Source organism: Symsagittifera roscoffensis, chromosome 3 (assembly GCF_963678635.1).
Source record: "Symsagittifera roscoffensis chromosome 3, txSymRosc1.1, whole genome shotgun sequence".
Lineage (NCBI taxonomy): Eukaryota > Metazoa > Xenacoelomorpha > Acoela > Convolutidae > Symsagittifera > Symsagittifera roscoffensis.
In genome coordinates, this window is record NC_087064.1 from 27,321,356 (window position 1) to 27,392,595 (window position 71,240).

The 71,240-nt window shown below is 35.3% G+C and overlaps 5 protein-coding genes across 5 annotated transcripts in view; all 5 read right to left on the reverse strand.

Moving 5' to 3' along the window:
* Positions 1-5,761: 5,761 nt before the first annotated feature.
* Positions 5,762-7,837, reverse strand: LOC134842742 (uncharacterized). The gene is made up of 3 exons (XM_063859220.1): positions 7,667-7,837; positions 7,162-7,252; positions 5,762-6,111 (listed from the first exon to the last, which is right to left on the reverse strand). The coding sequence occupies exons 1-3, from the start codon at positions 7,783-7,785 to the stop codon at positions 5,860-5,862; spliced, it is 462 nt and encodes a 153-aa protein (XP_063715290.1). The 5' UTR covers positions 7,786-7,837; the 3' UTR covers positions 5,762-5,859.
* Positions 7,838-12,756: 4,919 nt separating this feature from the next.
* On the reverse strand, positions 12,757-44,997 carry LOC134842884 (A-kinase anchor protein 9-like). The gene is made up of 16 exons (XM_063859393.1): positions 44,854-44,997; positions 44,428-44,548; positions 43,565-43,729; positions 43,136-43,282; positions 40,107-40,292; positions 39,409-39,652; positions 35,098-35,264; positions 34,387-34,551; positions 23,760-31,931; positions 23,049-23,201; positions 22,429-22,479; positions 21,319-21,554; positions 19,429-19,612; positions 14,661-14,821; positions 14,156-14,246; positions 12,757-13,105 (listed from the first exon to the last, which is right to left on the reverse strand). Exons 2-16 carry the CDS (start codon positions 44,506-44,508, stop codon positions 12,854-12,856), a joined length of 10,455 nt encoding a protein of 3,484 aa, XP_063715463.1. The 5' UTR covers positions 44,509-44,548; positions 44,854-44,997; the 3' UTR covers positions 12,757-12,853.
* A 10,562-nt stretch (positions 44,998-55,559) lies between these two features.
* Positions 55,560-58,585, reverse strand: LOC134842101 (adenosylhomocysteinase B-like). The gene is made up of 5 exons (XM_063858284.1): positions 57,977-58,585; positions 57,324-57,619; positions 56,968-57,114; positions 56,409-56,582; positions 55,560-56,012 (listed from the first exon to the last, which is right to left on the reverse strand). The coding sequence occupies exons 1-5, from the start codon at positions 58,452-58,454 to the stop codon at positions 55,806-55,808; spliced, it is 1,302 nt and encodes a 433-aa protein (XP_063714354.1). The 5' UTR covers positions 58,455-58,585; the 3' UTR covers positions 55,560-55,805.
* A 5,424-nt stretch (positions 58,586-64,009) lies between these two features.
* On the reverse strand, positions 64,010-66,505 carry LOC134842533 (uncharacterized). Its single transcript, XM_063858915.1, has 2 exons — positions 66,306-66,505; positions 64,010-64,528 (listed from the first exon to the last, which is right to left on the reverse strand). Exons 1-2 carry the CDS (start codon positions 66,466-66,468, stop codon positions 64,089-64,091), a joined length of 603 nt encoding a protein of 200 aa, XP_063714985.1. The 5' UTR covers positions 66,469-66,505; the 3' UTR covers positions 64,010-64,088.
* Positions 66,506-69,148: 2,643 nt separating this feature from the next.
* The window catches only part of LOC134842319 (carnitine O-palmitoyltransferase 1, liver isoform-like), a 3,854-nt gene continuing 1,762 nt past the window's right edge, over positions 69,149-71,240 (reverse strand). Inside the window, exons 1-3 of the mRNA XM_063858596.1 lie at positions 71,214-71,240; positions 70,824-71,103; positions 69,149-70,018 (exon numbers count right to left, since the gene is read on the reverse strand). The exon at positions 71,214-71,240 is cut by the window's right edge and continues 1,762 nt beyond it. Of these exons, the coding sequence (XP_063714666.1) occupies positions 69,773-70,018; positions 70,824-71,103; positions 71,214-71,240 (553 nt within the window). The 3' untranslated portion in view covers positions 69,149-69,772. The remainder of the gene's footprint in view (positions 70,019-70,823; positions 71,104-71,213) is intronic.

Genomic DNA, 71,240 nt, shown 5'->3' on the forward strand with positions numbered 1-71,240 from the left:
CCAATTACAGTTTCGAAACCACTGAAGTAATGAAAGATCTGGGCATCGTGATAACCGACACGCTCTCTTGGTCGCAACACGCAAAAAAGAGGGCTGAAAAAGCCTTAAACTCTTTCTTCGTACTCGAAAGGAATCTCTCAAAGCCGAATTTTGCGACCAGAAAAAACGCATATATCTGTTACGTTGTGCCAATTCTGTGCTACGGTTCAGCTATCTGGAAAACATCAAAAGGTGACTTAGGAATCATAGAAAGTGTGCAGCGGAAAGCGATCTCGTGGATTTTCATGACAAGCACTAGCCATATCTCCTATAAAGACAAACTCGTAAAACTTAACATCCTTCCTTTGTCTCAATACCAAGAGCTTCATGTTGGACTGCTGTTTGCAAAAATACTAGCTGGAAAAATTGACATCGACTGGAGAAGCCATGTAAGCATCACTGACGTTGGAAACCGAAGAGCTCAAATAACACGAAATTTCGTCTGCAAACAAATGCGTCTGAAAAAGTGCGAGTCGGATTTCTGATTTCGGGCATGTCGTCTTGCTAATCTGTACAATGAATACTTCAAATGTGACATAATGTTTGACCCAGAATGCAAAAACAGACTTCTAGGAATGTACACAAAATTTTTCAAAACTCGCTACAACGAATCAGATACATGCACTTGGCGCATTTTATGCAAATGCAACAACTGTAGAGACCTGAAGAAACTTACACTTATAACTCAAAACTAAACTTTGAATAACGCAATGACTGGGTTTTATGCGAACCCTTGGATTATATTCCTAAATCCTTTGTTATTATGATTATTATAATGCACCACTTACAAAAAAGGACACTTATTTGAACTTCTTAGTAACTTGAAGAATTTTGATTATAGTTTTTATGAATGTGGTCGGAAGGTTCTGTGCTACTTGCACAGCAACTAGCTATCCTTGTTTAGATTGCAAACAAGGTGTGCAAAATGAGGTTCTTCGAAAAGAAATCATATAGGATTAACACACCAGCATCATAATTAACAAAGCTACATGAAAACATGTTTAAATTTGGAAATATCCCCATTTTACCAGTTTATCCAAGATTACGAGGCCAAACTGTTCGCATAAATTTGCATATATTTGAAAATATCACCATTTTATCCAAGATTACGAGGCCAAACTGTAGGCTCCTGGAACCCAGCGACATCTCTGTATACATGTTAAATTGTGGAATTTTGATCAAATGATTGCTATGTCTTAATTATTTCTAATGGGCCATAATGAAAAAGACCCAAACTACGTTTTCACTAGTTATTTAAATGCTTCGTTTTATGTTCTTTGGCGGATTTAGTGTTAATGAAGGGTCTGCTATTATTATTTACATCTGTCTGCTCTCAGCAGTGTCAAAACTGCTTGAGAAACTAATATTTGAAAAACTGGCCCCAATTGTCTACGCAACCCTAACACCAGACCAACACAATTGTAGACCTAAATGATCGACGATAACAAGCCTAAAAGAGTATCTACACGATTTTTTTTAGCTGCCTAGATTTGCCAAACTGCAACTACCTGAACACCTTCTATTTGGACTGTCAAAAAGCATTTGACAAAGTCTCGCACGGAATCCTCATGGAGAAATTATCGACTTCTCGAATTGGATGAAATAGTTTATCTCTGATACACAGCTACCTCTCGAACCGGAAGCAAACAGTGAGGCTGAAATACACAATTTCCGGAGAGATGGAAGTCTTCAGCGACGTACCCCAGGTCTCTATACTCGGGCCGCTTTTCTTTCTAGTCTTCATAAATGATCTACCGTCCTGTGTCATGTCCGCAACATTTGGTTATGCAGACGACTACAAAATTGTTGGAGACAACCCTTTAACTCTCAACATAGATGTTAGGAGACTTTGGAGGTGGTGCGAAGAAAACTGCATGTCAATGAACCTGACGAAAAGCAAAGTCCTCTCTGTCAAAGGATCAGCTACGATTGCACTCCCCAATTACAGTTTCGAAACCACTGAAGTAATGAAAGATCTGGACATCGTGATAACCGACACGCTCTCTTGGTCGCAACACGCAAAAAAGAGGGCTGAAAAAGCCTTAAACTCTTTCTTCGTACTCGAAAGGAATCTCTCAAAGCCGAATTTTGCGACCAGAAAAAACGCATATATCTGTTACGTTGTGCCAATTCTGTGCTACGGTTCAGCTATCTGGAAAACATCAAAAGGTGACTTAGGAATCATAGAAAGTGTGCAGCGGAAAGCGATCTCGTGGATTTTCATGACAAGCACTAGCCATATCTCCTATAAAGACAAACTCGTAAAACTTAACATCCTTCCTTTGTCTCAATACCAAGAGCTTCATGTTGGACTGCTGTTTGCAAAAATACTAGCTGGAAAAATTGACATCGACTGGAGAAGCCATGTAAGCATCACTGACGTTGGAAACCGAAGAGCTCAAATAACACGAAATTTCGTCTGCAAACAAATGCGTCTGAAAAAGTGCGAGTCGGATTTCTGATTTCGGGCATGTCGTCTTGCTAATCTGTACAATGAATACTTCAAATGTGACATAATGTTTGACCCAGAATGCAAAAACAGACTTCTAGGAATGTACACAAAATTTTTCAAAACTCGCTACAACGAATCAGATACATGCACTTGGCGCATTTTATGCAAATGCAACAACTGTAGAGACCTGAAGAAACTTACACTTATAACTGAAAACTAAACTTTGAATAACGCAATGACTGGGTTTTATGCGAACCCTTGGATTATATTCCTAAATCCTTTGTTATTATGATTATTATAATGCACCACTTACAAAAAAGGACACTTATTTGAACTTCTTAGTAACTTGAAGAATTTTTGATTATAGTTTTTATGAATGTGGTCGGAAGGTTCTGTGCTACTTGCACAGCAACTAGCTATCCTTGTTTAGATTGCAAACAATGTGTGCAAAATGAGGTTCTTCGAAAAGAAATCATATAGGATTAACACACCAGCATCATAATTAACAAAGCTACATGAAAACATGTTTAAATTTGGAAATATCCCCATTTTACCAGTTTATCCAAGATTACGAGGCCAAACTGTTCGCATAAATTTGCATATATTTGAAAATATCACCATTTTATCCAAGATTACGAGGCCAAACTGTAGGCTCCTGGAACCCAGCGACATCTCTGTATACATGTTAAATTGTGGAATTTTGATCAAATGATTGCTATGTCTTAATTATTTCTAATGGGCCATAATGAAAAAGACCCAAACTACGTTTTCACTAGTTATTTAAATGCTTCGTTTTATGTTCTTTAGCGGATTTAGTGTTAATGAAGGGTCTGCTATTATTATTTACAGCTCAATTTTGTCATCAAAGTTGACATTTTCAAGTTGTAATTTTTGGACAGGTTTTGTTTGTTTGGATACTTCAATTAGCCTGATTCACTTCTGATATTTTTTTGTTTCGACCATTTAAAATGGGGAGGAACTTTGTATTGTGGTGTGTTTTATATTTTTTGGACAAAATCAGGTACCACAAATACTCATCGGACTGAGTTGAGTGATATATCATGTTAAAGCCTTTTCAGTCATGATTTGAACGACATTTAAAAATTTTGAAAGTATCCTTTCAATGTTGAGAAAACCGCTTTAAATTTTCGATTTTTGGTCTAATTTCGACTTAATAAGTGACCGTTTATGCTTACAATAGCCTTATTTATGCTTAATTTCAGCCGTGAAAACTTAGTTTCATTCAAGTAAAAGTAGTTTGAGGAGTTTTCCAGCGCAATTTTGGGAATCAAAAAGTTAAAAATTCAAAAAAAAATTGCAAGAAATTTAAAAAAAATTTTGAAATTTTTTCGAATTTTTTTTTCTCGTTTTTCTTGTGATTTTTAATCAAAAACTGTTTTCCAATTGACTTGTTTTACTATGACTCTCAAAGATGCCTAAATTCTATTTTTCGTTCAGATTTTTTTATATCACAACATGCGGAAAAAAAACGAAACCAATTTGTGAAAAAAAAGTTTAATTTTTTTATTGGTTTTAAGAATGTGGTCGGAAATTCTACTTGCACAGTAACCGGCTATCCGTGTTAAATTTTTTCTCTTTTTTTTTCTTTTCGCTTCTAATTTTCCACGCAAAAATAGGGACCACAAATAATCATTGAAGCTCTTATTGTCGAGACTCGAAAGACATTAAAAATTTTGAAAATTTTTTCCTTGTTTCGAGAAAACTTGGTTTGAAACTTTTTCTTATTCGTCTGATTTTGGGCTAGTAAAGCAAGCGAGCACGCTTATTGTGGCCTAATTTAGGCCGTTTACAGTAGCTTTTTACGCTTAATTCAAACTTTACTCGAGTAATTTAATTTTTTGAGATTTTTAATGTTATTTTTGGGAATCAAACTCTGAATTTTTATTGTTTTTTTTTGGGTTTTTTAGTAATTTTTCTCGAAATCTGTTATCCTGTTTCTCTATATTACTATTACAGTCGAGTATGATTAAACAATAGTTTTACGTCAGATCTTTTTATCACACCACGCAGAGAAAAACTAAACCTAAATTTTTTTCTTGCAGGTTTTTTAAGATTTTGGTCGGAACAGTAACCGGCTATCCTTGTTGATATATACCGAGTGAACAAAATACCTGGAGGACAAATCAATCCAACCCGAAACAAAATTTTCTCTATCAAATTGAGTGAAGTTGTAGGGTTTGAAGGTGTCCAATTTGGAATATTTAATGCTCGATATATTTCAAGATTTTAAAACAAAATAGCGGTGATTCAATCCGGCTCTGATAGCAATCTCATTGAATTGAGGCAAGCTATTTGGTCTCAATATTGCGTTACCGAGAATAAAAAATGGTTCACTTTTATTTTATTCGAGCGTTTGGGCAGAATTTAAAAGAAAATCTGTTTTTTTTTAATCAGATTTTTTACGCTTAATTCAAATTTTACTCGAGTAATTTAATTCTTTGAGATTTTTAATGTTTTTTGGGAATCAAACTCTGAATTAGCTTTTTACGCTTAATTCAAATTTTACTTGTAACTTAATTTTTTGAGATTTTTAATGTTTTTTTTGGGAATCAAACTCTGGGAATTTTTATTGATTTTTTTTGGGTTTTTTAGTAATTTTTCTCGAAATCTGTCATCCTGTTTCTCTATTTTACTATGACAGTCGAGTATGACTAAATAATAGTTTTACGTCAGATCTTTTTATCACACCACGCAGAAAAAAAACTGAACCTAAATGAAAAAAAAAACTTTTTTTCTTGCAGGTTTTTTAAGATTTTGGTCGGAACAGTAACCGGCTATCCTTGTTGATATATGCCGAGTGAACAAAGTACCTGGAGGACAAATCAATCGAACCCAAAGCAAAAATTTCTCTTTCAAATTGAATGCAGTTGTAGGGTTTGAAGGTGTCCAATTTGGAATATTTAATGCTCGATATATTTCGAGATTTTAAAACAAAATAGCGGTGATTCAATCCGGCTCTGATAGCAATCTCATTGAATTGAGGCAAGCTATTTGGTCATTTTATTTTATTCGAGCGTTTGGGCAAAATTTAAAAGAAAGTTTAATATCAATAACTATTTCATAGACTAAAAGTTTAAAAGAAAGTTTAATATCAAGAACTATTTCATAGACGATGGATTGCAGTCAAACCTTTACGGCTTTCGTTTGTCGGAAAGAAGAAAAACACTTAAGCTTTGACTTTTTTCACATGCATCTGTAAATTTGTTGTTTTCTGACTGCAAAAAAAGATAAAATTATTTAATTTGGGTTTAATTTTATTATTATGTAGTAAATTTATAAATGATATAAAGATTAAGTCGTAAACACGTGGAAAAACTTTAAATAAAAAAGAATATAGTTTCGCATCCTTAATGAGCCGAGTCTTTCGTTGTTGCGTATCTGCGACTTTGCTCGTCCAGTTGTTTGCGAAGTGGACTTATATAAGTCCCGTTTGATGGGGGAATAATGGCAGCTGATTCTGTACTCTGAGGGGGGTCAGGGATTTCTGGACCAAACTGAAGTATAGTTTTGGGTTTCTTCGTTTCTTTGGGAATTACTTTTCGAGGCGTCGAGACAACTTTCTCGTTTTTCGACAATTCCATAAAATCGTAGAGATAAGTCTGAAACAAAAACACATTTAGAAAAATATTTTTGAAGGCGACGAGACAACAAACAAATAACGTTTTGGACAGCGTTTAGGTCAATGTTCATTGCATATTTTAAGTATTTGCCGCTATTCCTCTTAGCAAAAGCTTTGTAGAATTTGTGAGCACGTCTTGTTAAGCTATCCTCTTTATATAACGTTCGGTTTTAGATTTTTTGGAGAGAAAAGACCTTTAAAATTTGAAAGCGACGAGACAACAAACTAATAACGTTTTGGACAGCGTTCAGGCCAATGTTCATCGCATATTTTAAGTATTTTGCCAATATTCCTGCTTGTTAAGCTATCCCTTTTTATATAGCAAACAAAACAAATTTGTTTGTTTTGCCCAGTTAGCAATCTGAATGAGTTTTTACTGCCGGAACAGGGCACACTTAAAAAAAGTTTTGAAAATATGGTCGACCTTTTTTTTAGGTCAACCAAATTGATTTTCTGAGCTCTCCCAAACAACTATAAAGACCCTCATCAGACGAAATTTTCTGCGCCGCGTTTTTAGGCACTTTAAGGGCATTTTTTTAAGGCGTTTTCAGGCACTTTTTGAGAAATGTCCAAAAAATCGCGTTTTTTCGGCGCGCGCTCCCCCCTCATAAGTAGTATAGATTGACGCCAAAGGCGCCTTTGGAAAAATTTTAAGGTCAATCAGGCAAAAATGGATATCTCAAAATAGTACAAAGGGGGAACACTTTGGGTCGGCAGAGGGTCGAATCCGTGAGGGGGCGGGGCGTCCGCCACCCCCCTAAATCCGCTACCGATTCAAACGTACAAAAAAATTTAAAAACCGCTCCATCTAAGCCACGTCAATCTCATTAAGCCCAGCCTAGACTACCAGGTTTTTGGCCTATATTCAAACTCGAAATTGAAAAAAGTCGCATCTACTTATAACTTACTTTAAAAAACTGCCCAAAATGCCTTCGATTGATTTAAGTAGTTTAGCAACCAATTCGCATATTTTGACAAGTTACTTGCCATAAACATTTTCCATGAATAGTTCATATAGCAATGATCTTACTTCTAGTTCGGCTATTCGTTTGCTGAGGATGCGATTCTGGTGGTCTTTATCTTTCAGCTCACTCTTGGTCGAATCCAAGTCACGCTCTTTGCTGTTAAAACAGTTTAACAAAATTATGATGTAGCTTCATAGTCCAAAACATTGAGTTCGTTTATTTGTGTTTCATCCACCATAAAATCATGCTAAATACAACAAAAACTTGACTATAAATCTAGAAATCCCATGCATATCAAATTCTAAACAATGGTTGTAAGACTATTTTTTTGAAGTGGAAAATGTGAATACTATTAAAATAAAGTTTATAATAAAATGGCAAATATTTTCGGGAGACAAAATTAATAAAAACAATCAGCTGACCTATTTTAGCAGCTGTTGAGCAAATGTTCACTTATTAGGTAGATTTTAAGTTTCAAGTTGATCTGACTGTCATCATGCAAACATTGCCAAATGTTCTTGGGAATGACATTTCTCTGTCTGAAATTTTTGCAAATTTCTATTTGCTTACGCTTTGAGTGCCTGTTTCATGCGTGAGCTAGAGGAAGTGATGGACTTCAGTTCCTGCTGCAGGTGCTCATTGGCCTGTTTGATCTCACTCTGGATCCGTCTCTGGTGCTCCTCCAGCATCTCTTTGGCTCTTTTCGACTCTTCCAGCTCATGCTTCACTTTCTACAGACGCGCTCTTTATTATTAATTACAGCAAGACTTTCCACAAAATTTGGTAGATTTTATCACTGAGGTCGGCCGACTTCAATTCTGTCGCCTTTTTTCCAATTTTTTTTTGTTGTTAATATTTGTTGTTTTCTTAACGATTGGACTCCAACGAGAAACTTTTGAAAAACTTAAATCGCTTTCTTAAACCCTCCTTATTATATTAGAAAAATTAAATAAGAAAACTTTTTCGGTTAACAACTTTTCTTACAAGAAATTGAACTTGCTTCATTTTGAATCTTAATAAACCTCCAGTTTCCTTTCCAATTGGCTTAGAAGAGAAGCGGTTGCGTCTGGAATTTGAGTCCCGGTAAGGCCTGTTTTTTTTTCATTAAAATTTTTTCCGTATAATTTGAATGGCCGGAATTTCGTTTGTCTGCTCGTTTTTTTTCGGCTTAGGTACCATATCACGGGTTTTTCTTAAGCGTTAAGCAAGTAACATGGTGGTTGCAAGTGTTTTTTATCAAAGTACTTGAAGTATTTTAAAGCTTTGTTTTAAAATCATTTTTTTGTGGGCTCAACTTGTGTCTGCTCAAAAAGTAACAGCTTTTTTTTCGGCTTCGTTAGTTCTGTTCCTTTGGTTATTTTCAATTCAAAAGTCTTGCTTGGCATTTTGCCTGAAATTCCTGTTTGAAAAAAACAAGTATTATGAAAACGTATGGGTTTGTTTTTTTAAATGTTTTTGAGACGCCCTCGAGATTTTTTTCAGTTTTTACAAAAACTTAAGTTGCTCTCAAAAACTACTTTACCGATTTTTTAAAAAAAAGGGTACCACTAGAAAGACCGCCTGCTCACCTGTCTGAATGCATAAGCACACAGTCTCCTTGTGCTTTACGCACTGCATTCGGAGCTCTTAGACTGTTCTCGAGACAACCCCCCGCCCCACAGCAAGTTTGAGAGTTCAATGATGATAACGGATGATGAAATCTCCCCTGCATTATCAGTCACTCCCCAAAAAATTTAACAAAAAATATATTGCCCTCGGAAAATTATACATTCTCACAAACGACCCCATCAAATCTGCGTTTGTTAGTTCAATTGAAAAAAAACAGGTTGTGTAAATCTCTGTAAAAAATATGCTACCCTTAAACTTTTTTATGCAAAAAACTCGGAATAATCAAATTTTTGATTTGCTGACCGTATATCGGAAACTTTTTGACGCATCTGAAAAGTAATCCAATCAAATCGAATATCACGATTTTTTACAATAACAGGTTATTGGAAGCCTACCTGTATAATTGGCTGAGTTCAATTTGATTAGAAAAAAATTATGGCCCTGAAAGAAGTCAAAAGTTTCAACTTTGACCGTTTTTTGAAAATTTTTCGACTTTTCTCAAAAAGTTTGCTGTTAATTCTTAGCTTAAGTGTTCAACCCAAGAACCTGGTTTTGGGAATCGCAGCCGCAATCTACGTTTTCAGCAGCCACAATCTACGTTTTGAAACTCAGTTTGGAAAACCAAGTTTTCGATTTTTTTGATAGTGTTTTAGAAAATGTTCGGCTTTTCCTTAAAAAGTACACTGCCAACAAAGAAGACTTCAACAGGAGAAAACAATTGCTAGAAGTTTTTCTGCAGAAATGGTGAATCCTTAATTCTTATCAGAAAAAAATTTTCAAGTCATGGGAAACTTCAATTTCTCGAAAACTTTCGTTTTCATTTATTTTAATAGAGAAACAACTAAGATTTTGGGCCAATTCGACTTAATGAAACTAACCATTTCATCCCGCATCAGCATGACGAATTCAAGTATCAAACAGAAACCTCTAGCTTTAGCTGGACCCCTTGTTATCCGTCATTTATCGAGACACACAAAAGTTTGGGGTTCTGCTAGTTTTTTTATTCAAATGGCATAGAAGTTAAAAAGCTTGAAACATGTTTTTTTGCCTTTCGGGCTATCGAGTCTTCTTATTTCTTGAGTTTTAGCATATCTTGCACGGAGCTTTTTTGAAAATGTAGCTAGCTTTTTATCTAACTTTTTGAATGTCTTTTATGAATGTGGTCGGAAGGTTCTGTGCTACTTGCACAGCAACTAGCTATCCTTGTTTAGATTGCAAACAATGTGTGCAAAATGAGGTTCTTCGAAAAGAAATCATATAGGATTAACACACCAGCATCATAATTAACAAAGCTACATGAAAACATGTTTAAATTTGGAAATATCCCCATTTTACCAGTTTATCCAAGATTACGAGGCCAAACTGTTCGCATAAATTTGCATATATTTGAAAATATCACCATTTTATCCAAGATTACGAGGCCAAACTGTAGGCTCCTGGAACCCAGCGACATCTCTGTATACATGTTAAATTGTGGAATTTTGATCAAATGATTGCTATGTCTTAATTATTTCTAATGGGCCATAATGAAAAAGACCCAAACTACGTTTTCACTAGTTATTTAAATGCTTCGTTTTATGTTCTTTGGCGGATTTAGTGTTAATGAAGGGTCTGCTATTATTATTTACAGCTCAATTTTGTCATCAAAGTTGACATTTTCAAGTTGTAATTTTTGGACAGGTTTTGTTTGTTTGGATACTTCAATTAGCCTGATTCACTTCTGATATTTTTTTGTTTCGACCATTGAAAATGGGGAGGAACTTTGTATTGTGGTGTGTTTTATATTTTTTGGACAAAATCAGGTACCACAAATACTCATCGGACTGAGTTGAGTGATATATCATGTTAAAGCCTTTTCAGTCATGATTTGAACGACATTTAAAAATTTTGAAAGTATCCTTTCAATGTTGAGAAAACCGCTTTAAATTTTCGATTTTTGGTCTAATTTCGACTTAATAAGTGACCGTTTATGCTTACAATAGCCTTATTTATGCTTAATTTCAGCCGTGAAAACTTAGTTTCATTCAAGTAAAAGTAGTTTGAGGAGTTTTCCAGCGCAATTTTGGGAATCAAAAAGTTAAAAATTCAAAAAAAAATTGCAAGAAATTTAAAAAAAATTTTGAAATTTTTTCGAATTTTTTTTTCTCGTTTTTCTTGTGATTTTTAATCAAAAACTGTTTTCCAATTGACTTGTTTTACTATGACTCTCAAAGATGCCTAAATTCTATTTTTCGTTCAGATTTTTTTATATCACAACATGCGGAAAAAAAACGAAACCAATTTGTGAAAAAAAAGTTTAATTTTTTTATTGGTTTTAAGAATGTGGTCGGAAATTCTACTTGCACAGTAACCGGCTATCCGTGTTAAATTTTTTCTCTTTTTTTTTCTTTTCGCTTCTAATTTTCCACGCAAAAATAGGGACCACAAATAATCATTGAAGCTCTTATTGTCGAGACTCGAAAGACATTAAAAATTTTGAAAATTTTTTCCTTGTTTCGAGAAAACTTGGTTTGAAACTTTTTCTTATTCGTCTGATTTTGGGCTAGTAAAGCAAGCGAGCACGCTTATTGTGGCCTAATTTAGGCCGTTTACAGTAGCTTTTTACGCTTAATTCAAATTTTACTCGAGTAATTTAATTTTTTGAGATTTTTAAAGTTATTTTTGGGAATCAAACTCTGAATTTTTATTGTTTTTTTTTGGGTTTTTTAGTAATTTTTCTCGAAATCTGTTATCCTGTTTCTCTATATTACTATTACAGTCGAGTATGATTAAACAATAGTTTTACGTCAGATCTTTTTATCACACCACGCAGAGAAAAACTAAACCTAAATTTTTTTCTTGCAGGTTTTTTAAGATTTTGGTCGGAACAGTAACCGGCTATCCTTGTTGATATATACCGAGTGAACAAAATACCTGGAGGACAAATCAATCCAACCCGAAACAAAATTTTCTCTATCAAATTGAGTGAAGTTGTAGGGTTTGAAGGTGTCCAATTTGGAATATTTAATGCTCGATATATTTCAAGATTTTAAAACAAAATAGCGGTGATTCAATCCGGCTCTGATAGCAATCTCATTGAATTGAGGCATGCTATTTGGTCTCAATATTGCGTTACCGAGAATAAAAAATGGTTCACTTTTATTTTATTCGAGCGTTTGGGCAGAATTTAAAAGAAAATCTGTTTTTTTTTAATCAGATTTTTTACGCTTAATTCAAATTTTACTCGAGTAATTTAATTCTTTGAGATTTTTAATGTTTTTTGGGAATCAAACTCTGAATTAGCTTTTTACGCTTAATTCAAATTTTACTTGTAACTTAATTTTTTGAGATTTTTAATGTTTTTTTTGGGAATCAAACTCTGGGAATTTTTATTGATTTTTTTTGGGTTTTTTAGTATATTTTCTCGAAATCTGTCATCCTGTTTCTCTATTTTACTATGACAGTCGAGTATGACTAAATAATAGTTTTACGTCAGATCTTTTTATCACACCACGCAGAAAAAAAACTGAACCTAAATGAAAAAAAAAACTTTTTTTCTTGCAGGTTTTTTAAGATTTTGGTCGGAACAGTAACCGGCTATCCTTGTTGATATATGCCGAGTGAACAAAGTACCTGGAGGACAAATCAATCCAACCCAAAGCAAAAATTTCTCTTTCAAATTGAATGCAGTTGTAGGGTTTGAAGGTGTCCAATTTGGAATATTTAATGCTCGATATATTTCGAGATTTTAAAACAAAATAGCGGTGATTCAATCCGGCTCTGATAGCAATCTCATTGAATTGAGGCAAGCTATTTGGTCATTTTATTTTATTCGAGCGTTTGGGCAAAATTTAAAAGAAAGTTTAATATCAATAACTATTTCATAGACTAAAAGTTTAAAAGAAAGTTTAATATCAAGAACTATTTCATAGACGATGGATTGCAGTCAAACCTTTACGGCTTTCGTTTGTCGGAAAGAAGAAAAACACTTAAGCTTTGACTTTTTTCACATGCATCTGTAAATTTGTTGTTTTCTGACTGCAAAAAAAGATAAAATTATTTAATTTGGGTTTAATTTTATTATTATGTAGTAAATTTATAAATGATAGTAAGATTAAGTCGTAAACACGTGGAAAAACTTTAAATAAAAAAGAATATAGTTTCGCATCCTTAATGAGTCGAGTCTTTCGTTGTTGCGTATCTGTGACTTTGCTCGTCCAGTTGTTTGCGAAGTGGACTTATATAAGTCCCGTTTGATGGGGGAATAATGGCAGCTGATTCTGTACTCTGAGGGGGGTCAGGGATTTCTGGACCAAACTGAAGTATAGTTTTGGGTTTCTTCGTTTCTTTGGGAATTACTTTTCGAGGCGTCGAGACAACTTTCTCGTTTTTCGACAATTCCATAAAATCGTAGAGATAAGTCTGAAACAAAAACACATTTAGAAAAATATTTTTGAAGGCGACGAGACAACAAACAAATAACGTTTTGGACAGCGTTTAGGTCAATGTTCATTGCATATTTTAAGTATTTGCCGCTATTCCTCTTAGCAAAAGCTTTGTAGAATTTGTGAGCACGTCTTGTTAAGCTATCCTCTTTATATAACGTTCGGTTTTAGATTTTTTGGAGAGAAAAGACCTTTAAAATTTGAAAGCGACGAGACAACAAACTAATAACGTTTTGGACAGCGTTCAGGCCAATGTTCATCGCATATTTTAAGTATTTTGCCGATATTCCTGCTTGTTAAGCTATCCCTTTTTATATAGCAAACAAAACAAATTTGTTTGTTTTGCCCAGTTAGCAATCTGAATGAGTTTTTACTGCCGGAACAGGGCACACTTAAAAAAAGTTTTGAAAATATGGTCGACCTTTTTTTTAGGTCAACCAAATTGATTTTCTGAGCTCTCCCAAACAACTATAAAGACCCTCATCAGACGAAATTTTCTGCGCCGCGTTTTTAGGCACTTTAAGGGCATTTTTTTAAGGCGTTTTCAGGCACTTTTTGAGAAATGTCCAAAAAATCGCGTTTTTTCGGCGCGCGCTCCCCCCTCATAAGTAGTATAGATTGACGCCAAAGGCGCCTTTGGAAAAATTTTAAGGTCAATCAGGCAAAAATGGATATCTCAAAATAGTACAAAGGGGGAACACTTTGGGTCGGCAGAGGGTCGAATCCGTGAGGGGGCGGGGCGTCCGCCACCCCCCTAAATCCGCTACCGATTCAAACGTACAAAAAAATTTAAAAACCGCTCCATCTAAGCCACGTCAATCTCATTAAGCCCAGCCTAGACTACCAGGTTTTTGGCCTATATTCAAACTCGAAATTGAAAAAAGTCGCATCTACTTATAACTTACTTTAAAAAACTGCCCAAAATGCCTTCGATTGATTTAAGTAGTTTAGCAACCAATTCGCATATTTTGACAAGTTACTTGCCATAAACATTTTCCATGAATAGTTCATATAGCAATGATCTTACTTCTAGTTCGGCTATTCGTTTGCTGAGGATGCGATTCTGGTGGTCTTTATCTTTCAGCTCACTCTTGGTCGAATCCAAGTCACGCTCTTTGCTGTTAAAACAGTTTAACAAAATTATGATGTAGCTTCATAGTCCAAAACATTGAGTTCGTTTATTTGTGTTTCATCCACCATAAAATCATGCTAAATACAACAAAAACTTGACTATAAATCTAGAAATCCCATGCATATCAAATTCTAAACAATGGTTGTAAGACTATTTTTTTGAAGTGGAAAATGTGAATACTATTAAAATAAAGTTTATAATAAAATGGCAAATATTTTCGGGAGACAAAATTAATAAAAACAATCAGCTGACCTATTTTAGCAGCTGTTGAGCAAATGTTCACTTATTAGGTAGATTTTAAGTTTCAAGTTGATCTGACTGTCATCATGCAAACATTGCCAAATGTTCTTGGGAATGACATTTCTCTGTCTGAAATTTTTGCAAATTTCTATTTGCTTACGCTTTGAGTGCCTGTTTCATGCGTGAGCTAGAGGAAGTGATGGACTTCAGTTCCTGCTGCAGGTGCTCATTGGCCTGTTTGATCTCACTCTGGATCCGTCTCTGGTGCTCCTCCAGCATCTCTTTGGCTCTTTTCGACTCTTCCAGCTCATGCTTCACTTTCTACAGACGCGCTCTTTATTATTAATTACAGCAAGACTTTCCACAAAATTTGGTAGATTTTATCACTGAGGTCGGCCGACTTCAATTCTGTCGCCTTTTTTCCAAATTTTTTTTGTTGTTAATATTTGTTGTTTTCTTAACGATTGGACTCCAACGAGAAACTTTTGAAAAACTTAAATCGCTTTCTTAAACCCTCCTTATTATATTAGAAAAATTAAATAAGAAAACTTTTTCGGTTAACAACTTTTCTTACAAGAAATTGAACTTGCTTCATTTTGAATCTTAATAAACCTCCAGTTTCCTTTCCAATTGGCTTAGAAGAGAAGCGGTTGCGTCTGGAATTTGAGTCCCGGTAAGGCCTGTTTTTTTTTCATTAAAATTTTTTCCGTATAATTTGAATGGCCGGAATTTCGTTTGTCTGCTCGTTTTTTTTCGGCTTAGGTACCATATCACGGGTTTTTCTTAAGCGTTAAGCAAGTAACATGGTGGTTGCAAGTGTTTTTTATCAAAGTACTTGAAGTATTTTAAAGCTTTGTTTTAAAATCATTTTTTTGTGGGCTCAACTGGTGTCTGCTCAAAAAGTAACAGCTTTTTTTTCGGCTTCGTTAGTTCTGTTCCTTTGGTTATTTTCAATTCAAAAGTCTTGCTTGGCATTTTGCCTGAAATTCCTGTTTGAAAAAAACAAGTATTATGAAAACGTATGGGTTTGTTTTTTTAAATGTTTTTGAGACGCCCTCGAGATTTTTTTCAGTTTTTACAAAAACTTAAGTTGCTCTCAAAAACTACTTTACCGATTTTTTAAAAAAAAGGGTACCACTAGAAAGACCGCCTGCTCACCTGTCTGAATGCATAAGCACACAGTCTCCTTGTGCTTTACGCACTGCATTCGGAGCTCTTAGACTGTTCTCGAGACAACCCCCCGCCCCACAGCAAGTTTGAGAGTTCAATGATGATAACGGATGATGAAATCTCCCCTGCATTATCAGTCACTCCCCAAAAAATTTAACAAAAAATATATTGCCCTCGGAAAATTATACATTCTCACAAACGACCCCATCAAATCTGCGTTTGTTAGTTCAATTGAAAAAAAACAGGTTGTGTAAATCTCTGTAAAAAATATGCAACCCTTAAACTTTTTTATGCAAAAAACTCGGAATAATCAAATTTTTGATTTGCTGACCGTATATCGGAAACTTTTTGACGCATCTGAAAAGTAATCCAATCAAATCGAATATCACGATTTTTTACAATAACAGGTTATTGGAAGCCTACCTGTATAATTGGCTGAGTTCAATTTGATTAGAAAAAAAATTATGGCCCTGAAAGAAGTCAAAAGTTTCAACTTTGACCGTTTTTTGAAAATTTTTCGACTTTTCTCAAAAAGTTTGCTGTTAATTCTTAGCTTAAGTGTTCAACCCAAGAACCTGGTTTTGGGAATCGCAGCCGCAATCTACGTTTTCAGCAGCCACAATCTACGTTTTGAAACTCAGTTTGGAAAACCAAGTTTTCGATTTTTTTGATAGTGTTTTAGAAAATGTTCGGCTTTTCCTTAAAAAGTACACTGCCAACAAAGAAGACTTCAACAGGAGAAAACAATTGCTAGAAGTTTTTCTGCAGAAATGGTGAATCCTTAATTCTTATCAGAAAAAAATTTTCAAGTCATGGGAAACTTCAATTTCTCGAAAACTTTCGTTTTCATTTATTTTAATAGAGAAACAACTAAGATTTTGGGCCAATTCGACTTAATGAAACTAACCATTTCATCCCGCATCAGCATGACGAATTCAAGTATCAAACAGAAACCTCTAGCTTTAGCTGGACCCCTTGTTATCCGTCATTTATCGAGACACACAAAAGTTTGGGGTTCTGCTAGTTTTTTTATTCAAATGGCATAGAAGTTAAAAAGCTTGAAACATGTTTTTTTGCCTTTCGGGCTATCGAGTCTTCTTATTTCTTGAGTTTTAGCATATCTTGCACGGAGCTTTTTTGAAAATGTAGCTAGCTTTTTATCTAACTTTTTGAATGTCTTTGATGCAATTAATGGAGTTAAAATTATGCAGAAATTTTAATGAATTGAAAAACTTTTTTTTGAATAGTTTTGCGTTGGCAATTATTGGGCACGTAATATTTACGCATATAATTGTTATTTTAACAAGTAGCATTGTCGGCCTGTTATCACAATTTAGGTTTTGTTTCGATGCAAACTTAAAGTAGAGTTGTCTTATTTGGCACGATATTGACTTTTGTTAAAAGAAACACTATCAAAGATGAAGGATTCAACCCAAAGAACCAAGAGCGAAAAATGTTTCTGCAGTAGTGATGACTTCTTAGTTTTTTTCAGAAAACTTGCATTTCATGGGAAAATTCCTGTCTCTCAAATAATTTCGTTAAAATTTTGTGTCAGGTCAACTTCTAAAAATAAACATTTCAACACGCATCAGTATAACAATTTCAAAAATCAAACAGGTACCTCGAACTTTAGCTAGACCCCTTGTTATCCTTTATCGAGACACACAAAGATTTAGGTTTAAATAGTTTTTTCAACATTTTTCTTTTTCCGACTTAAATTTTTTAATGTTTGTGTTATATCGCAAATGGTGCAAAGCTCCACTTCGGTTCCATGTAATAAAATCTAACCCACTAAGCTTTGTAGCTCATTGTGTCTCTTTACAATACCGGCTGTTTTTTTGCACGGACTAATTTTGAAGAATGAACTGTTAATTTTCCGTTTTCCGAATGCGTTAGTGTAAATATTTGAGTGAAAGTTATTTCGCGCAAATTTTGTTGCTTTGAAAAACAATTTTTTCGAACATTAATTGTTTCTCAGTTTTGAGCACGAAATCATTACGCACTGCGAGTAATATTTCAGCAATCAGCAACGTCGGCTTTTCAGTGCTATGTAATTTTCGTTTCGACGCGAATTTTAAGTTCGGTTGTCTTCTTGGTAGGTTATTTAAAAAATGATTTTTTTCTAAAACAACTGATACAAAATACGAAAATGATGACTGTCTTGTATCGAAGTTGTCTGCTTTATAGTTTTCGACTTAAGCTCTACGGTTCAGTTTAGTTTCTGATTGGGGTATACAACCTTGCCTTCACATATAAGCCACTCGTCGACTCTATGTGGGCAGTAGATCTCAGATGATTTTTTATCTTAATAGCCGTCGGTTAAACATTGTCAATTTTCTACCTAATATTTTTTCCCCACAAATTCCAGCTTTTATTATAACATCAATCAGAGTCTGGTTCTACTTTTTTGAACGCTCAAATTCCCGCAAAAAAAAATCTCACCTTTGATTTTAAAAAAATCTCAACTTTCGAATAAAAAAAAAACGATAAATGGCCTTATAGCTTTGATTTTCCAAAACATTTTATTATTGACACTTTTTTGATAAAAACCACCATATCAGAGAAAGCTGGTTCATTATGTACAACTTTTGTTTCGCTGGGAAATCTGATAATTGAATTCTATTCTCGTTTTTAATCAAATAAGAAGTCGATCAAGTTTTTGAATGATTTTTACACTTTCGCTGTTCGATAGTTGAGTTAACCTCCCTTTCAAAAAAGAAATGAACTGAATTGTAAAAGATACCAAAAGTCAAACCGCAAAAAATGTAAATTTGAGCCTGAATAAATTTGAAGACTTTTCCTGAAAAACGAAAAAAATCATCAAGACCTACATAAGAGTCTGAGCTATATTCAACGACTCTTCAAATGTAGTAAACTTAATCGTGAAAAACCTTTAAGCTTTTGTTTTCTAGTTGATTTTTCAATTTTTCCTTCGCTCGAAGACATATTTGCTTCTTCTTCAGCGTCATGTTTTTTTATGCCATACTTGTTGTATCACAAGTGGTGCGAAGCTCAGCTTTACCTCTGTGTTTTATTTTACGTAATGTTACCTTCTCTCTCATTTAGTGAGTTAATGATTTTTCTGTCTCTAGCTCAAATAGTTTAATTATCCACAATAACCTAACTTTAAAAGTTTTAAGACGAGAGGTTGTGTACAAGATGGGTGCGATATATGAATGAACAAAAAATACTCAGCAGGGCGATTAACCACAGTCAACCTTGAACGCTGAAGATTTAGTAATTTTCTCAGATCCTCACGGGATTTCTAAAAACTGCAATACCATTAACCATTTACCGACTGCTCATTTATCATTTCCTCGACAAAACAACTTCAATCTATAAGCTTAATCTTATCATACAGAAGTTCATCAATATGAGGACGGTTTAGCCAGAAAAATAAAACCCGTCTCGGTGGATCAATTTAAGCATGTCTTAGAAAAAGAGGGCCGGGTTTATTTTTGGTCACTGTATTATGGTTCTTCCTGCTAGTAACCTGAATATTATAGATTCTCCCGGGAGGAGGTTTAATAATTCTGGCTCAACAGAAATCATAAATAAACAGTAAAAAAAATGATTAACGAACAGTCGGGAAATAGTTCATGATATTATGATTTTTAGGAATCCCGCGCAGATCAGAGAGACATACTAGATCTTCAGTTTAACAGGCTGACCGCAGGGAATTTAGAACATCCTTTTTCACGTTTTGTGTTCAAAAAAGTGGAATTTTATCAGAATTAGCTGATTTTTTTTCAAATTACCTTTAACTCTTCTTTATGGGATTCCTTCGTGCTTTGTTCATCTTCATTGACAGAAGATGCTCTGTCGTCGTGATTTGACATTTCCGCCGGTTGTGGTTTCTGTGCTAAGATTTTATTCAAATACGCAATTTCTTCTCGAAGTCTCTCAATCTCGGTGCTACGTAACAGTTCCCGATTTTCAGTACTAGAAAACAAAAAGGACAAGTGTTTTGCTGGTTTTCACTTTGATAATACATTCACAACAGAACTCAAGACATCTAGCAATCAAGATTTTAGACATTTAGACAAAACTACCTAAGATGAAGATATGATTTATGATAGTTTTATATACAGTCCCTGACCCTGACATTTTCTAACGGTGGAACGACTGTATTTGTCCTTTAGCCAACACATTTTGCTGCAAAATAATGTTGCTCAAGTTGCAACCAGTAGTTGACTTTTTCCGGGTAAAGAATCCTGGTTACAGGATAACTGAATCTGGTAGTCAACTTCAACAGTAGCGCATTTAAGGGTGGGGGTGGTGACGCTTGTTTTCAGGGGGTCAGCCTTATGACCACCCAAGGGTCCCCCTTTTGGAGCTATTTAGCAGATTTGGTCAATATAGGTTCTTTGTTCTGATTTGTTGGAGCTCGCAAAATCAATCTGATCGACCTAAAAAATGGAAAGCCTTTAGAAGAGTCTTTTTCTGATCCTCAGCATTAATAATGGTAGTCTTTTAGCAACTAAAACTGTATTTCAAATTTGATTCAACAGTGTTTTCTGTTCAAAATTAAAATAAAAATTTTTTTGAACGGTATCGTTTTTTCGTCTATGGCTAAAATCTGCTTTCCTACCTTTTCGTGTGAACTTCATTTACGCTGTAAAAGATGTATTGGATTGATTTCAAAAAAATTTTGAGGTTTAGATTTTCTGCAAATTGCTTGTAGTAATAGTTTGAAAGTTTTGATTAAAGTTTTGAAAATTCCATTTTCCGCGGGTGGTTTTATTCAAGACAATTTTGGTTTTGTATGTGCACAGCCCACCGGCGACCTTAAACCGGACTGTTTTCTATCGGACCTTTTTTCTCATTTCATAATTTTGGACTTTTTTGTATTGGATGTGTTGTAAAGGACTGTTTTATAAATGCACCGGCAGCATTAGCATTGAATCGTTGCGCTTATATTAGTCGCGCTTACGAGTTAAGCATCATAGATAAATTGATAGAAGCGCGCATAGTTCAATCCAGCAAAATGACATCTAAGTTATGACTCAAAAACTCAGTCTAGAATGTTGGCAAATCACAGAAAAGAACTGGATAGCATTTCATTGATGCCCTGCAAGGACAGATCTATGGGAACTGTGGGGAGCGGACGCCATTTTCCCTTTAGGAATTCGATCTCTCCCCTTTGGTGCTATTCTACGACATCATTTTTGGCCGACAAATAGTTTTGAGGGAGAGCGCGCGCCAAAAAACGTAATTTTATTGTTATAACCTTGCAAAAACAGCCCTTTTGGTCTGTTTTTTTTTAAATTTTTTGAAAATTGGCCCTTTTTTTCAGGAAAATCCTAGATCCTTCTCTATTTTCATTAATTTTTGGAAAGGTTTTTGGCATATTTGGAAATTTTTGCTGTAAAACCATTATACATTTTTGGTAATTCGAACACTGCCAATGATTTATTGAAACTGATTTTAATAAAATTTACAAAAAACATATTTGAATGAATTTTTGGACGCGGATTTTTCAACAAAGATTCATTTTATTACCTGGTATAAAAAACGATGAATGTATATTCCTGATAAATGAACCATAAGATTTATCTAAAGCGGAGCTTCGCAAGTAGCGCGAAGCTCCGCTTCGGCTGTGCCTTGAGTGTCATCTTTTTTTTCTGAAGGTAAACTTCATCTCTCACCTCTGTTCTTCTTCCTTCAGAAACTCAGCCCGATGACTCATGATATCGTCCAACTTCTTATCTTTCTCCATGTCCTCATGTTGCAGTTCTCGGAACTCCTCTTTCAATTTGGAGGTCTGAAAATCTCTCTCGTTGATTTGTCTCAACAACTCTTTGTTCATCCAGAACATCTTGTCCAGCTGGCGACGTAACTCCGGATCTGTTTGTGGCATGCTTTCCAGCTCCACAATACGCTCCTGTAAAAACCAGACCAGATATCGACCATTTGGGTTCTACTATTGTACACTTCGCAAACATTATCAGAAAAAATGCGAAAATAACGAAAAACGCCTCGAATGGAATATCAACTGGCTATCAATTTCAAAAAGATAGCCGTTTGATAAACTGCTAGCACAGAAAGTTCTGACCAATATATCTTATCAAAACAAAATAAAAGAAACAATAATTTTTTTTGAGTATTTGTCTTTGAGGGGAAGGGTTGCGGAGCTTTCACCGGCGATTTTCAACCAGACTGTTTTGTATCGAAACCTTTGTTTTTCATTTCATGATTTTTGGACTGTTTTGAATTGTACTGTTGTGTATGTAACTGTTTTGTATATATGCACCCTATATTTTCATGTTTTGTCTCACGAAAAGGGAATGAGCCGTTTTTCTACGCACCGTCAGGTACTACCTGAAATAATGCTCGTATGGTATTTAGTGAGTTATTATATCAAGCTCGTTGAGTCATGCTTTATATTTCGATAATTTATTTACAAAAAAAACTTGCAGGTTCGAGAAAAGCTTTTATGCACATCACCGTTTTCAGACTAAATCGCGGCTGGGGGGGCATGGAGCAGAAGTAGAGCGTTCGAATCCGCAAGATTGAACGCTGAACATTGTACTGGTACTACATTCAACATTTTCTTGATTGAATTAACAACAAGCACACTGCCACCCGTAACCTCTTTTTAAACTAAAAAAAATCCAAGAAATGTTCAAATAGAATTTCACTGCTAATAATACAAATTCATTTTTCTAGCTGGATACAATCATTAAATGTACAAAAACGTTCTCGGCTTGTTTGTTTTTCGTTAGTTTTTAGGAGCAAAGTTGCACGTGTTGTTTTACCTGTAACTGATCAACTTTAGCTTCTTTCTCTAGCAATTCGTCCACCTTAGCCTGAAAACAGAATTGTTTTTGATGAAACTATTCATTTGAACTATTTGAGAGAACTGGGCGGAAGACTTTGTTGTCTCTCAAATGAAATTAAGTAATGGCAACAAAACTTAAATCGTTTTGACACTTTTTTGATGTTTTAATCATTCTATACTAAAATTACCATCCTAACTTTTTAAAAAGTCGACTGCATAAAAGGAAATTAAATAAATTTGACATTGGACTGAATGACACAAGGTATGATTGTTGTGGATCTGTGCAAGGCAATAGATTTGTTATGAAGATTTTATTGAGATCAATGTTAATGATAATCTACCTAAAATTTAGTTGGTATGTATAGTTGTTATCAGTGGGCAAAGTATACATTAAAACAAGATATGTCATTAGGGATAAATATATTTTTTGTTCACATGCTCCTATTTTTGTTAACTTTTACCAACAATACATTCGGCATATACATCATCGCATTCATGAATAGGAGCTCAATTTCGACAGTAGTAGTAAAAGACACCCAAAGACAAAGTACCTCCCCTTTTTCAGCGGTCGGAACCAAAATAACATTATGTATGTACCTTCAACTCCCTGTTTTCCTTGGCCCCTCTCTCCACCTTCTGTAGTGCCTTGGACATCAGTTGGTTGTTCTTCTGCTCCAACTCTAACTTATGTTCCACCTTCGTCAACTGTTTCTCAAGCATCATCTTCTCTTTCATCAGATCATCATCATGCTGAAGTAGAAAAAAGTAACCAAAATGCGAGTACATCTTGATCAAAATGATAAAAGCAGTTTGCCGTGCACACCTAAAACTGAACAGCGCATGTGTTCGTTTTATATCAATTGATCGTAATTGCACATATTTTTTGTGTCCACAAAGCAGATATTATAAGAATAGACAAAAGCAAATTAGTTTCCTTGGAAACTAATTTATTATTATTATTTCATTAAATGCGAAATTGTGGACAAAACATGTACATTTTACAGCCCTAATTGGATAAATTCAAAAATTTCACGCTTTTAAGATATGGCAGTCATCCCCTAGTAAAAAAAAAACAAATTAAAAACATTATTCACTTGGCAATTCCAAAAAGATATATAACAAGAATCTTATCGTATTTAAAATGAAGCATCGATTCATTAAATGGTAATGGCTTTTTTAAATCATTTTTCCCAGCAAGTCATTTGAAAAGAAAAGTAGGATATCTATTAACGTTTCTGGAGAAATCAACGCAAACCAAGACTATCAAAAAAAAATCGATGCAATAAAAACTTCTAGATGTTTAAATACCTGTTTAGCAGAGTCTTCTTTGTCTCTACCTGCTCGTAAAACCACTGATCTGCTTTTTTTAAATTGTTCCAACTCAGCTTTCAACTCCTCGTTTTCCCTTTCTAATTCCTGCATTGCCAGACCGTCCAGATCCAGACCTCCTCCTGGACCACTTTCCAACTGATGTCTATCATCGCCTCTCGGATCCTCGAAAAACAAATCCTCTTCTTGAATAATCCCTTGCGTACCTTTACTTGAGGTCCTTTTTCCATCTGGTTTGTCTATGCCACGTGCAATTTTGGGCTTACTAGTTTCACTTTTTCTATCTTTGGTGGTAATTTTATTTTTGACTCGAAGATCATCCAAAAGATCTGCCAAGTTTCCACCCGGAGCCGATTCGCTCAGCTTTAAAATTTTTTGTAACAATTCCGGGTTTTCCAAAATAAGTTCCCGGAACGCCTCGAGGTCTTTCTCAGGCATAGTTTTCATCAACGCCAACATTTGTAGTAACAGCTCATGATTGTTTTGTTGCATCTCAGCTAGCTCTTCCATCCTATTTCCATCATCAGATAGAAGTTCCAGAGCTTTTATTTGATCAGGACTTAAATCTTTGAATTTATTGGCGCTAATTTTAGCCTGAGTCGAAGTGTTTTTGAGAGCTAAAGCATATTTCATATCAGCTGCTGGCATATTCTGAGTTGATGTCATAAACTCATCAAAATCGGAAGGCGGCAAACTTTGCTGCAATCGCAAAACTTCCTGGACGATTCCGTTAGAGACACTTTCGTTTTCCACAACTTTTCTCGCGAATGTCTCATTTTGGTCATGTAATTTTAACATATCTGTAACGTCAATTGGATTCACAGTTTGTAATGTTTTCAGTGATTTTTCATTGCCAAATTTAGAAATCATTTTCGAGAGAGGCAGTTTATTGTTTGTTGCAAAAGATACCAAATCAGCAATAGTTGAACTTCCGATTTTCTGAAGAGCGTTTAAAGCAGCTGCGGTTTCTTTTTTACTATCTGCAACATATAGACCATCTGAAAGAGCAACTGCCAAGTTCTTCTTAGGCTCTTTTCTGGAACTTCCGATGCCTTGAGGTGGGTCTAATTTAGAGATTACTTGCAACAGCTTCTGGGACTCACAACTCCCCATTGCTCGCATTATAGAACCCTTTTGATGATCATTTTGCCCGCCCAGCACATGAAGCAGATCTTCTACAAAATCAGGCGTGGTATCTTCAGTTCCATGCAAAATATGAGCTGTTTCCTCTGGAAAATCTTGACACAAATCAGCGAATTTCTGAAAAGTTTCTTGATCTAGATTTTCTTTGAGCTGAGTCAACTTGTCGAGATCGGCAGGTGTTGCAAAACTTTCAATCCCGTCAAATTTGGAAGGATCAACGCCTGAATCAGCTGCAAATCCATCCAATTTTTGTTGCGTAGTTTCCGTAAATGATACGTGCGTTTCAGGTGTATTTCCGAAAGTCAAAAGCTTGCTGAATTCTTTAGGGGCGTCATATCGTAGCTGCAGAATTCTAGCGATCTCCGTTACAGGCTCGACTTGCAATTTTTTGGCTAAAATTTCAAACTCATTCCGTTCCAAATCACCTTGTGCCTCAATCAAACTTTTGACTATTTCTGGAGTGAAATTTTTATCTTGGAGAACTTTGTTTCCAAGCTCTTTAAACTGATCACTAAGGGCAACCATCTTTGATGCTACACCAGTTTCCAAATTAATCAGATTTTCAAGAGTGTCGGGCTCTTTTAAAACAGTACAGGCTTTAGCTAGATCCAACTCTTCGTTTTGGTGCATATCTAATAGGTTAGCTACAGATTCCAACGATAATTCCGCCAGACTATTCGTGATCGAATTGGCTTCATGTTTTGTATTCGCAGAATCGACAATGTCTAAAAACGATTCAACAATTTCTAGAACAGGAGTCTTGTTTTCATCATCGTCACTTGTGTAAAAGGTCGCGATCAGCTGGTTGATTTTAGCTGGATCATCGACCTTGTCAACAGTCGCCATCAATTTTTCAAGTGCTGATCCGTCCAAGAGGTCAACAACTCCCAGCAAATCATCTATCGAATCGACATTAGTTTTCGGGCAGTGAAGTATTTTTGCAATTTCTTTCGAATATACACTTGCTAAATTCACCAGCTTGGCAAATTTGTTTTCACCTAGGGCATCTTTCATAGAACAGAGTTTGTCCAAATCTCCCGCTGTCGCTTCGCAACTTAAGTTCGTGAAATCTTCACTTAACCCTGCTTCCAGTCCTGTTTCCGTAGCAATTTGGTTCAATCTTTCCGCAGCTAATTCCGTGAATGTATCCTTCGAACTCTTATCCGGTTGGTCTGTTCCGAAGAGAGCTTGATCGTCCGGGCCAGTGATAATTAGACTCCTGAAGTCTTCGGGTGATTCTTCTCTGAGGGCCAGAACTTCTTTGAAGTCTTCGACTGAGCTGGCTTCTTCTGCCATTTTCACCAGACGGTCAAACTGACCCGGTGTTAAAACTTTTCGCAAGTTGACAACTTCGCCGATGACCTCTGGTTCAAACCAGTCTTTTCGAAGGAGTTTCTGGCTAAATCCAAGATTCTCTTTCGCAATCTTAACTAACTGCTCGGCCTCAATTTGTTCTAGTTCTAACATATTTTTCAACTTTTCTTTATCGCTGCCAACTAACTCGCAAGTTTCTTTGAGAGTTATTGGGTTATAGGTTATTTTCGAAACCTCATCTGTGCTGCAAGAAGAAAGAAGTCCAATCGCATCATTAAGATTTTGAGTTTCCTCAACAGCTGAAATCGAAGTCAGCAATTTCTTCTCTTGTTGTGAAAGTTTTGAAGTTTTTCCGTTCATTAAATTTATGAACTCTTTCGGGTTTTCTGCTTTGGTCACAATTTCTATCACGTTTTCAGCCAAATTTTGAGATCCACTTCTGTCTAAAAGCCTCATAAGGTCACTGACTGATTCTGGTTTGCAGCTAGTTCTCCTGAGATAACATTCCATTTTTTCTGGATTAGATTTGCATGCTTCTAGAAATTGGTCAAATTTCCCAGTTGCTAAACTATCTTTCATCTCAAATATTTTATCTACGATCTCAGGAGAAAACGTTGAGCTTATTTCTTTGAGATTGTCGGCAGTTTTCTTGGTCAGTCCTTTTTCTTTTGTTATTTTCTCCGTGGCATCAATCACTGCTCCTCTTAGACTATCAACTGGTTTAGTTGAATCTTTTTCACCTCCTTTGGCTACTTCTTCAAGACGTTTCTTCAGTTGAGCTGCAGTTAATTTTGAGTTCTTGCCGAGAATTTGCGACAAAACTTCTGAGTTGTCTTCTTTTGAAACCAGTATTTCCTTAACAGTTTCTGGGTTCAATTTATATTGGGCTAATAGTTTTTTGAACGCGTCTTTACCCAATTTGGAGTATAATTCAGTCGCTGTTTCGAACTCAACTGAGTTCAATTTATCATGTAAGTCAATCAATTGTTTCAAATTGTCCAATTCCGAATCTCCTTTTTGTAAACAATTGAAAAGGTTCTTTTCGCTTTCTTGGCCTACTTGCACAAGTTTTCGGAACTTTTCAGGGTCGAGTTTTGTGTAGAGATCAATCAAAATGTCTTTTTTAGGCTGGTTCACCAGTGACGTCAAGCTTAGAATATTTTCGACACTTTCCGTTTCCGTTTTCAGCCCTTGCTGATCTTTTTCACTTTTAAGACATTCCACTAACTTTTCGAAACTTTCCCCGCCTATTTGCTGCCCTAGTTCCATTAAATTATTCTGTTGACCCGACTCCAGTGAGTTAGTTAGACCAATCAGGTCGTTGGCAAAACTTTGCGGCTCTTCGTGAGTTTTCAAAATACTCATGAGCTGACTTGGATTTGACACACATAGACTCACAAGTTCAGTGTAGATATCCGGTGAAGTTTTGTTTTCAAGATCAAGTAGATAGTCTAAGTCTTTAGGAGATACTTTAGTGGCGATCGTTTTGATATCCTGCACAGTTTTGGGGTCCAGAGAATCCGATTTCGATTCTAACTTTTCGTTCACTTTTTTCGACATAGCTTCTGCCAGTGACTCATCCTTGCTTGTTGATTTCTCAGTTCCGATGTCGCCCATTTTTTTCCGAAGAGTCTTCATGATTGCAAACGGGTTGCCTTTTAAACCTGGATCCGAAAAAGTTTCCACCATTTGATCTAGGTTATATCCTTTAGAGTTAAGAATGTCTTGAATTTCGGTCGAATTTTGGCCACATACTTCTACCAGGGAAGCAAAATTATTCTTGTCGAGGTAATTGAAAAGGTCACAAACTTTACTCAATTCTTTTGGACTTATATCCAAGTCTGCTTTCAAATGAATCAAGTCTTCAATTTTCTTGCCTTGCGTCGTTTGCTTCAGACATTCAGCCATTTTTGGTTCCTCTTTCAGACATTCAATAAGCTCCGAGTACTCAACCGGTTCAAGTTCGCAGCTTAGGACTGAGAGAGTCTTTGATGTTTCTAATGGCATCTCAGTACTTGCCTCAAGGCACATGTTCAAGTTGGAAGTAGCAGCTCCTCGTGCTTTTTTGCTCTTAAGCCCTGCAAATTTTTCCATCATCGACGTCGCTTCTTCTGGTTGCAAATGAGACACCAATTTTGCAAACTGCTGAACATTGTTCGGTTTTACGTCACCAAATAGCTTAATCGTTTCTTTAGCACATAATGAAAAAGTTTTTTGATCGTCTCCGAACGATGACAATATGCTAGGCTCCAGTGCACAAACTTCAATTAATTTTTCAAAATCTGCCTTTTTCAATTCACTTTGCATTGCCAGAAGCTTATTAGTGCACTCCGGTGGTGCTTCTTGCACAATGCACCTAATTTGCTGTTTTGTTTTCTCATTAGTGTCAATTTGACCGGATACTTTTTCTGCTAGTTTGCCCAGTTTTTCCAGAAACATATCTGGTTTAGGCTTTCCATTTTTAGGAAGAGATAGCAAATCTTTCATTTGATTAGAAATCTCACTTTTTTCCTCAATAAGAGCTCGGAAAACTTCTGGATTTTGTTCGAAGCTCGAAAGGAACTTGTCAAATGTTTTTGAATCTGTCGACGCAGAAATTTGCGCCAATTCGTTAAATTCTTCGCCTTCCAACGCAGGCTGAAGTTTAAGGAAGTGACCAAGGGTTTTGGCGTCTAAAGAACTCTTAGCTAGCATCGTTTTTACTGTTTCAGGATTCGTTTCAGCGAGCTTGCCAAGTTGAGTAGCCTGTTCGAGACTAAGCGACGAACAAAGTTGCATAACATTTCCTGAATTTTCAGGCTCGCAGCAATCAGCAGTTTTCAGAATTTGTTTTAGTTTTGAGGCCTTAGTATCTTTCGCTAGTTTTTTCAGCTCGTCAAAAACTTGTTCAGGCGTGCAATTCTCTCCCATCCTCAATAATGACTCAGTTTCTTGTGCATTTAAGTTGGCACTAGCTTGAACCAAACGTTTCGTGTTTTCTGCGTTACACTTCGACGAATTCAAAAATGGCGACATTTTTATCGGGTTTTCAGACACCAAGTCTATCAATTCCTCAAATTCTTTCAGACTTAGTCCTTTTTGCAGACTCAGAAGTTTCTCGGCGTCTCTGGAAGGGAGATTGACACATGTTTGTTCTAATTTAGTAACAAATTCTGGCGCTAAATCGGATTTGTTTTCGTTAAGTCGTTCTTGGACAACTTTTGCGACACTTTCTGGAATGGTTTTTGCAGGCTCATTTTTCTCTAATTCTTCTTTACCTGCATATTGTTTCAACATATCTCTAAACTCATCGGGCAAAACAGCGTCTTTTAGCTCTAGAATGTGCGCTATATTTTCTGCATCCAAGTTGTCTGCAGCCAGAAACATCTTAAAATTTTCTGGATCCTCCCCGGCCCAGGCTGTTAACTGGATAAAATCATCTGGCTTATCATTCAAAATTGCTTTCAGAGACAAAAACTTGTCCATTTCTTTTGGAGTTGCTTCTTGGCTAAAAACGACCAAATTGCCGCTGCTTTGATCGTCCAATTCCAGGCCTTGTGCTCGATTTGCTACATTTTCAGCAACCATTTCACTAAGGGTCCCTGAAATGCTTTTCCGCTTGTCTTCCGCTCCTGGAGATACCAGTGACATGAACTGGTCCGGCGCTTGTTCGCTCAAGTTGACGAAATCCAGAATTTCTTCAGGGGTAAATTGTTCAGAAATGTTCACAAATTGAGCAAACTGGTCAGGTGTCAAATTGTTTTTCATCTCAAGAAGTCTTTCAATCTGCTCAGCATCAACACTTCCGCCTTCTAGAACTTTCTCAACCAAAGCAGGACTTTCTCTGTTGAGCTGAAGCAACTTATCGGATGATTGTGGGTCTAACTTTGAAAGATTTTCAAGAGCAATAGGCGACGCCAGAAGGTTTTTCTGAAGATCAGGTAGAGCCAATGTACTTTCTAACTCCAAGTCTACAAGTTTGCTGATATTTTCAGTATTTATATCATCAAGTGCCTCAAGTAATACTTGAACCTTTTCTTCATCACATTTTGCGAGATCTTCTAATAGCTGTTGACGCTGGTCTGAGCTGAGACCTTTCACAGTTCCAAGCACTTTCTTCACCTCATCACTATCGTAGTCCAAGTTGGACAACAACTGGGCGCCATCTTGCGGGCTTTCGAGCAGGAGTTTCAGTAAACTTTTAAAGTCTTCGGGATTCATTTTCTTTTGCAGTTCTAGAAGAGAGTCGAATTGTTTAGGAGTCACATGGGAGCTGACGACCTGTAAAAGCGATTTTATCTCATCGTCCATATCAGAATCTTCGACGTACTTCTCGGATACTTTGGACGTCATAGTTGAAAAAGGTTGGCTAGTGTCAATCTGGAACCCGTTATTTGGAAAAAATCCGTCGCTCAACCCTGATTGAACAGCATGTTGTTGTTCTGGCATAATTGACATCCCTGATAAAATTTTAGATAAATTTTCGCTGAGTAGATTTGAACTATTTGGTGACAGTCCAGTGGTTCCAATTGTAGCCAGAAGATTCTTAACTGCCTCTGGGTCGGCTTCAACGGCTGCCAATAAATTGTCAAATATTTCTTCGTCGACATCGCTGTATATGTTCAGTAGTTGATCCAAAGTTTCCGAATCAAGATCATCCGACTTTTCTAGCAGTTTTTCTAGTGTGTCTGGGTTTATATATTCTTTTGAAAGTAGTTCTTGGAACTTAGATGGATTCCGCTCTGCGAATTGCATTAGCTTTTTGAACGCTTCTGGCGACAGTGTCTTCTGTAATTCTATAAGTTTATCTTTTTGGCTCTGATTTGGCAAATTCTCACTTACAGCTAAAAGTGATTGGAAGTTTTCTAAGGCCAGTTTTCTTGTATCTGAGTTCGAGTTAGCTTCGTCACTTTCTACAGGTAATTGAGCCAGTAAAATTTCCGCCTTTTTGACTCCCATTTTGCAAACTTGGTCCAATAGTGGAGACAATAGCTCTGGAGCTATAGTTGAACTGGCATCTAGAAGAGTTTCTATGAACTCCGGTGTAGTTTCTGGATTTGCCAAAATGCGGCGCATCTGTTCCGTATTTGTGTAGCATAGATCGACAAGTTTTTCAAAGTCATCTTTGTTTAAATTTTTCTGATATTCTGCCAGAGCTGCAGCTTCTGTAGGACTCAAGACCTTAGCAAGCTCTCCAATTTTGTTTCTTGCCTCCACGCTGATCTTTTTATTCCTAAGTAACTCATCTAATGCGTTTTTGCCCTGCCTGGAAAGTTCTAGAAGCTTTTGAATCAATGAATTTCCATCACTTGACATCTCAGCAAAGGCATGTAACTGTTTTGGATCCAACTCAGCCATTTGTTCTGGAAATTCTCGACAAAGTTTGGCCAAAGTTTGCATCTGTTCTGGCTGTCCATGCAACGAGGAGAGAATTTGTTCGGTCTCCTCATGAGCGATGCTCTTTATATGTTCTAAATCTGATTCTGAGAGCACTCCTTCTTTGACTAAATCTTCCAAACTTAATTTTCTGGACTTTTTATCATTATCAAGTTTCAACAGTGTTTTCTCTAGTAAGTCAGGACTTTGTTCCTGAATTCTCAAAAGTTGTTCAAGTTGTCCGGGTTTCAAGTTTCCATGAATCTTTGCGAAATTCTGAATATCTTCTGCTGATATATCTCCCATAAGGCCAACTGCTGCTCTGAGTTCTGCTAACTCCTGCAAAACAAAGTACAGCATCTTCAGACCTAATTTACAGCACGTTTTGGCAACAAATATATCAATCTATAAAACAAATTTTCGGTCTCTTCTGGCGTACTTATCAACTTCAACCTTTTCGCTATAAGCTGGTCAGAAAACCATTTTATTATTCGAATTACAACTACCAAATATTATTACCAACAACTATTACTATAACTACCAATCAATTACTATTCCAATTATTATTACCAATTTTTTTTTTAGAAAAACTCATCTCGGCACTTCGATAAAGTTTTCAAATTGAACAAAAAATCACTCGAAGCACAGATAAAAGGACTTCACTATGATGTATCAATTATGTATATATTATGACGCGTCTTTGTGGTACCTGTCCGTATATTGAACACAGAGCAACGCAAAGCTTCGCACAAAAAGCGATACAACACAAAACTACAATTTATTGACAGAAATAGAGATGAAAGCCACAGAAAACTTTTTTGAATAGACGTCAAGAAAGGATCTATCAAAATTTTCATATCTTTGTCTTGGTTTTGTTTTTAAGAAATTATTTCAAGAAAATTTGCAAAAAAAAACAATTGAATTTTGAACTAACCTCGAAAAAACTTGCAAAGCATTAACAACTCACAAACTTTTGATCAGACACATGCTTGCCTCAAAAAACTGAAACAACTGAAATTGGAGTTGGTGTATTAACAAACAACGTAGAAAACATATTTCGAATAGTACGGGCAGTTAAAATGCAAACATGCTCAAAACAAATCTTTTAGTTGACAAAAACACAGATTGAGATGACCACCAATTTGAGTAATCCTGTAAGCAAAGTTACTAACGGGAGAAAAGTCTAGTGCCCATTTGGAATACCCTTGTTAGTCGTAAAAGTAAAAAATCATTGAGAGCACAAGCACTGGGTGAAAATATATGTGGAGCACATTTTTTGCACGACACTTTTTTCACTGTCTACGTTTTCTAAAGTTCTTAAATTAGCTTCTTTGCCCAATTTTTAACATTTAAAACATAGCCAACAGACAATTGGAAAAGTTTCAATTAACTGAAACTAGCCATAGATATTACTGACCAAAAAAAAATCTTTTTTTTTTAGTTTCATTTAAATATTATATACTCTATTTTCGAAACTTCAAGTCAATCAAATTTTTATGCGACAAATTGCTTTACAACTTGGCGAATATATTTTAAGGGAACTTTGAAAGAACTAAAACAATTAGACAATTAGTACTGAAAGAAAACGAGAAAAAGTTTTGACCATAGAAATTTTAAGAAACTTTTTCATAAAAACATGAAAGTACACAAGGACTAAACACGTGCCTTCATTTTGTTCATGGCACTTAACAATTAGTCTAAAGCACACAAAAAACGTTGTAAAAACTTTGGTTTACAAATAGTTCGTTTTTGAATTCGACCCTCAAACCACCCAAAAGGTCCCCTTTGGTACATCTTTACGACACCTATTTGATAAACAAAAATGAGAGGCAGCGGCGAATACGTTCCAAAAAAACTGCTTGGTCAAATTATTCAAGAACTTCCCTAAAACGTCATTTTTGGCATTTTTTATTCAAATATTTGCCAGCCGCGTAGAAAATTGTGGCAAAATGGGCACTTTATAGTATTTTCGGAGAGCTGGGAAAAACAACTTAATCCATATGGAAAAATTGAACAAATTTCTCTAAAATTCTCCCTCGAAAAATTCTTAGGTCGGTCCACAGCTGCTCTCATATATAATGAATTCAAAGAATGAGACCTGCAAAACGTTGATATTTAGAGAAAAAATGAAATTGATAAAGAATCTGTTTTCTTCCGAACACTTCCAGTCACGAAGTGCGAAAAATTATGGTGTAGCGTCTGTTTTTTATCCAGCCAATTTTTACTACCTCCAAGAAGACTTCAAGCGAGTCAAGTTAGGTATCAAATTGAAGCTCTTTCAGCCGTTCTAATGTGATTTTTCAGACTGATTTCTAATTATTATCTGTGATTTTTTTCAAATTTTCATCTATTGTTACCTGGTTCTTATGACTCGTTAATTACTTTGATTTCCTCTTACTAATAAAAAAATTGCAACAAGAAAGTTCTTATGAAAAATCAAAAAAATTTTTTGCTTTTTTGTTTTAATTATTTTTCTTACAACTCGCATGGCCCAAAAATTCGGCGCAATTTCAACAGCAAAATTAGTATAATAAAAATTCACAGCGGCAAAAATTAATTTCAGAACTTTGAATCATTTTTGCTGAATAATTTTGCTTAAGTGGGTATTATAATCCATTTTGAGACTTACATATCTCAAATTTTTGTTCCTGTTTCCATAAAACGATACAAATTGACAAGAGCACAGAAGGAATTTTCGGGAAAAATTAATCTAAGAGGTTGAAAAACGACCTTTGTCTTTTTCATCGGACAGCGAGAAAAAGTTCAATGATAATCCAGATCTGTGTTTGCATACCTTGGGAACGTCAATTAGTCCACCTGACGGAAGTTTCTTATTGCTCTTGTCAAGCAGAGATTCTGGATCTCTACCCATTCGAATCAATTTTTCAGATATTTGTTTGAACAATCCCTCGGTCAAACGTTGGCTTCCCGGCTGCACGAGTTCTCCCATGAGTACATCCTAAAAATTATTCAATTCATTCGATACGGTGTTGAAAGTACAGTACAGCATAATTATTCACTGCACAACGAGAGATAAAACAGACTATTTAGAGTAACAATTAAGTGACGATGACAAAAGGTGACATAATACAAATCAGAGCAAAAAGGTCGACCAGCTGAACGTTATCTATCTTCGAACATTCACCGTCTGAAATTACTTAAAATTTGGCAGGTAAATCTATTTGACATCAAGAAATTTTGAAGTAGTTCACTGTCTTGCATGAATGATAACTTTCCATGTTTTCTGCTACGATGATGAAAAGGAATCATACAATTTGAACTAGATCGCGTTTTTCTCCTACATGCAAGTAATTAACTGACATTCAAATATTATGTTACTAACATTCAAGAAATCATCAACGTCTGGACGTTTTAAAGGAAGAGGTTAAAAACTCATGATGCTTGCTGAACCAGTCTTGCATGTACAAATTGGGGAATGATCAGCACAAAAATATGTAGTATAAAATTTCGGAAGTGAATTTAGATAGGAGCCTCCTATGTATACCTTTTCGGAATTGAGATTCTCGATCTGGTCATGTTGGGACACCAGACTCTCCTCCAGTTCTACCTTCTTAGTCTCCAGACTTTTCTTCTCCTCTAGCAGCTGTTTGCCCTTCTGTTCCAGATCTGTCTTAGTGTGCACGAGCTCCTCAATCGCAGCTTCGTTCACCTCTGAAAACTCGAAGTAGTTAATTTTGACTATTCTACCATTTTTTTGCTAAACTGGCACGTCAATTCTGTGTGGTTTGTTTAATCAATGATCAGTGTTGGTGCATTTCGATTTTAAACAAGCAATTTTTATATTGCTTTGGAATTTTACTCACACGCGTCCAAAAATCTGTGTTCAAATTCATTGGTTCGTTGATCTCTATATTCGTATTGACTCTGTTTTGGACCCTCCAAAGAGATGGGATAAGGTTTTAGTTATTTTAATTGTAGGTTAGAATGGCCACAGGTAAAATGGCATAAGGTAGATGGGAATGTAGGGTAGAACAGTAAAAGGTAGAATTCTAAGGTCTTTTTGGTTATACCCCCCTAAATTATGAAAAATGAAAAAAAAAGCACATAATTGGGACGTTGTTACTAGGAAATGCACTATATGGGACTGGTAAAAACGAACCATTTTAACTTATGAGCCTCAAACTGACTTTTTTCTCCAAATTTCGGCATTTTTCTGAGCATAAATTTCATTACAAGGATGCTAAATGCGTTTTAAATTGTCGTTAAGTTCGCATTTTTTTGCCAGTTTCTAGCTTGATTCAACGCTAGGGATATCAGCCCTGCATTTTTCAGGAAAATCAGTCAAACTTTGTAAAAAAAATTTTTTTAAATTTTTTTTTAACATTTAGAGGGTATAACCGAAAAGACCCGAATGCTATAGGGTAGAATAGCGTTGAAAATCATAGATACATAAAATCACATGAATGCAAAGCATAACGTATAAGAGTCGCAAGATTCCCGTCAGAGAAAAATCCTGAGTTATAACTTGCAAAGCAAGAAACCGTGAGTTTCATTCAATCGAAATGAACCGGCAGTTGCAATCAAACTGTTGACACAGAGGCGAAATTGCACTTCGCATACACAAGCAAAAATATTAACGATAACGCTACTGTGAAAACTAAATGAGTAAAATTTTGAGTCTACATAAATTCTTAAGTGACGCACGCCAATTATGAGTCTACATAATTGCTAAGTGACGCAAGCCAATTATGACGCATTAGCAGTACCAGTCAATAAAAAAAAAGAAATTTACCAACTAAGATGCCTCAATTTATAGAGCGGACGCGTTTTAACTAGTATACGAAAGTTTATTAAAAACATCCTAACCTGCCCAGTTTCGAACCCTCTTATTTTGTTGCTGGTCTCCATCCCTACCTCCACGCTACAGATCCATGATACCTTGAAGCTTAAGTGCTATTCGTAAAATAATAGTTTGTGTTAATATCCTTAACATTGGCTGTATTTAATAGCTGGATCAAAATGAACACTTTCAAAATGAACACATTTTGTCGCAACAAATGCATCGCAACAATATTTGCGACTTAGGTAGGAAAAAATGATAGTTCATACTATAACACAAGCTATGCTTGGGTAAATAGTTTCTGGTAAATAGAAGGAACAATTGCGATAGAAAGGTCTTGCGTATCTCTAAAGCTGAGCAAATACAGCCACTCATTAAATCAGAATACTCCGATCGTTAGTTTTCAACAATTTCTCTCAAAACTTATTAGCTTGTCTAATTTGCGCTGGCTTATTCGATGCTTTTTTTGACATCACCGAAGCAGTAAATTGAATAATTTGGAAGCACTATCAACACTATCGGGGATCCTGTTATTTATTTCAAACTATTCCCTTTTATCACACTTAAATTGAATGAATTTTTAAACTAAATTGTGCATTATGGACAAATATGAAATCTTAAGATTTTGATACGTATAAAGAAATACACAGTGCCGAATCTGAATTTTGCCAGCAAAATTAAAAAATGGCAAAAATAGGTTTGAGAGGGACAAAAACAGAGAAAAAGTAAGAAACGAAAAATCGTTGAATTTTGGAAAACAAATGAGTTCTACTGAAATCGAACCTCAGTCCACGGACATCCAAGTTTTCAAACAGAATGCTCTACGCAACTGTGCCACTGATACCAGACACTAGATAACAAACACTATTCACTTGTAAATTGGAAAGCACTAAACGAGCAAGTTAATTTTATTTGCGAGTTGGGTTGAAAAAAAAATGGAGATCGTAATGTGACACTATGCTCGCGTCTGTAAATATGACCAATGTAGTTGGTCTCAATTAAACTTGAAAACCTTATTGGTTCCGGATAGTTCGTCAAGCAAAAATAAATTGGCGTGTTGAAACTATTGCGTATTAAACTCAGAGGCACAGTGGAGCTTCGGACAACTTTTAATACAACACGAAAAAAAAACTAGTTGAACCAACTTTTCTTATGTGTCGATAAAAGACATCTGTGGCCCAGCTAAAACCGAGAGATACAATACTGATACTTTGAATTTGTTATACCGATTCAGGATGAAATGGAAAATTTCAAAAACTGCACTTTGCCATAAAACTTAGTTGTTTCTCTGCTAAAAATGAGTGAGAAAAGAGAAAATTTTTGAGATACTAGGACCAAGGACATAACATTTTTTTACAAACATTAAAAAGTCGCATCAGCAGGAAAAACTACCGCAATCGGTTCTTTTGATTAAACTCTCTGTCTGTACCTTCATTTGATAAGATAGTTTTAAGGAAAGTCTGAAAAATTCTAAAAATCGGTCAAAAGTTCTAAAACTTGACTTTCCGAACTTGTAACATTGTTCTGCTAAAACTACATCGTTGTCAATTACGCAGAGAAAATTCCCAAAACCCGTTTTTCTCAGTGGAATACAACCTGAGAATGTTTGGCAAGGTAATTTTTGAGAAAAATCAAAGTTTCGAAAAAACGGTCGAATTTTCGAACTTTTTTGAAGGCCATATTAAAAAAATAATGATCGTATCCAATTATAATCGGCTTTCAAAACCTATTGTTTCGATTAGAATATTAGTATCAGATTTGGCAGGATTGTTATCAAGAAAAGTCAAATAATTTAAAAAAAAACAGTCAACATATGAAAAATTTCCGAGAATCATATTATTTTGTGCAAATAAGTTTTGGCGTAGCGTCTTATGCAGAAAAAACTAAGCAACGTGTAATTTTGATTGAACCTACAACTCAGATTTGGGAGTTTAGTTTTCAAGGAAAGTCAAAAAGTGGTTGAATTATCCGCGGGTGATTAAATTTTTTTTAAACATGACTGGGAGAAGCCGCTAGGACAAGGAAGCTTCCGACCACCCGCTATCTCTGCTGTACCCACATATTCAGATTTCAGGGGGTATTTTTCAAAAACATCAAAAAATTTCAAATATTTGACTTTTCCGTGGGCCATAATTTTTTCAAAGCTTTTCAAAAACCAACATTTCAATTTTTACCGGAAAATTTTTTTCAATTTTATACATACAGAAAAAAAAACAAGGTCCTGCCGGTACTCGAAACCCCTAGACTAAAAGTGCAATAGTGACAAAGTTACCTCCAGACCAAATGGGACGGAACCTGCAAGTTGTTAAGTTTAGATAAAAAAGCAAGAAGTTCAATTTCTTGTAAGAAAAGTTATTTATAAAAAAAGGTCTAGTTCCCGATTACAAGACACTTCTCTCGCAAGACGAGGAATTGCTAATTAAAGATTCCAGGATCGATCCACGGGCTGTTCAAAACGTTCTTTGTAAGTTTGGTCAGAATAAAAAACGACTCCTAGCATATTTATTCTGCACTTTCTTCGTAACTCGGAACAATAATAACACTCATCTAAAAGTTAAAAAGAATGACTTGACAAAATACAGCAAACGGAAGTCAGTTCTAATTATACGGGCTTCAGATATGAAATAATTTGAGTCAACATACCTTCAACTAGGAGCTTTTTCTCTTCAGGCACACAGAAAGCAATTTATTGGCAAGGCAAATATTTGTGATGTCATTAAAACAAAAATTTCCACTTTTGAGCGTTTTGAAAAAAAATGTATCCGAAAAGTTTGGGACTGATGTAAAATCACAATGAGCTGATTTATTTATTAAGAAACATTTCAGAGAGACATTCTAACTTATGTTAATTTTTTTGCGATTTGTTAATAATATTTATCTAGCACTTTTATTCAGCATGAGTTGATGAAATCGTAGTCAGCTCGAAAACAGAGACACAGACAGAGCTTTTATAGAACGTGCTGTGTTCTAAAGTGTTAGAGGAAAATTGATTCGAGGTTTAAACTTTGTTCGTACCTAAGTCCTGTTTGAGTTGTCCTATCGTGTCAACATGCTGTTGTACCTTCTCCTGGTGGATCTCCGATTCCTTCGTAACCTGTTCCAGACTTGATTTGAGCTGCTCTACATGAACGACTGGCACACTGGATTCTTCCAATGTCTGCAATTCCACTTTTAGCCCCTCGATCTGGTCTGTTTTCTCAACCACGTCCACTTGTAGTTGTTTGTTGTTGGAGTGTAGTTCGGACACTTGGTTGTATAGCTACATCAGAACACACAATTATGAAAACAAATTATGTAAAAAATAATGCGTCAGACAAATTTTTTTCTTGGTAGTGCTTGGTAAGTGAGGATATTGTGATAGCTAAGAGGACTAGATGATGGACGTACTTTGTGTGAAACGAACCTTGCTAATTGTTTCTTCCATAATCTATGTGATGAGATAACCAATATAAGTGAAACGTTTTTCGAGTTAAATTAAAACTGCGCCGCGAGAAAAAGCAGAGAACTTAATACGATTTGATAACAAACCAGGAAATTGACAATTTCTAGGAATTTGAAACAAAATAAATTATAAAAAGATGGTAAGGAGTCGTTGAAAGCAACGGGATAAATAGCAAGATTCATTTTGTAATATTCTAGCAATATCTTATAAAATTTAGTTTTAATGATCATTCCATGTTGCCTCTGCAATCAAGTGGAACAATTAGACTGACCAGATCAGACAGTTCCTTCTGTCTCTCCTCTGGACTCTTCTTCTGGAAGGTGTCGCTTAGTGCCTCGACGTCGAAGTCCATGCTCTTGCCAATGAGCAGCATCAATTTGGATGCTGCCTCGGCCGACAGCGAAATGCGCATCAGCTCATCCACAAGAGAACGCGGATCGTGCAATGCAGTAAGATCCTAAAAACAATAGTTTACTTAAGAAACACCCATAACATAGAGCAGGAGAAGAAAACCAGGATCTTTTCGATCGAACCCCCTCCCGCTATTGCAAAAGGAGGCATTTCCTGACATGGTTCAAAACTCATTCTAATTGCTTGCCGGTTGAATTAGTTCACTATATGGGTGGAAATTCTTTGATAATTATTATTACTAGGTACCTACGTTCTTATGAAATCCGGAAAATGAACAAAACAAATAAATTAAATACTGATAAAATTAGATTTGAACTTAATGACAATTATTTATTTTCTATCCCCATTACCCTTCCTCTAGCCTCGAAGTTGCAAAAACTATATCTACATGTTGCTTTCTATCACTCAAGGAATTGCGGAGCCAATCAGAAGCTTTGCATCATACTTCATAGGACTTTAATTTAGTTACACGAAGCGAAGCAGAGTTTCGCAACACTTCCGTTGGAAAAATGTATGTTACCAAGCTTTAAGAACTCCAATAGGAAAATTTTTGCAAATTTTTGAAAATTAAGCAAGCAGCAACGTTGTTTTGACTCCAACTGACGTTGTAAATTTACCTGCTTTGCAGAAGACGTGGGAAGAAAATATTTGAAAACAGCACAGCAATAATAAAAACTGAAATCTGATTTTTTGAATCTGAATGAAATCTGAATTCAAAATCTAAAAAAGACTCTTCTTGTTTCAACAAAAAATGCTCACAAAAACTCGAATCAAACAAAGAGGTGAAAAACAAATAAGTAACACTAGCTATGAACAACCAATTGACTTTGAAAATCTTTAAAGCCAAAAATAAACGCCAATTTAAACTCCTAAAAAGTAAAAAAAAATACCTGAAAAGTAAAAAAAAAACATTTCTGGACGTGAAAAAATTGACTATAAAAATTTTTCCAAAAAATGACAACCAAGAAGTAAGAAGTCAATTCGCTTATTGAAACTACCTAAAACTAAAGAAAACCAACAAGTGTATCAGAAAAATTAGCAAACAGCAATGCAATTTGACGCAATAAATCAACAAGTTCGTCTTGCAGTTTTGAACACAACTACCGAAAGCTACGTTGATTGAATTCAGATTTTACAGGACTCCAGGCTTGCTTGGTCCTCATAATTCGAATGAAAAGACTACATTTAAGCAATATGGGTTAGAATCTTAGGAGGAAAAAAAAATAAAAAATAAATGTCGAAAAACTCAAAAAAGTCTAAGCAAAACAGAGACAGCCATTTACTGAGCAAGTAGACAGAATGTTGCGACCATAGTCTTAAAAGCCCACAAACTTTATTTCTTTCAAAAAAAGTGTCGTTTTTTCTGCGTGGTGGGATAACAATATCTGACCAAAAAACTACAGTTCAGGAATATTCGGCAGAGATAGGAAAACAAGCAAACTGGACAACAATTTTTGAAGAAAAATGACCAGAGAAACAAAAAAAAAATCAAAAAAAAAAATTCAAAAAAAACTTCAGGTTTTTTTGCAGAAATTTTAAAGTTTATAATTCTCAAAATGGCGTAAATAAAACTCGGAAAACCTAATTTTTCTCGATTAAAACAAAAAATAAGCCAGATAAGCTAGTGTAAACGGCCTAAATTAAGCAAAACTAAGCATGCTCGCTCGCTTTACTCGCTCGAAATTTGACGAGAAATCAAAAACTTCAAATCGGTTTTTCTCGACACTCGAAAAATTTTTTAGAAATTGTTAATAGTAGTTAAAATCTTGACTGAAAGAACTTCTTTATGATAAATCACTCGACCTATTCCGATGATTGTTTGTGGTACCTGATTTTCCGAGGAAAACAAAAAGAAAAACTAAAACACACCCGTATACAAAGTTACCTCCATATTTTTCAAATGGTCGGAACAAAAATAAGCTAAATTTGAACAACTATTTTATGTAGCAGAAACAACGCAAAAAAATGCAGCCGATCGAACAAACAAAAACAACAAAGGTTTAAACTAACTTTGTTTTTTGATCTTAGAAAAAAGCTTGAAAGAAAATCAAAAATTTTTAAAATTTCAAAAAAAAATTTGAAATTATGTTTAATTGTTTTATTTTTTCACAGAGTTCAGGAGGTTGATTTATACTTTTTCAAGATTTCATATAAGAATTCAATCACTCTCATTGATACCAGGTAAATCGAAAAAAAAAACTTCGCAAAATAAGACGACAAAATTAAGGCCGACTTCTTCCAGCGCCGGATTTCTACCGAAAATTTTTGGGCTCTGCAAAAATAACCTAGATTAGGCTCCCAGTGCCCATATCTAATTCTCAACTACTACTAGCTACACTGACCATGGTATAATGTTAATGAAATGATTACCATAACAATTTCGTCCATTCTGTGAACAAAGTTTTTTTTTGCGGAAAAAAGTGTTGTACCCGAGTGCAATAACCTTGCTCATGCTCATCGCAATTGTAATAAGCAAATTATGATCAATTTTATTAAAAAATTTACTATTGCCGATGTTTGAATTATCAAATTGTTTACATTATCATATCCATAAGAAGTTAGTTTTCAAGTGGGGAAATTATTAATGCAGTTTAACATTTTTAGAAGTTGTATTTATCAAAATTATGGATTTAGTCTAGACTAAATTTTCAAAAGCATTTTCGATATATTTGCCGGATATTCGTAGGCTATCGATTGAAATAACAACAAATCTGAAATTGGGTTAGTTCAAAATCTGTTGTACGAGCTCCACTGATACATTGAATAGTATCAAGAATTTCTAGTAGAATTGGTAAGCCATATTCGGCCGTAATGACGGAAAACCCTTAAAACAACAACGCAGGGGGTGTATTGGAGCAATTTTGTTCTGCACGTCGCCAATGCGCTTACCCGTTTCATCTGTTGTGCTTGCTGCTCCTGAGTTTTCCTCAGTTCCTCTTTCAGCCTCGCTATCTCCTCGTCTTTCTCCCTCTCCTCCTCCGTACTCGCCTTCAGAGAGTCCAACTGCTCCAGACCCTCCTTCAGCCCCTGGTTGCCCTGCATTATCACAACCAAAACATACAATGGGTATCTGTTGATGCGATATGAAAGTCAGCCAGTGGCGAGCGACGAAATTTTTTACCGGGAGTTTTTGACGAGGGTGTATGACTGTTCGGACATAAAGGCGCAACAAATTTCAATAAATAGGTTTGAAGATACCTGTAATTTTAATTTACCGGGCACCTCTCATTTAGCCGGAAACATATTTAGCCGGAAACGTGTTTAGCCGAAAAGATAATTATTCCATGAATAAGATGACAGAACTTAGTTAAATCATACCGCAATGATGGCCTCCAGTTCTCTGATTCTCTCTTGCAGTTTCTCAACTGTTGTTTCCAGCTGAGTCTTCTCTTTCTCCAGCACTTCCTTGAATTCACTGATCTCATCTGTGATGGACTCCAACACAGTCTCCTTCTCCTGACTCGCTGCCTTCCATTCCTCGACCTATATGTTACGTAACACATCACTCAGATTATGTAATATTCTATACGCTATGCAAGAAACAGGATTTAACTAGAAGCGGAGCCAAGGCGAAATGAAGTGGCCATGCCTCCACCTCACAATCATGAGGTTGGCTTTCCGAGCCCACTATGATCCGTACTTGAAGAAGAGAAGAATTTATTTTAAAATATTAATGGTAAATATGTTAACCAAAATTGCACCAAAAACTGTGAGGCGACAGCTAACGAATTCATTTGGGTTGCAAAGCACTGCCTGTGTTATCGAACAACAGCAGACATGTGACGCAAAAAAAACAGCATAGAAAATTAACTAAAAAAGCAAATAAGTCTAATTCAGAGACAGTTCGCATTATATCTTTTCTCTCTGGTGGATCGAAATATTTCTTGAAATTATCTGAAGATGTTCTTCCGACAAATTTAATGACAAAAATTAGCCACTTCATAGAATAATTCTTACTTGATTTATATTTTCGTTTTCATTTCAATGAAGTTCACCCGCATACGAGAGCCCATTTTAAGTTATTTGCCCAAATATGTTGACCACTGAGGATGCTTAGAAAACATTTTTTTTGTTTTTGTGCTACGGATGAAACTTAAACGTAATGTTATTCAAGCTTGCTGAACAATCTGAACTATTTAACATGCGGGATAATAACTTTAGAGGGATAAGAAGTTACTGACCTGCTCTTCTAGCTCGGTGTTTCTGTAGATGAGTTCTTCCAGCTGAGTCTGCAGTTCCTCAACAGACGGAGTGGGTGCCATTTCAAGGTCAGCAACTCAGTTACCACTCCAGATTATCACACTGCAAAAACGAACAGGGCGCTATTGTCATGAATCAGTACAATCTATTCAATGTCAAGGCCACTGAAATTGTAACAAAAGGAGGCTTCAAAAAACGGCATTTTTCTTTTTATGCTTGTTATACTTTGCCGAGCTTTTTCTGTTAATTACGAAGTTCGTACATTTGCTATGCCGAAAACCGCAGAAAACTTAGTTGAAAAGTCTGTTTAATAAATTGTTGGGAGGTTACAACAAAATAAAATATTATTTATTAACTTTGAATAAACAAAACATTATATTAGTTTGATGTTCAACTATTTCACCTACCTGCAGGAAGAAGCCTTTTAAAAATTAGAGTAGCTCTATGTGGTATAAATAAATCAACGTTTCAAATTTTAAAGCAAAAATCTAAATGCCTTTCTTAAATGCAAACTGGAAGTACAGAAAAGCACATGTGCAAAATACTGAATGATTTTTTGTAAAAGACGATTCAATGGTTTTAAACTTTGCGCTTTGTTGTTAAATCGTCTCGTTTTGTTGCATCAAACTATTGTCTTCACTGTAGAATTAATTCTTCACATTTTTTGACGACTTCGACTGTTTTATGGTCTTAAAAAATTGCTTTGCTTATTCTTTAACATATAATTTTCCATCAGAGTATTCGTCTAAACCAGCTTGTTGTATGCGATTAATTCTCAAGCACTTTGGCAAATCTTACTTTTGAAAAAAGATTGAGAACAAATTTACCAGTAAACAAACAGTCACACTTCAGCATTTGAATAGATCACCTCAAAAACTAAACTCTAGATATAATTATGATATGATATGATAACTAGATACGATATAAATATTTACAAACAGGAAAAATAAGGATAGCCCTTGTTGCATAAGAAGAGCAAAAAACTCCGACCAAAATAATTATTGCAAAAAAAAACAAAAACGTTTTTTGGGAGTTTTTCAGAATATTTTTTCAACAGTAGAAGAGTCCATTACAACATATCAATCAACTATTCAAATGAATAACTGTTTTTTTTTTTCAAATGAATAATTGATCATCATTTAAATAAGAACTCTTTTAACTGATAATGAGAATGAATAAATAAAAATCAGACCAGCACTTTTTTCCATACTGACACAACCTTTGATTATTTTACTGAGACAACCTTTATTTTAGGAACCTGAATGCCAACTAATTGTTTTAAAATCACACACAATGCCGATATATTTTTGAGGTACTGAAAATTGGGCAAAAAGCAACCCTGCGTCACACTTCATTCCAATCAATTTCAGACACATAGACGGAACAAGAATTTCCTGGAAATCAAAACGAAGAGCAAATAAATGCGGAACATTTTAGTTTTTATCTCAATTTTAAAATTGAAACACAGAGGCTCAGCGAGGTTTTGGCGCTTTCGTTCATACAAAACCCTCTACGAATAATCTAGACAATTTAATGGGTAAACTACACAATGGGTAACAATATTAATGGGGATAAACTACACATTTCATTTACTTATACACAAGGGCGAAAAAAAGAAATCTACACAAAACTATTACACTGATTCGAAGCTGCTTTTGTTGCAAACGAAAACTTCAGGCATTATCTTAGGTGCTTCGCCGACCATCAACCGGAAACTTATTTTCAAATGGTGGACATTACTGCGAGCCACAGCACAAAGCCTGATTAAGCACTTATTGTTTCGACTTTCGTAACGAAATGTGCTCGGAGTGGTTTTTTCTTCAGACAAATTTCGACTTTTTGACAAGCCATTTTTGACGGAATTTTTAAAATACCATTCAAAAGGTGTCGTTGTTCTGAGCTTAAATTTGAAAAGATATTTTGCTTCACCTGTGATAAATTTTCGTAAATTTAGTGGGGTTTAAGTTTTGCCATTTGGGCCAATTTGGCACAATTAACGCGCGATATATTTCGCGCTATTAAAGCGTAAGCGGAGATTTAATCCGTCTTAGAAATTGTTTCAAATTGGTTGAAGGAAGCTTATTCGCCATAATTGATTTGTTACCAGGAGCTAAAACTATCACTTAGTGGGGGGATTGCGGGGGGGGGGGGGGGGCGGACGCTTCCTCCTTCAGGGATTCGACCACTTGTCGACCCAAAGGGTCCAATTTTGTACTATTTTGAGATATCCATTTTTGGTGACTGACCCTAAAATTTTTCTATCCTTTGGCGCCAATATATACTAATTTTGAGAGGGGAACGCATGCCGAAAAAGCACAATTTTTTGGTCGAAATTTTCCAAAAAATGCCTTTTTTGGCCTGTTTAGGCGCAAAAAATTTGATCAGAACAGGGACAGGGTCTCGGAAAAGTAGCTTGGTCGACCAACAAAAAGGTCGACAAAATTTACGAAAATTCGGAAGCATGAAAAAACCGCTGCAAAACATTGTGGTAACATAATCCAATATTCTCAGAACTTTTTTCATGTCTCATAAACACACATTTCTTATTCTTAAGGTTTCTCAACTCACAGAAATTCCTCATTACAAGCATAAGACCAAAAAATTTGAGTCGTAGCCGATACAATCTTAGCAAAACGCATTAAACTGGACAGGATTTAGCTTTAAAAAAAAACTTTTTCTGTACCAGCTATGTCAGGAATTGAAACACAGAAACACTGATTTGGGGTGTGGTTTTTTGCTCGTGATTTTAAAATACCTAGAGAAAAGCTCATGAGGGGGTATATCTATCATATCAAATCCCTTTTGACTGTGAATTGCATTCCGAAAAATGAACTACGGTCTCGCTGTCAAGAAAAAAGGTCGAAATTTTTTCGCTTTCCATGAAGAATAAATTGAACACAGAGGCGAAGCGGAGCTTCGCACCACTTGCGATGCAACACAATCATAAAAAATTGAACAGCTTGAAAAAAACTAGGTGAACCAAAGATTTAGCATAACTCGATGAAGGACACCTAGGGCCCAGCTAAAGCTGGATATATCTGTCTTATATTTTTTGAATATGTTACACTAATTCGGTACAAAATGCGCAATTTTAAAAATTGTACTTAGCACAAAACGGTAGTTGTTTCTCTACTACATTGACTAAAAAGAGTGAAAATTTGTTACTTGGGAAGCAAGATTACAAGAAAGGTAGCAGCTTCTGCAGGAAAAATTCGCGCAAAAACTTGACTTTCCGAAATCAGGTACAATTTTCTACGTGGCTCCAAGAGTAGAGAAGATTCTAAAAATCAGGTTTCTCGATTGAACACTTAACTTGAGGATTGGCACGATAACTTTCGAGTGAAGTCAAAACAACTTCCAAAAAACGGCCGAAGTTTCAAAACTTTCATTTGTTTGAAGGCCAAAACTTCTTTTTGCACTGATCCTGGTAAATTACAAAGGAAAGCTTCCAACAACTTAAGGTGTCGATTTAATTTATGATAACAGATTTCCCATAATAGTGATCAAAAAATGTCCAAATACGGTCAACAAATCAGATAGTTAACAATTCCGAGAATCAAAGCTTTTTGTTTCAAAAAAATTGCGCGCAGCCGCTTATGCAGAAGAGATTCGCCAAATTGTCAACTTGTAATTTCGGCTGAACTCAAAAACCCAGGTTTGGCAGGGTAGTTCTCGAGAAAAGTCAAAAAACTTAAAAACGGTTAAGACATTTTCACTTCTCCGAGGACCACAAAATCTGGTGTCAAAAACAATTGCGCGTAGTCGCGTATGCAAAAGAGCTTCCCACAACCCGTACTTTGGATTGAACCGAACATCTCAGATATGGGAGGGTAATTTTTGATAAAATTCGTGAAACTTAGAAAAAAATGCTTAAAAATCAACAATATGATTTTCCGAGGATGATAAATTTTTATGCAAGAAATTTGGGAGTGGCCACTAAAACAAGAGAACTTCCAACTACCCGTTCTCTCTATTGAAACCACATCAGGTTTGTGAGTTAGTTTTTGAGAAAAATCGAAAAACTCAAAAAACGCTCAAAAGCTCAAAAAATTAGAAATTTTCACTATTCCGAGGGCCATAATTTTGTGGGTAAAATCAGTTCGGACATAGCTGCATGTGAGCGTTCTAAATCCGTTGTTTTATTTAAAACAAAAATCTCTGATTTGGTCGGTCAGTTTTTGAGAAAACGAAAAAAAAATCAAAATATCGGTCAAAAATTCCCCCACAGACTTTTTCGAACAGTCAAAAATTCCCCCACAGACTTTTTCGACTTTTCCACCCATAAGAGATTCAATTGATTTTGTTAAGCCAATTGTTAACCCGAATTTTTCTACATTCCGATTTGATAACGTTTGCTAATTGCAACCGTAATGCGAGGTTGAACTCTTAATTTAATTCCTGCAGACGTTTCCTTATCTGAAGCTAATATATCCTGATGCACGAGAGCCAGCTTGTTAACAGTATTTTATCAATCCCATTCTATAATTAATATGCATTTTCAGACCAACTTCAACACAGAAGCGAAGCAGAGCTTCGCACCACTTCCGAAACAACACATGAATAGCATGTCAAACTAGCAGGCAGAAATTAGGACGAACGCTGAAAAGTTGACATTTTTTTGAAAATGTCGAGAAAAGCCAGATCTCCAAAAAATTTTCCCATATTTGTTTTGAAAAGATTCACTTATAAAAATTATGACAAATAAAACTCATTTGTAAAAACTCAAAAATCATAGAACGCTAAATTACCCGTCAAAAGACTCAGACATAGAACATGTGTTTGGCTCATCCAACGATGCAAAATGATGCCACTGAGCCGATGAAGTATAAACCGAAAAACTTAAGCCGAGTGAACAAAAAAAAACTGATTATACCGAACCGGAGATAGGAAAAATAAAACAAATATAAAAAACAAAAATTGAATAGAACAGGTATTCGAAATGCAAACATGCGCAGAATATGTCTGTTAGTTGGAGATTTACTATAGTGGTTGCAGATTTACGAAAGTGCAGATTCAAGAAAAATGATTCAGTGATATTGTTGGACAAATCTATTACAATGATCGCATTAATCGCAATCACAATGATCGCATACATAATAATTTTTTACAAATTAATGGACAGAGCAAAAAAATGAAATTTTATTTTAATATTGTTTTGTTTTAAATTTTTTTGAACATAAATTCCGGAAACAACCTTTTATCTCAAATTCCTCCACCAATGGGGCTTCAGAAATGGTATTCAAGAACTTAGAAGAAATTGAATATTTAAAAGGAGTCCATGCTACGGGAGCTAAGCCGACAAAAGAAAAATCTACTGACAATAGTCCAAAACAGCACAAAATTTCTCCTTTCGAGAAAAAAAACAGGTCCCAGTCGGATTCAAGCTACAAGCCTTTATCATCTCAAGTAAGTGTAATACCACTCTGTCAGATGCGCTGGATCGTAGATTCATGAAGCGAGATGAAACAACAGCAAAATCTTGTGAACAAAATTATTTACGGGAAAAATGTTTAGTACCCGGTTGCTTATCCCAAGAGTAAGATTTTTTTACGATGGGAAATGTCTTTTTATATATTAATCTTCGATATCTCTATTCAACCAATCACACGTAATTGGTATAAAAGCAGCAAACATTCTGCAACATAGAGGTTAAGAAGGGCTTCGCACCAATTACGATACTGCGATACAACAAAAAGATAGCATGGCAAGCTAGCGGAAAGAAATCGAGACGAAAGCCGCTTAGTCGGATATAAATGCATTTATAACGTTTGACATGTTCATTTTGAAGCAAACATGCCCATTAAGACAACTTTCAACGTTGATTTAGCATCGAAACAAAAGTTACGCAGCGGTAACAAAGACAAGACTCAAGTAGACACCACTTGGGCCGAAACAATTGTCCATATAAAAAACTTTTTGAGCTCTCAAAAAATTGAAAACTCTAAGCTTCAAGTCTCCCCTCCAATAAAACACCGGCATAGAAAACTGATTTTATACTTAAATGAGAAATACGAGTCGGCTGCTCTAATATACTATACGCCAAAAATTTGATACTAAATAACGAAAGGGTAGTTATTAAAAACAAAAAAAAGAAAGGGTAGTTATTAAGTTTACAGCAACCATAAAAACAAATTTCGAATAGAAAGGATAAAATGCAGATATGATCAAAATATTATTTTCTTGATTTGAAAAATGTCGATGTTCCGTGGGGGTTGAGACAAACCTCATGAGCTAACTCCATAATTAAATATACGAATATAAGAAAATTTATGTCTCTTACTTACAAACTTAAAATGACTTCGGTTGCTGATATTGACATGCACTAAAATTAAAATGACATGATTCATCTGAAGTTTTACGCTTATATTTTTTGAGCTCACCAAAACAAAGATCGGTATCACATCTCCGGTAATTTGAGCTGGAAAAAGTATATTTTGTAATTTGAAAACAACTGAACGGGCTCGAATGAGAACTCCTAACTAACTTTTTTGAACAGTTTTTAATCACTGGAACACAATGCGGCCCATGTCATTTTCCCATTGCGCTTGAGTTAAAGGTGGGAAGTAAACTTTTTTAAAGAGTTGACCTTAAAGCCCGCAATGAACAATTAGTTAAATCGACAAAAATCAAAATTGCGTCTCATTCAAAAATATGACGTCAAAAATTGAGTCTTAATACAGTGCTGATTTAAATTATCCGGACAAAACGAACAAAACTTGAATTTTCAAACGCGTTTTTCTCAAATTGGGTTTATTTATATATTAATCTTTTTATATATTAATCTTCGATATCTCTATTCAACCAATCACACGTAATTGGTATAAAAGCAGCAAACATTCTGCAACATAGAGGTTAAGAAGGGCTTCGCACCAATTACGATACTGCGATACAACAAAAAGATAGCATGGCAAGCTAGCGGAAAGAAATCGAGACGAAAGCCGCTTAGTCGGATATAAATGCATTTATAACGTTTGACATGTTCATTTTGAAGCAAACATGCCCATTAAGACAACTTTCAACGTTGATTTAGCATCGAAACAAAAGTTACGCAGCGGTAACAAAGACAAGACTCAAGTAGACACCACTTGGGCCGAAACAATTGTCCATATAAAAAACTTTTTGAGCTCTCAAAAAATTGAAAACTCGAAGCTTCAAGTCTCCCCTCCAATAAAACACCGGCATAGAAAACTGATTTTATACTTAAATGAGAAATACGAGTCGGCTGCTCTAATATACTATACGCCAAAAATTTGATACTAAATAACGAAAGGGTAGTTATTAAAAACAAAAAAAAGAAAGGGTAGTTATTAAGTTTACAGCAACCATAAAAACAAATTTCGAATAGAAAGGATAAAATGCAGATATGATCAAAATATTATTTTCTTGATTTGAAAAATGTCGATGTTCCGTGGGGGTTGAGACAAACCTCATGAGCTAACTCCATAATTAAATATACGAATATAAGAAAATTTATGTCTCTTACTTACAAACTTAAAATGACTTCGGTTGCTGATATTGACATGCACTAAAATTAAAATGACATGATTCATCTGAAGTTTTACGCTTATATTTTTTGAGCTCACCAAAACAAAGATCGGTATCACATCTCCGGTAATTTGAGCTGGAAAAAGTATATTTTGTAATTTGAAAACAACTGAACGGGCTCGAATGAGAACTCCTAACTAACTTTTTTGAACAGTTTTTAATCATTGGAACACAATGCGGCCCATGTCATTTTCCCATTGCGCTTGAGTTAAAGGTGGGAAGTAAACTTTTTTAAAGAGTTGACCTTAAAGCCCGCAATGAACAATTAGTTAAATCGACAAAAATCAAAATTGCGTCTCATTCAAAAATATGACGTCAAAAATTGAGTCTTAATACAGTGCTGATTTAAATTATCCGGACAAAACGAACAAAACTTGAATTTTCAAACGCGTTTTTCTCAAATTGGGTTAACATTAGACAAAAAGTGAACAGAACAAAAGTTGCTTAGAATTTCACCAGAATTAATATGGTGCCATTTTTTCTCCGAAATTCTCAACAAAAATTTTACCCAAAAATGGGTCATTTTGGCTTTTTTCAATTAATCAAGAATTACGCGGAAACTACATTGTTAATTGATGAGAAAATTATATCACAGGAAGCCTCTTACGCAGCTCAACAAAGTATAAGAAGGGTTAAATCTCCAAAAATTTGCGCAAATTGTTTAAAATTTATTTTTAAACAGAACTTCTGGGTTTTATATAGTAAAAATCACATATATGACTATCAAGTGATAATTTTTTTCTTATACTGGTTTCTGGAGATTTAACCCTTCTTATACTTTGTTGAGCTGCGTAAGTGGCTTCCTGTGATATAATTTTCTCATCAATTAACAAAGTAGTTTCCGCGTAATTCTTGATTAATTGAAAAAAAGCCAAATGACCCATTTTTGGGTAAAATTTTTGTTGAGAATTTCGGAGAAAAAATGGCACCATATTAATTCTGGTGAAATTCTAAGCAACTTTTGTTCTCTTCACTTTTTGTCTAATGTTAACCCAATTTGAGAAAACCCGTTTGAAAATTCAAGTTTTGTTCGTTTTGTCCGGATAATTTAAATCAGCACTGTAGACTACGAAAGCGATTTGTTCAAATAAAGTTCCAAAAAATGATGCAAGATGAAGAAATCAAATATTCAAAATAAAAAAAGATAGAAATAAAGAAATACCTTGAAAAAAAGCATAGCCAATAGAGTTTGAAAAGAGTCAAGAAAACTGAATCAAAAAGGTATTATATTCCGCTGCGGGTCTGAAAATTAAATTCAACTTTCGGAACTTAAAGTCAATTACGTTTTTGGTGACCTTAACACTTTTGCTGTTTCCACAGAGGAATTTGCCTTCGTTTTTACAAAAAAAGTCAGTTGAACTTAAAAAGATATCAAAAGTCAAAGCGCGAAAAACTTTATTTGAGCCTGAACAAATTTTATGACTTTTCATGAAAAAAAGCCATGGCGACCAATATAAGAGTCTGAACAACGTAAATCATAAACACCAAAAAAAAAACAAATCAATGGTTAAATGTATGCAATTTTTGTACCTACTGACAAATCTACACCAGCTCTTTTGCCAGAGGAGAACTAGTTAGAGAGATTAGAATTTGCATTAAGTCTGTGCACTTTTGAGTTTCCCAGAATAAATTACCTCGCCTCAATGCTATTCGAATGGCTTAACTTTTAATGATTAACAATTCAGTTTTTCATGGACCAACCCAACTTGCATAAACTGGATCTAAATTGATTTCTAATTCCTGGGTCAAATTAAAATCCATTCATGCAATTTAATTCGAGAAGTTTCCCATTTTGCTTTTGGTTAGCGTATTTCTAATGAGTATCTGAGTTTAATGCAAATGTTCAAGTTAGAATTTGATTGATATGTTTTAAGACTGGGGACCAATATTTCAGCATAAAAAATTTAAAATGTGTCGTCTAGCAGAGCAATGTAATAAAACTCATCAAATGAGTTTCCTGGCTTCCTGTGATATAATTTTCTCATCAATTAACAAAGTAGTTTCCGCGTAATTCTTGATTAAGTGAAAAAAAGCCAAATGACCCATTTTTGGGTAAAATTTTTGTTGAGAATTTCGGAGAAAAAATGGCACCATATTAATTCTGGTGAAATTCTAAGCAACTTTTGTTCTCTTCACTTTTTGTCTAATGTTAACCCAATTTGAGAAAACCCGTTTGAAAATTCAAGTTTTGTTCGTTTTTTCCGGATAATTTAAATCAGCACTGTAGACTACGAAAGCGATTTGTTCAAATAAAGTTCCAAAAAATGATGCAAGATGAAGAAATCAAATATTCAAAATAAAAAAAGATAGAAATAAAGAAATACCTTGAAAAAAAGCATAGCCAATAGACAGTTTGAAAAGAGTCAAGAAAACTGAATCAAAAAGGTATTATATTCCGCTGCGGGTCTGAAAATTAAATTCAACTTTCGGAACTTAAAGTCAATTACGTTTTTGGTGACCTTAACACTTTTGCTGTTTCCACAGAGGAATTTGCCTTCGTTTTTACAAAAAAAATCAGTTGAACTTAAAAAGATATCAAAAGTCAAAGCGCGAAAAACTTTATTTGAGCCTGAACAAATTTTATGACTTTTCATGAAAAAAAGCCATGGCGACCAATATAAGAGTCTGAACAACGTAAATCATAAACACCAAAAAAAAAACAAATCAATGGTTAAATGTATGCAATTTTTGTACCTACTGACAAATCTACACCAGCTCTTTTGCCAGAGGAGAACTAGTTAGAGAGATTAGAATTTGCATTAAGTCTGTGCACTTTTGAGTTTCCCAGAATAAATTACCTCGCCTCAATGCTATTCGAATGGCTTAACTTTTAATGATTAACAATTCAGTTTTTCATGGACCAACCCAACTTGCATAAACTGGATCTAAATTGATTTCTAATTCCTGGGTCAAATTAAAATCCATTCATGCAATTTAATTCGAGAAGTTTCCCATTTTGCTTTTGGTTAGCGTATTTCTAATGAGTATCTGAGTTTAATGCAAATGTTCAAGTTAGAATTTGATTGATATGTTTTAAGACTGGGGACCAATATTTCAGCATAAAAAATTTAAAATGTGTCGTCTAGCAGAGCAATGTAATAAAACTCACGAATAATTGATTGAAAGACATACGTAAAAAGTCGCTCAGTCGTAGGTCAAGCTTCCCTAATTAAAACAATTCTCACGGTTTAAGAACAAAACAAAACTATCAACCTCACAAACAAAATAGTATAAATTAGCGGTAAAACACACATTTAAGCGCAGCGGAGCAAGCAGTTGCAACTTTATTTTAGCGGGTTTGAAGTTAGTGTTCTGACTTGCAAATTGTTTAAGTCTGCTAAAAGATCGGTCTTTAAGACTTGCACCTTTAAGACTGTTCTTAGAATATATCGGCCATCCCCTCTGCACTCTATAGCCCTTTTGCAACTCAGTTGGCAATTTCTGATTCTCGCTGTAATCGCGTTGCCTAAATGAACTCTGAAAACCTACCTTCGTTCATATCCTTGCATGTATTATTGTAATTTCTCATTTCAGATACTCTGATTGCAGACGGCCTTCTGAAAACGTCTAAGATCACAACATATCAATATCAAATGAGAATCAACCATAATTGGCATACAATATATGTTAACAATTAAACACCAGTTCAATTGATAAACGATTTATACAATATTATAGCAGAAAATACAACAGACACTAGTCAACTTCTTCAATTCAGATAGTTTTCACTATGTTGGTCAATGGAACCCAGTGTGTTGTGATATACTTCGTTCGTTTTTTTCAGATGTCTTGTTTTTGTCTTAACTTTCCAAATCTAATATCTGTAGTAGTCTGGCTTGAAGGGTCCGTCTTGTGGGATGCCGAGGTACTCGGACTGTTCCTTGCTCAGTTTCGTCAGTTTCACTCCGATCTTGTCCAGATGTGCCATGGCCACCTGTTCGTCCAGACTCTTCGGCAGAGTGACCACTTCATTGATCTTGTACTTGTTCGGGTTGCACCACAACTCAATCTGAGCTAACACCTGAAACAGAGAAAGTGATTAGCTCAGAGAATAGGCCATCTAGCTTCCATTAAGCAGCAAACTATCTTATGGATCTAACCACAACCCCACAAAGAGTGTGAAGGGACAATTGCCTCAGGTTTTGTTGCGAAATAAACTAATATGCACCGAAGACAACTCGCAATTGACAACATATCAACTTCCTTTCAGTCATGCTTCGGATTCCGAAGAAAATCTATCCGCGCCGAAAAAAAAAGATTTTCTTACTATTCAGGCTAATTTGCCGCTATTGTGATATCCATGTCAGACAGTTCTGAACTCTTTCTTAACATGCCCGCATTCCATGATCGAATTATTTCGCATATTTTATTCCATAAGCACATCTCTCCTCTATTAAACAATACAACAACGTTTTACCTGGTTGGTGAATGAGTTGCTCATGACGAAGCTAGGGTGTCCGGCGGCACAGCCCAGATTGACCAGTCTGCCCTCTGCCAGGACTATCACGTGTTTGCCATTGGGTAGAGTGTACAAGTCCACTTGTGGCTTCACTTCATCCTTCTTAGCCGCCAACGCATTGAGACCCGCAATCTACAATGGAAAACAAGCTGTAATGAATAAGAAAGAAACATTATCTTATTGAATAGTAAATTCGAAAAAAACAACACCGCTATTTCGTTACAATAATTCATGATAGTCCTTGTTTGATAGGGACTCCGAAAACGAAAATTAGTTAAATTAAAAACTGGGAAAATTCTAGGTTATAGAGTTCATTTCTTGAAGTCACGCACAGTTTAACTCACTCAGCCCTAGAAACCACAAAAATAGTTAGCAAATTAATACAAAACACTTTTGATATGTAAGATATGTTCTTTTTGAAAAAATGCATTGGTTTGTGATTTCGAAATTTCAGCTGTTCAGTTCGAGATCGCATGAATGTTGAAGGCCTTTTGAAATTTTCTTAGGTCGAGCTTACATCAATTTCGCAGTCGAAATGTCCGATGTTGCAGACGATGGCGTAGTCCTTCATTTTGGAGAACATGTCTGAGGTGATGATTCCGGAGCAGCCAGTCGCAGTCACAAAAATGTCAACCTGAGACACTACATCGTTGATAATGTCGACCTATAACCAATAATCACCAACTAATTGTCTTAATAACAGTTTTTATCTTTCGGAACATGATGATTAAATCCATCACTTTGGTCCGAAACAAACTTCTTGTTGTACCTGGGAAGACTAAGATTGTAAAGCTTATCACTTAAAACTAGATAAAATTTTCAACCTTGGTTAATTGAATAACTAAAAATAAAAGAGACTATCAGAATACAGACCTGGTATCCTTCCATAGCAGCTTGCAATGCATTGATTGGGTCGACCTCAGAGACAATAACTCGACATCCGTAGCTTCTCAGACTCTGTGCACTGCCCTTGCCAACGTCTCCATAGCCTGCCACAAAAGCTACTTTGCCTGCCAACATGACACCTGTCGCTCGTTTGATTCCGTCGACTAGAGACTCACGACATCCATACAGATTGTCGAACTTTGACTTCGTTACCGAATCGTTAACGTTGATAGCCGGCACTTTAAGTTCTCCGTTCTTGGCCATTCTATACAGAGCGTGGACACCTGATAAAAAATAGGACAATGAACAAAATTTTTACGTAAGGTCTTCTTGTTCTTTTTATTTAAGAAAATATTTGACGTGAGAGTTTTAACTGCAAAATCTGAAGCCATTTACTTAACTTCAGTTTTTTTATAAGCTTTAAGTAACAAATTAGTTTATATTAGTGGGAAGTATTTACTTGTGGCATATTTGCTGCGTTCTCGGCAAATCTTATTATCTTTTCAACTCGCTAAGTAAAAATATGCAACTTGGTTTTCTTTGGAACGAATTTCCTAAATCTAAGCAACTCATCATTATCTTTGGTAGTGCCTCATTTAAAAAAAAAAGGAGAAAACAAGAAACACTTTAAAATCATGTACCTGTTGTGGTCTCTTCTGATAACCCTTTGATCTCAGGGAGGTATTGAGGATACTCCTTGTGGACCATAGCTGTCAGGTCTCCACCATCGTCCAAGATCATGTTGAGAGGCTTGCCATCTTTGAACAACAGTGTCTGTTTGATACACCAGATATATTCCTCTTCTGTTTCGCCTTTCCATGCGTACACTGGGATACCTGCCTTTGCGATTGCGGCAGCAGCGTGATCCTGAGTGGAGAAGATATTGCAGCTGCTCCATTGCACTTCGGCTCCGAGTTCAATTAGAGTCTCAATCAAAACTGCAGTTTGCAACGTCATATGCAAGCATCCCGCAATTCTAGCTCCTTTCAGTGGTTTACTGGGACCATACAGAGCTCTCAGTTTCATCAAACCTGGCATCTCAATTTCGGCCAAATTGATTTCTTTTCGGCCCCATTCGGCCAGAGAAATGTCAGCTACTTTGAACGATGCTTGTGACATAATTGCAGATTTAAACAGAACAGAAAAGCAAAAACAACTTCTGAAAGTAAAGCAAAAATATAAGCCTACTTGGTTCGATTGGTAAAAGAGTAAAAGTAAGGCCGACTCTCATCAGTTTTAAAAAATTACGTAATCTGAAGACACGAAAGGATCAATACGCATTAGATTACGTAATCTGATGATAGCGTGTTCAACAACAAAGCATGAAATGTGGAACGCCATTATTCAGCAGCAAGCATTGCCATCTAAATCCATTCAAATAGTTGGTCTACAATATGTGCGCGGCCATTTTTATCACTTATACAAACAGATAAGAAATATCGACGACCAATACAAGTCAAGATAGAAAACGAAGGCGTGTACTTATTGTGTACTTCATACAAGATGGTGTTCCAACTAGCTTAAATCGTTTACCGAAATAGTACTCTTAGCCTACACTAAGTGAGACCATGACCCTAGATATCAATCGTCGAAGCAATCACACAGCAAACCAACCGATAGCTATGCTATGGCTTAGTGGTGAAACCCCTTTGATAATTGATATATTTGTAAGCCAAGAGGAGCAAACTAACACACGAGGGTCACCATACGTTCTAGTTTAATAAACTAGCCACAGAAAGAAACCTGGAAAATTTTATAACGAACTCAAACAAGGAAACAAACAATACGGATTTTTAATCAACATCCTAATTTTTCACAAAAAAATGACCACTTTCAATATCATTTCAGTTGAATAAACCTTTCATGCTTGACACTTGTGAGATAATTTGACCCTAATTTGAGAAAACATGAGCATGAAAATCATTCTATCTTTCGCTAATAATAAAAATCTAAGTCACGTTTGTGAATAAACATGCAGAGCGAATTATCGCACCATTTATAATTCCCTATCAGATAGAAGAATTGAGCTCTGCATTGAAAGTAAATTTGCAAAGCTAGCTACAAAAGTCAAACAAAAAACTGATGCAAAAGTCAAACAAAAAAGTCAACAAACAGTTGGAAAAATCGGGTCTTTTCTGTTATACCATCCAAAATTATCAGAATTGTTATTTGATCTTGTTTTTATTGGAAATCCAGATTTTTGTTCTCTGGCAGTAACTTCAACCAATTAGATTCGAGCATTCTGATCATATTTTCAAAATTTGAAAAGATCAGCTTTGGGCCGTATAACAAAAGAGCCGAAAAATACCAAGAAACAAGGAATTTTTGCTGGAATGCTCAAATTGACATCGAATATTTAAACGAAAAGTCGTCCAAATCTCAAGTCAAATTGAGCTTGATCAAACAAAATTTTACTGAAAAACATAGTTATGAAGCAAGTAAACATAAAAAAACACTGACTTTGTTGAAAAAATCTCATCTTTCCAATTTCAAATAAAAAAATAGTTGCCCTTTAAACTCTTTGACTTTCTACAACGATTTATGATTGGCGCTCTTTTAATCTACAGGTAAAGTTTTTATTCCGCTGGAAGTCTAAAACTTAAATTCCACTTAGAAATCGTTCAAGTTTTTTTTTGCGCCATTTCCACGTTCGTATTTGGAGAGTGCTATTTACGTCACTTTCAGCAGATGAATTTCAATTGAACTCAAAAAGTGCATATATACCTTTAAGTGCATTCATAAATGCATCAATATGTATGAATGCAAATCTGTTGTTATCAGTCTTTTATGCACATTTTCAGACTTTTTCCTTAAAAAACAAAAAAAAATCTGCAAGACTTATATAAAAGTCTTCACTACGTTCATTACTCTTAGAAAACAAGAAATCAACGAAACATATTCACTCCGTTCATTGACACTGAAAAAAAAACGAAGTGTCTTCACAATGTTCAACTACACTGAAAAAAAAAACTTACACAGCGGCTAAACAAAGCTGCCCAACATGTGCGATAAATCGCACATATAGCATGGTAAGTTAGCGGATCAAGGAGCCACTTAGTCGAAAGAACTGCTTTGAAAACGTGTCAAAAATATTTCTATAAACTTATGTCTGATGTATCTTCAAATGTTCAATTTGAAAACAAAACTGTTACATTACCTTATGCACGAAAACGCATGGAAGTATTTTGCCTTTAAAAGAGCTAATAATAGACTAGTAATCTTTTATAATAAACGCCTAATAGATTAAAGTACATTAACTTTCAAAGCAGAAACAAATAAACAAACGGAAATTGGAAAAAAAATGAAACTCAATTACCTGTATCTTTAAAATTGTTTGATGCGGCATTTTGCAAAAATGAAAATCCCTGCGCGTTCAAGACTCAGTCTATGCTTTGGAAAGTAAGCCGACCAAAACTAAGCAGACAAACGATACTATGACAGCTCAGTTGAAAATTGACTTTTTTTTTGAAAAACGAAAAATTCACTTCCAGGAAAGCAGCCGAGAAACAAAACCACCAGCATTATATAAGCTTTCAGTATTAATTGAGCGGCAACTAGGCCGATGAAATGTGGTTCGACGCCCATTGAGCCGAAAACAAAATGAACACCATATTAAATTGTTGTCAAAAAAATTTAGAGCGATTAAGTTTCAAAATTTTAAACGTACACAAAAACCGTCCTGATTTATTTCAAACAAACTTAACAATTTCTGCCATTCAAACAACGCAAAAAATGACTCCGCCAATAAAACATGATCGGAAACTATTTAGCCCGAATAAAGCTTTTAAGCAGAAACAAAAAAATATATACTAAGTCAGGGCCAGTAAAATTACAAATTACGGGGGTTAACCATTCATACTTGCTATTGCAATAAGTATTGCTTAGAGCAGAAAAAAAGACCCGTGATGTGTCAAATAGTGCGACAAAACATAGGCAGACAAAAAATACCGCCGATTCAATTTTTCCCCACTAAAATCATTCAATTACATACATACTGAAAAAACCACGGTCTGGCCGTGACTCGAACCGAAGACCTTAGGGTGCAAAGGAAACCATGATACTTTTTGACCAATAAAAAAGTAGCCTGGAGGTTGTTGAGGTTCAATCATGAAACCATTTTGTTTACGGGAAAAAAGTTCCCGATTACAAAACCCTAGAAGTTTAAAAACCCAGGTCTAGCTGGAAATCGAACTCCTTGCCTTAGGCTCCCAAGGCTCGCTCTTTACCATCAAACCAACTAGGAAAGGCTTAAAATTACCAACGTTTCAAATTATAGCAAGATTTTTATAAACTGTAAACGGGAAAAGTCTAGTTGCCCACTGAATTTCATTTTCTCTCGCGAGTGAAGTTAGCAAATGCCTTGACAAAAAATTTCAAAACTATGAAATACTAATTGGTTTCTATCAATGGGATTTAAATGGATCGCAGCCTCAAGGGGCAACAATTAAGATAAATACGTTAAGTAAGCCCTTTTGGGCGATATGCCAGTGCATCTAACGAACTCCTGATTCGGCTCTGGGGATAGTTGGATATACTCCTGATCGGCGGGCAGTAAGTAGGTTAGTAAGACCGCAATCAAAGACGGGTAAAAATGTAAAATAAAAGACTGCTCAGATTGGAGCCCTTAAGGTTCCAAATGCCCTTGATGCTTTTTCTTGGCGAATTTGAGGTGAGCGAAACTTTTTAAATTAATTTTCTTCGCTTTTCAAAGCAGTTTACAAGCAATATGATTTTGTAGGAGATATTTAGAGTCTGATGAGGAATTAATGGGACCAATTGAATAGCATCAATTTCTTTGAAATTATTGAAGCACAAACTCATTCGCTGCGCTCAATAATTTCGAGCCTAGGCGTCGTGAATCACAGATAAAGGGATGGAAAACACGTCATTTTACGGAAAATTCCAGTCCCAAAAGCCCCCATAACGTTATGAATTATCACCCCAGGTAAAATATCCGTTTTAATTTTAACTCAAAGCATGAACATTCTTTTTTTCTCATCGAATTTGGATCGAAAAGGTGGAAAGGCAAATTTTCATAGAAAAAAACTTAAAAGCAACGAACCATCTTAATTAATCAAAAATAGTTTGAGGAAAAATTAAACAAAACGAAATCTTATTCTAGGCAAAATTTCGACAGCTTTCGTTTTAACGCTTCAAGTTGGATCAGTAGCATTATACTGCAGATCATGAAAAGTCATATACAATTAGAACTTACTACCACGCAAAGACGACGGGTTAAAGGGCGCGGAATAGGTCTCACGAGTTTCCTTTCCGATAATATTTATGGCCAATCAACGCTTAGAATACTTTGATCCTTTACCAAAAAGATTTTAAAAATGAATTGATTGCTAATAATTTCATCCGCAAACTATTTTAAACCCGCAGCGCTTCTAGTAATAAACATAGCTAATTAACAGTTGGAAAAGAGTAATGAACGCAAGAAAACTGACAAAAAAACTGACTTGTTTTTTCAAGAACTACAACTTTTGAATTTCGAAGAAAAAATAGATGGCCTTAAAGCTCTTTGAATTTGTAGAACAAATTATGATGGACACTTTATTGCTAAAATAAGCCATATTGAGAAAACTGGATCAATACGTTTAACTTTTATTTCGCTGGGAAATCTGATTAATTTCCATTTTCAAAGTTAGAAATCGGTCATGTTTTTCGTGACTTTTACACTTATGCTGTTCGATAGTTGAGTTTGCCTTCCTTTCAACAATGGAAACGCACTGAACTCAAAAAAATCACAAGTCAAACCGCCGTGAAAAATCAAAACTGAGCGTGAGCAAATTTTAAGACTTTTTCCTAAAAAAAAAAAAAAAATCAGCAAGACCTATAAAAGAGTCGTCACTACGTTCATCACTCTTAATCAACAAATTACTTCTAGTAATAATCAAATGGTACCAAGGCACCAATTAGGCAAACATGGCCAATTAACAGTTGGAAAAGAGTAATGAACGCAAGGAAACTGGAAAAAAAAACTGCCTCGTTATTTCAAGAGAGTTCAACTTTTGAATTTCGAAGAAAAAACAGATGGCCTTAAAGCTCTTTGAATTTATAGAACAATTTATGATGGACACTTTTTTTTGTTAAAATCAACCTAATTTGAGGAAACTGTATCAATACGTAAATCTTCTATTTCGCTGGTAAATCTGATAATTAATTTCCATTTTCAAAATCAGAAATCGATCACGTTTTTCGTGGCCTTTACATTTTTGCTGTTCAATAGCGGAGTTTGTTTTCCTTTCAACAATGGAAAAGCACTGAACTGAAAAAAATCACAGTCAAACCGCGAAAAATCAAAACTGAGTGTGAACAAATTTTAAGACTCAACAAAAAAATCAGCAAGACCTATATAAGAGTACTTTCTACTTTCATTACTCTTAAAAACCAAATGATCTTTCTAAGAGCCATGCAAAACACCATTTACACCAAGCAATGCTGAATCCTTGTATCAAATAGTTTCGCTTTTCAGCGAAAAAAAACATCATTATCAAGAGATGCCGATTTGAATCAAGATTTCAAAAAGTAGCATTTTATAATTATAGAGATAAGAATCTCCCTCTTAGGTTTAAGAGTTTTCCTTTTTCAATCGTTTGTTCTTTTTTTAACGTTTCCCCAGTTTTAACTTCATTAAAAAAATCATCTCTTCCTGTCTCAACTCAGCATACTTTGCGAAAGCAATTTTTTTCTATTGTTCTAAATTAGCAAATCAACGCGTGCCATAAAAACTACAAAAACAAAAAAAAATTAGAATGAGTTGTCTACATTAAGTCCACCTCCTTTTTCGTCACTTTTCCACGCCGTTTGGGCCACAGGACTGGCTAGTTCCGGCCCCACATTTGGCACTATTTTAGCTAGTGCACATACCATTCTGTATTTCTTTCGAGCCTTGTCAATCAATTCAAACAAGGGTTCTCCAGGTAGATATCCAGTAGCTTTTATTTGACTGCAGAGGTCTAACAATGTCTTACAATTGGCAGAGAGCTTAGAACTCTTTGTTGTACCAGTACTTAGATCATTTTGCAAGGAATCTCCTTCCATGTTGAAGACAAAATTGGGATCTTCGAGGGCCAAAAGAGTGCAAGCAACTCCTCGCATTACTCCAACGTCCAGTCCTATTTTCTGTCCATGGAACGTGCCCAGAAACTTGTTGTGGGATGACTCCTCATTTGTAGCCTTTGTGAAACCTGAATCAATCAATCATTTTGGAATACCTTCATCACTAATTACTTTAAAAACCTAAATATAGCCATGTTTTATTTCAAACTAGTTTCTGAAGAAATTATTTGTTTCTGAAAACTTGAACATAGCCAACAGAGCGGTTGAAAAGAGCCACTGAACGCACGAAACAGAAAAAACGGACTTATTTTTTTTGAAAAACTTTAGCCTTCCGTCTCAGTTCTTTGGATTTCAAGTACAAATTATGACTGATACTGTTAAGCTAAAATTAGCTCAACTTCAGAAAACTGGATCAATATGTAATTTTTCATTTTGCTCGGAATTCTAAATATTAAATTCCATTTTCGAAACTAGAAGTCAATCACGTTTTTCGTAACCTTTACACTTTTGCTGTTTGATAATGGACTTTGCCTTCCTTCCAAAAAAGGCAATGAAATGAAAAAGAAATAAGAAGCTAAGAAAAATCATAAGTCAGCCCGCGAAAAATCAAATTTTAGCGAGAACAAATTTCTAAGAAAAACAACAAAAAACTAGTCACAATGTATATAAGAGTCTTTATTACGTTCAAAGACTCTGAAACATAGTCAATAGAAGGTCACGAAAAGTAAAAGATCGAGGAAACCAAAAAATGATAAAGTTTTTGAAATTTTCAATTTTTGAAAAAAACGTATCAAGTTGAAGCTCTTCGAATTTCAAGAACAATTTATGATTCGACACTTTTTTGAATAAAACTAACCCAATGATGGATAACTAGATCATTGCGTAAAATTTTTATTCCGCTGGAAATCTAAAAATTAAAATCCGCCTTCGAAACTAGAAGTCGCGAACGTTTTTTCGCGCAATTTCCACTTTTATAATTGGAGAGCGCAATTTACTTAACGCTTAGCAGATGAAACTGTACTGCACTCAAAAAGTGCAGCTATACCTAACCTCATTAACAAAAAAATTAATATTTATGAATGAACTTGTTTAGTCAGTAGGTCATTTCAAGAGTTTTTCTGAAAAAAAAAAAACAAAAAAAAATTATCAAGAGCATCTACTTAACAATTGCCCCCCATCTTTTAAGAAGGGGTGGCAATTGTTAAGTAGATTAAAATAACGCATTTTCGACCAATCACATAGCAGCAAAATTCGAATTAGTGCTATTTACTGCTTTTATTAATAGGGGTGGCAATTCTTAAGTAGATAACAAAGGGAGGGCGATTGTTAAGTAAATCCCATCAAGTCATATATAAATGAAAATCAATTCGTTCTTTTACATAATTATAATAAGCGTTAAAAATTTTCAGTGCCATTGATTTTATCTAGCTATTTTAATAAGCGAAAATTAAGTTTTCCATGTTTTTGTTCAATTCATTATTATATCATGAATCGAAATGGAAGTGCAATTTCAGAAAATCGAAACAAGGGGTAAATTAAGAAACAATAGGAAAAGAGTCATTGAACTCATGGCTTGTTTCTTTATAAAAATGACAATTTCGAACTTCAAAGAAAATTGCGAAAATTGGACCAAAAAGTGAAATTTTTAAAATTTTAATGCACTGAGAAGTCTGAAAACTGAAATCCACTTTCTAACTTTCTCTTAAAGCGAATGAAATTGAATTGAACTGAAAAATAATCAAAGTCAATCAGCAAGATCAAATTTGTCGTGTACAAATTTTACGCCTTTTACCGACAAGAAATCATCGCGATCTTCATAAGTGTTTTCGCTACATTCATTGACACTAAAAAAAACTATGTAATTAGCACATTCAAAAAAATTGACCACTGAAGTATATTGTTTACCTTCTGAGAAGCCATGGGTGAAACTGCGATCGTATCCGAATATTATGTCAGTGATTTCGTCATTATCTCGCGGGGGCACTGGAATGTGCGGGCTCTGTACTGAACTCGTGAGGCTGTTCTGCTGCACATCTCCTGTGGGCAAAACTGCGTCTCCGTTGTTCATGCTGCTGAGACTATTGCCTCTATTTACATTGATCTGAAATGTCAAATGAAAACGAAGTGTCACTTTGATCTCCATGCTATGATTTATCTAATCAACTTTGACTAATCTTTAAGAATCGAAACTATTGTAACTCACTCTAAAATGATGAACACAAACTGCGAACTATGTTCTCAATTTTCCGAACCGACAAGGACACCATGAACTTAGGCATATTTGACAATTATAATAAATAAGGTATATTTGACAAAAGTTTTTCTCTTAATGCGAATCGAAAAATGAAATAAAAAGATGCAGAGAACGTTTTTGATGAAAAACTTCAAGTCGAATTTATTGTTTTTTCAATTTATGAAATAGAAATCATTGCTGGCAGCCCCGTATTTTTTTTTACTGTTGCATCAATCTCGTAGACTTTTCATTGATTTCATAAATAAGCTTTTTTCACGCTCATTAATCCGTTTGAAGCACCGGAGGAGCGTTACATGCTAGTTTTATTTCAATCTATTTAGCTAGATGTACACAAAAAAAACTTGTGGGTAAATATTTTAGTTAACATTTTATTTTATATTTCAGTTAACTAATTTGACGAGAGTATAACGGCTCAAATAAGACGGCGTAACTTGAATTATCCGAATTCGACTATTATAAGCCTACTATAGGACCTACTCACTCGAAATTAGACTATAGCTCAAAAATTTCAAACCAACTTTTTCTCGACACTGAGTAAACTTTCTGTACGAGTAAAGACTGAAATGGCTCTAAAATGATACATCACTTGTTTTTTTCCGATGATTACTTGTGGTACCTGATTTTGTATGAAAACAATTAAACCAAAACACACCCGATGACAAAGTTCCTCTTCGTTTTCAATGGTCTGAACAAAAATTTTTATTTACAAATATTACATTTGGACTACGTGATATAAGAAGAGAAAACCACAAGAGGGTTCTGGCAGAGGATCCAATGAAAATGTTCAAACAACGAACTACATGTTAATTTTTTGTCATAAAATCACAGTAGTTAAAAGTCAGATTGGAAAAATTTGGTGTAGTGGCAAACGCTTTAATTCAAATAGGGACTTTTCTGATCTCGGATTTTAACTTCCGATGCTAAAATATTAACCCACAAGTTGTTTGTGTACAGTTAAAAAGATTAAAATGAAACTAACCTGTAACGCATATCCGGTGCTTCAAACGGAGTAATGAACATTAAAAAAAGCTTAATTATGAAATCAAGGAAAAATCTACGAGATTGATGCAACAGTAACAATGGACGGGGCAGCCAGCAATGCTTTCTATTTCATAAATTGAAAAAAAAATCAACAAAGGTTCTCTTCAAACTGAAATGGTCAAAACTTCACGGTAACTTGGTTTCAATCTTCGTATTTTTAAATCAGAAACAAAATTCTAAAATTGCCGAAAGCACGCACAGAACTGCACTTTCAAAATTTGAAAAAATTAAAATCAGGGTTCTCCATCCATTGAACACTTAACCCAGCTCCCAGGTTAAGTGTTTAATCGGGAAACCTGATTTCTATTTTTTTCCAAACTTTGAAAGTGCATTTCTGTGCGTGCTTTCGGCTATTTTAGAATTTTGTTTGATTTAAAAATACGAAGATGTGATACGAAGTTGTGGAGATTTGACCATTTTAGTTTAAAGAGAACCTTAAAGTTGAATTTATTTAGTTCAATTTATGAAATAGAAAGCATTGCTGTCTGCCCCGTCTATTGTTACTGTTGCATAAGTAATTTTTGAGTAGAGGCAAAAAACTTTTAAAAGACGGTCAAAGTTTCAAAACTTTCACTTGTTTAAATGTCAAAAAATTGAACGCATTCCCGTATGCAAAGGAGCTTCTCATAACTAGTTCTTTGGACTGCACCCAGAATCTCAGTTATGAGACGATATTTTTTTGTAAACTTCATAAAATTTAGAGAAAAAAAAACGCTCAAAAAATGACTTTTCAGAGGAAAAGATTTTTTTTTGTGAGGGGCCGCTAATGCATGCCAGCTTCCCACAACCCGTTATCTGCATTGAACCCACAACCTCAAGTTTGGGAGGTAAGTTTTCAAGAAAAAGATTCAAAAACGGTTAAAAAATCAAAATTTGACTATTCCGAGTGTCGTAAATTCATGTGTTAAAAAAGTTTGGGTGAAGCCGCTTATGCAGGTGGAGCTTTTCAAATCCGTTCTATTCATTGGAGCCAAAATCTCAGATTTCCTAGGCTAGTTTTTGAGAACACATCAGTCAAATATTCCTCTTCCCCCCCCCCCCCCCCCAAAAAAAAGACTTTTACTGTAGACAAGAAGACTTTTTCTAGGAAGGCTGTAGACAAATGGGTAAAACAAAAAGAGACCAGGGGAGTATGCAAGCACACAAGAATGTAGGCGGTCTTTCTATGGATACCCTTTTTGAAAATAGAAAACTCAAGAGACAAGAATTTGAAAATAAGAAAATATGTTCCAGGCCAATGAGTTTGAGCACGATACTTGTAACGGAATTAAATTCAAAACGAAAACTTTTATTTAATCCGACGTTAATGGCCTGAAAAAACGACCTGAACATAAATATTTGTTCTGGCAAATCTGTACCAAAACGTTGAAACGGAGACAACCAAGACAAGCCGTATCCCCACTAGCTCATAGGATTTGAAGCTTTCAGGAAGTGTTCTCAGTAACTCATTGGATTCCAATGAAATTTCAATTTGAATTTATGCTATGCATTTAAAAGTATACCTTGAAATAATGTACATAAAATTTGATACAAAATTGACAGCAAAAACTTCAGGCACACAAAAACCACGCCACATTAAAATGAGTTAAGCTCAATTCTACGTATAAGGATGAATGAATGTGACCAGCTAGTGGCATTTGAAGAATATAGGTAGAATTTTCGACAAAAGGGGAACAAACATAAACTTAAATTTCGCTGTCACCAAATAGTTGTTTCAATGGTTGCTTCTTACACCTTTCTTGAACATTTTACATGCAGATCCCGTTTTCTTACTCCGTCAATGTTTATATTCACCAACAATCGTGATTTAGTGGCGTGTTAAGGGAGATCACATATGTATCATTTAAACAAACTACATAAAGGGTATGTATCCTCGAAGAAGCGCGAGCTTCACTTATACTACACTCCCAAAAATTACCACGGATTGTTAAAATTAAGATCTGTCTAAAGAATTCGAAAATCTAAAACAATGTGATGTCCTAAAAACTAAGAAATATATTAAATTTTTTTTAAAATTCATGAACACGCCACTGTTTTTTCTATGTTATTTTACCTTTGCCGCCTCTCTAATTAAACTCTATTGTCCTGTTGCCTTGACCTGCGCCTCCTCTTTCTCTTGCAGGTGCGTATGTATTATAGAGTTGATATCGTTGAACACGCCCATCAGTTCTCTGCAGAAGTCACGTGGGTTGGTTGAGGGGTGTGACTTGCTGGCGGTGACGACAAACTTGGTGCGAGTACTGTCTGCCTCCAAGTAGAACACACCATATCCCTCCGGGCACTGATGTCGGAACACTCCTCCGTTCGGGTTCTTAGTCCAATCCTGTTTGGTAACAAAGCAAAACATGCATATATTTAAGTTTGCATCCATTTTCCAACCAATTCTAAAATCTATAGAGGAAGAATATGACAAAATTATATGATATAAATTCTATACAAACTATGCTATAAAATCAGGTGGTTAAACGTCATTCCAAAACTTGACAGAGGCGAAGCTGCTTCGCACCATTTGCGATACAACTAGATCTATCAAAATGAATAAAGATAGTTGCAAAGGCCAATATCAAATAAGCCGAACCCTATAAAGCCAAAAAAAATTAGAAAAAATGAAATTTCATCAAACCGAGTGGTAACAAAACAACCAACTTAAAAAGTGCTGAGTGGAGCGTAAAAAATGTGTTTCCCCTGAAACGACGCGAAATTAGGTAATGAAGTTGATAAAAAATTGGCAAATTTAACTTGGCCAGAATAAAATTATTAAGCGAAACAAAAAAAAAGAAATACGAAGTCAAGGTAAGTAAAATTAAAATTTTTTAGGAGTAAATCAAACACTAAAAGCAACCTTAGAGAAAAATACAAGCAGCAAAAAAAAACGTTTCCAAGATGTGGCAACTAAGCCGACAAACGATAAGCAGAAAAATAATGAGTCGACAATTTTATTTGAAACAGAATATTTTCATTTATAATTCTTGAAACAGAATTAATTATGAAACAAGTTATCAGTAGAGATGAGTACAGAGTTATTTACGAAAAAAAGTTGTAACCGACTGCAACACCCTTGCTTATCGCAAGGGTAATAAGTTATAGAGGATTAAGACAGGAGACAACAATGCAACGAAATTATTTACCTCGTCGTATTTGGACAGAATCTTCAGCTTGTCTGACACTTTGGGAGGCACACAACTAGTGCACATAGGAGCCGCCATACCATCATTGACCACGTAGTCCAGGAACTCCGAATCCATTCCCCGTCCCCTCATTATGACGTAGAGGGCAAATAGATGTCGGTCGATTCCCTTCATACCCATCGCCGACTTGATCAGCTCCGAATGCTCCTCCGCCGCCACCTTAAGAAGTCGGAACTTCTCCTCATTCGTGACTTCAGAATCCTGTAGCGCCTCTGCAAACCTAAATAACTAATGATGTTAGACCACAACTCAATAACTGTTTTGATTCTCCCTTTTTGGTTTATCTAATAATTAATATAAATACTTTAAAATAGATTCCATAAAACTAACCTCTTCTTTCCCATTGTCAGAGGTCGG

Coding starts and splice junctions, on each gene's coding strand:
- LOC134842533 (XM_063858915.1), bottom strand. CDS start 66,468: ATGAACAACGGAGACGCAGTTTTGCCCACAGGAGATGTGCAGCAGAAC. Junction 64,529..66,305: donor CACCCATGGCTTCTCAGAAG/GTAAACAATATA, acceptor TGATTGATTCAG/GTTTCACAAAGGCTACAAAT.
- LOC134842101 (XM_063858284.1), bottom strand. CDS start 58,454: ATGTCACAAGCATCGTTCAAAGTAGCTGACATTTCTCTGGCCGAATGG. Junction 57,620..57,976: donor ATCAGAAGAGACCACAACAG/GTACATGATTTT, acceptor ATTTTTTATCAG/GTGTCCACGCTCTGTATAGA. Junction 56,013..56,408: donor GCAACTCATTCACCAACCAG/GTAAAACGTTGT, acceptor TCTCTGTTTCAG/GTGTTAGCTCAGATTGAGTT.
- LOC134842884 (XM_063859393.1), bottom strand. CDS start 44,508: ATGGCACCCACTCCGTCTGTTGAGGAACTGCAGACTCAGCTGGAAGAA. Junction 43,283..43,564: donor AACTGGAGGCCATCATTGCG/GTATGATTTAAC, acceptor GTGATAATGCAG/GGCAACCAGGGGCTGAAGGA. Junction 35,265..39,408: donor ACAACTCAAACAGGACTTAG/GTACGAACAAAG, acceptor TCGAGTTTTCAG/AGGTGAACGAAGCTGCGATT.
- LOC134842742 (XM_063859220.1), bottom strand. CDS start 7,785: ATGCTGGAGGAGCACCAGAGACGGATCCAGAGTGAGATCAAACAGGCC. Junction 7,253..7,666: donor ATGAAACAGGCACTCAAAGC/GTAAGCAAATAG, acceptor CTGTTTTAACAG/CAAAGAGCGTGACTTGGATT. Junction 6,112..7,161: donor AACGAATAGCCGAACTAGAA/GTAAGATCATTG, acceptor TTTTTGTTTCAG/ACTTATCTCTACGATTTTAT.